We start from the raw sequence: 72,089 nt of genomic DNA, 5'->3' as shown, positions 1-72,089 counted from the left end.
AGGAGCGGCTGGCCGGGATGCAGCGCACGGTGGCTCAGCTAGAGGGCGCCTGTGCCTGAAGCTGGAGAAGGACAACTTCTCCAGTCCAGCTAGGAAGTAAGTTTCAGCACGCCGTATACCAGCATATAAGATGACACCCGGCGTATAAGACGACCCCCGACTTTTGAGAAGATTTCATGTGTTAAAAAGTAGTCTTGCTAATTCCAGATGTATGAAACGCAGGCCTAACTGTATCTAGTATATTGAACGCCAGATAAACTAACTTGGCCTTTTTTAAATAAAAAAAATCCCCTCACTGGAATACTTTCAGTCTTTTGACTGTATGGATTACAGATGGAATGACTGTTATATGTGAGTACCGCTTTCTTTGACAGATTCTAGTATGGGTACATATATGTTTTCCCAACCCCAGCACATTAGTTTGCTAATTCCAGATGTATGAAACGCAGGCCTAACTGTATCTAGTATATTGAACGCCAGATAAACTAACTTGGCCTTTTTTAAATAAAATAAAAATCCCCTCACTGGAATACTTTCAGTCTTTTGACTGTATGGATTACAGATGGAATGACTGTTATATGTGAGTACCGCTTTCTTTGACAGATTCTAGTATGGGTACATATATGTTTTCCCAACCCCAGCACATTAGTTTGCTAATTCCAGATGTATGAAACGCAGGCCTAACTGTATCTAGTATATTGAACGCCAGATAAACTAACTTGGCCTTTTTTTTAAAAAAATTCCCTCACTGGAATACTTTATGGCTTTTCACTGTATGGATTACAGGTGGACTGGTATTAGTAGGGGTGACACAAGCACACCCAAGTCCCTGATGTAGGATTTCTATGGCACAGACCACTATTACAAGTGATTAATGGACGTTGGGATAGATTGTGCTGCAGCACTAGTCCCAAGATGGCCGCCGCCTATCAGCCCAGTAACATGTGCCACAAAATGGTCTGCACAACCTTTAAAAAAAATAACCTTGGACTGTGCTGCTAAATCGCTATTGGTCTGAATCCCAGGTGTAGATGTCTGACTTGTTTGGAGCTTTGGAATGCACACTGTGGCAGCTTCTGCTGCAGCACTACAAGTCGCAAAATGGCGGCCGGCGGTCAGCCCAGGTACATGTGGATGGAAAAATCACTCTGGCCACTCTAAAAATAGCCAATCCCTATCAAAAAAGCAGCTCAGCTGCAGTTGTTCAGATGAATCACAGGTGGAGGAGAGAAATTTGCTTCCAGTTATTCAATTATCCCTGCCTATTCTCGCCCTAGCATCAGCTGCGTCTATCCCTGTTCTATTCACATCGGGAGTGAGCACGTCCCGACGTGCGCACAAGCTTATAAAGAGGCTGAGTCACATGCTGCACTTGGCCAATCACAGCCTTGCCAATAGTAGGCATGGCTGCGATGGCATCTTAGGGCAAGTAGTATGATGCATGTTGATTGGCTGCTTTGCAGCCTTTCAAAATGCGCCAAAATACATGCCGAACGACGAACCCGAACCCGAACTTTTACGAAAAAGTTCGGGTTCGGGTCCGTGTCACGAACACCCCAAAATTCGGTACGGACCCGAACTATGCTCGAACTGTTCGCTCAACACTAGTCCCGAACCATCTTTTCTGTTGCTCCATATTGTATTGCAGCAGCGCAGTTTACAACTTTGAAGGGAACCTGTCACCAGGATTTTGGGTATAGCGCTGAGGACATGGGTTGCTAGATGGCCGCTAGCACATCCGCAATACCCAGTCCCTATAGCTCTGTGTGCTTTTATTGTGTAAAAAAAACTATTTGATACATATTCAAATTAACATAAAAGAGTCATATCTTACTTGTGTGACCAGAGAAGAGTCATATTTTCAAGCTCTGACTCCTCTCAGGTTAATTTGCATATGTATCAAATCGGTTTTTATACACAATAAAAGCACACAGAGCTATGGGGACTGGATATTGCAGATGTGCTAGCGGCCATCTAGCAACCCATGTCCTCAGCTCTATACCCAAAATCCCGGTGACAGGTTCCCTTTAAGTTTGAAACTGGCTTCATATTTCTTTCTTCTTGCTGGTAGAGCCATGATGGGGTCTTGACTGTTAGCCATTTGTATACTGTACTGTATGTACTGGTACAAATACTGGTGCTGTACTGTATTCACCACCTCATGTATCTGCTCCCCAGATAGACTCTGTTTTTTCACCACAGATAAGATGCACACCAAACTTCATTAGAGAGCCGCCGTTCCAACATTAGAATTGGCTGAAGTGCAGATGCTCCTGCTTCCCCCTGCCTTCCCTCAGAATCGCCAATCTAACCCAGTATACAACAACCAGCCAATCACGGCAAGCGATATACCGGTATTTTCTGTGCACACTGCATACAAATCCTGCTTGGATTGGGTGGGTCAGCTCTCCCTGCCTGCCCAGCCCCCCCCCCCCCCCCCCCCCCCCGTCTTCAAGACGATCTGAGTGGTAGTACGCCATGTGATACTGCCGGCATGAGAAAACCACGGAGAGCAGGGAGAGGGGGCTGCTTCAGGAGCGGCTGGCCGGGATGCAGCGCACGGTGGCTCAGCTAGAGGGCGCCTGTGCCTGAAGCTGGAGAAGGACAACTTCTCCAGTCCAGCTAGGAAGTAAGTTTCAGCACGCCGTATACCAGCATATAAGATGACACCCGGCGTATAAGACGACCCCCGACTTTTGAGAAGATTTCATGTGTTAAAAAGTAGTCTTATACGCAGGAAAATACCTTTCACCTCTGCTTCTCCCCTTTGCCAATCCCTTCACTGCCTACCCATTGCCCAATGAATACTATGTTAAAATAATAACAATGACCTACAAGTGCAGTGCCTGCAAGAGAGGAGAGGAGGATCAGAGGGGTGGAGTGGCTATAATGGCAGTAGAATTACTCACAGTACATGGCTGCAATTTTCACTCTGGCCTTCCCCGGCTGTGCACAGTTAATAGAGGGCGCAAAATTTTCTTCCTTTGAGGCACTCCCCGACCATTTGGGGCTCCTGCCTGGTGGTAGTTGGGGCACCCTTGATGGTGAACATCTGGTTGGGTGCAAGAGAAGCATACAGCAGCAGGGGCCGGCAGATGATGGAGACAATAATCAGGCCCAGTTTAATTATAATAAATAATGAGAGTTGCAGCACAGAGAGCAGCAATTGGTACAGTTCTGAAGTATATCACCAAACTTACTTTTCCCCAAAGGCTGTGTATGGGCAGCGGTAGCGAGGATGGTAGTAGTCCCTGAACACTCTCTAAACACTTTGCAATCTTTACAAGATAACTACAGGCATGCTATTCTTTACTTGTTAACTTCTTCTACAATCTCCGGGCTGAGGAGGTGCAGATCTTACTGAAGATCCAGGTGGCCAGCCCATCTCAAGGTGTGGTGGGTGTGTGGTGGGTGCTGGAGGCAATCAACTCTTTCCACAACAGTAAAGTCTTTAATGCCATAAACGAGCAGTACCTTACTGTCTGAATCCAGTGCATGGCCTTGGTGGTTGTAGGCATTCTATGATTGTATGTTCTCTTACCTTCAGGGGTATTCTATCAGATAAATAGCTTTCTAGCAGCTATTCAGTCTTCAGTCTGAGCAGTAGTATCTCCTGGATGAGGCTTCTCTGTGGGCCTACTTTGCAGGAGCTCTCACACACATATTTTGCTTGTAGTTTCTCACAGCTAACTCTCTCTTACTAACCAGGGGATGGGCATAGTCCATCACTCTGGCAACTTAAGTCTGCCTGTTAACTAACCATTTGTGTCCATACATTGCCATTAGGTATAAGTGCTATTGCTATATGTAACACTAATAAAAGCTTCTTTCAGATATTGTACTTTTAGCTTTTCTGAGTCGTCTCATTGTCAGGTGGACATGCTCAGTCTTGCCCCAAGTGTTATCCCTGGTGTAGTTAGCTGTGCTTCTGCAGCTGCCGGGTCTTCTCTGCTTTTTAGAGGAGATACTGAGCAAGTGAGGTGGTGCTACTATATGCGCTCAGCATCTCTTCTGAGAAGTGGAGACAACTTTGCACCCAGCCAGTTCACCATATCATGAAAGAAGCAGAGAGAGAGGGGCAAAACTAAGCATGTGTTCACCTCTGCGCATTATGCCAATATGTGTCACATGACATATAAAATTGTTTTACATTTTTCTTAGCAACAGATTGTAAGTACAAGTGGATACTGAAAGAATATGTCACATGTTTTGTGAAAAGTTAATTTTCATTTTAAACGGATCTGGATATTAAAATTCAAACAAAGACATGGAGCCAATGTTTCTTGTAATTTCAAACTCCCAGGTGGTTCAAGGTAGGGAAGGGGTCAATTGAAATTTCATGCTGCTCCTGGTGTCAAGATTTCTGGAGCATCCTCTTTAGGGGCCCATGAGGAAATGCCCTGTTTTTTCATCGCCTAGTTCGGAGGTACAATGTAATAACAATTTTCCGCCTTTGTGATTGGCCAAGACAACTCGCTATGTGGACGTGGTAAGCTCTGTAGATCACTCCTGTACTGTAGAGGAGCAAGGGTATTGGGTGGTTGCAATTAGTAGTAAACCTGCATTTGCTACATATGGAGGGCGCAAATCATTTCAATGAGTTATTTCAGGCCGATTGTGCCAGATAAAACAATGTGAAATACAATGGACCTTACCAGTCTGTATATCACAATGTAAATGTCAGGATACAAAGAAAATGACCAAAGACAGTAGCATATATCATTTTAGACTTTAATGAGCACAGTCCATACATGAACATGAATCCATATTAAAAGCTGAATTTGCGATGACAAAACAATTAATTAAACAATCAAAAATGGAATAATCTATTTCACAAATAAATAAATGATATCAATAAATAAAACACAGCTATAAATACAGTAGTCCTCACCCGTATGGTCTGAATGGAAAAAAAAAATGGTAGGTAGACCTATGTTCAACTGTGTGCCCCTCCCCCCCCGGGCAGACGAGCTACTGCCGGCCTACCCGGCGCTCGATGGAGTTATATTTACAACATGACATGAAACATCTGGAGTCACATACATCTCTAGTAACACACATTGCAGGTAATATTGATAAATATCCAGTATTTTGGTCAAACTGATTGCAAATTTTGAGAAATCACACAGTCACAGAACAAGCAGCTTACTGACTAACTGACTACTGTATTATGCCTTTTACGTGGTCAAGCAGCAGCCGAAGGGTGGCTTTGTTAAAAAGAATCTGTCACAGAGGTGTATCTCGTTAACTTCTATAATCAGAAGGTTAATTAGCCCCCCCACAAGTCAGTTGCATGCACTGAAGGTAAACCAGAGCATTGTGAGGGTTCCCCATTAGGTGGTGCAGCACCCACTGAAACTGAAAAATAAAATCCCCCATGTTTGCAAGTTTTCATACCTATTTCAGCATGTCAGATTGAACCCGTATGTCGTCATGTCAGCAATTATCTATAAACAAAAAACATTCTTTAAGTTCGGTCAAGGGGTTGTCCAATATTAGTTCATCCAAACACAGCACTAAGCCTGTCCCCAGGTTGTATGTGGCATTGTTTCTTAGCTTATTTCAGTCCTGTGAAGATGAAATGTAACACTAGAGACAACCATGGGCAGGAGGGGTTCTGATTCTGGAAAAACCCCTATGGATGTCCAATACTAGACAACCCCTTTACGGCAGAGCAGCAAACATATCCCCTGCTCTTCATTATTACTGAGCTAGAAGCAATTCTTGTGCCACCTTATGGTAAAGTACCTCCTTCTAGGGCACAATACCTCTGTAATAATAAGATAGAACATGGCACATTTTTTTTCTTTCTCTCAGAAAAAATCACCTTATGCATCCTTAAAAAAGTAGGCCCATGGATTTCTATGGGTGTCCTATTACAGTTCTGCGTAACTCTCAAGAGCAATTCTCACTAGTTGCACATTATTGCACAGAAAATGGTACCATGCCAACCTTTCCTGTGGGCCTCCTGCACACAACTGTATCCATTTTGCCATCTGTAAATCACGGATCCGCAGAATACGAATGCGGTCTGTGTGCATCCCACACTTTTCGGGCCCCCATTGTAGAAATTCCTATTCTTGCCAACCAAATGAACAAGAATAGGACATGTTCTAGAATTACACAATTAGATCTGTGTGCTGTCTGCATTTTTTGCGGCCCCGTAGAAATGAATGGGTCTGCATTCGATCCACCAAAAATACGGATTGGATGCAGACCGAAAATACGGTTGTGTGCATGAGGCCTAATGCAAATGAAAGGCTTAAAAGGTTGTCTCATCTTAGACATTGGTGGTATATCACTAGAATATGCCACCAATTGTCAGCCAGAACGGGACCCCTGAAGTGAGCAGGGAGCAGCAGCGCATGGAAGTGGCCGTGCTTGCGTGGTGCACTTTCCATTTATTTCTATGGGACTTTCAAAAATAAATCACTGAACCCAGAATCCTCACTGGTTTCTACTTGCTGGTCCTATCTGTACACTGTCTCTACACACAGGAAACACCAGGAGATGAATGCTAAGCCACTGGCTGAGGTGGATCACCCCTGTGGCCAGGGATTGGCTTAGAGGGCATTTCCAAACATTTCTTGTCGGGACGGGACCAGGGAGTAGAGACCAGTGGGAACCCGGTAAGAATGGGAACAGGGGATCAGTAATGAGGAGTATAGATTATTTTAAATTTTTTTACCTACTCTAAGCCCTGTTTGAAAAATGTTGTCCTGCTCGACAACCCTATTAACTGAATCAAAGCTTTATTTAAAATTATGAAAGTATTTATAGCGATATAGTAATATAAAGACAAAAAACTGAGAATTATTTATCATATCAAAATCGGGTGTTAGTTTATATATAACCTTTGTATTTAGTGCTATTATATTCTGTTTCTTTTTTAGTCATGGCCATGTACATCCGCGTATTTATTTATCTATCATATCATGCAGGATGTTTTTATCCTTTTTTTGTGTGTTTTTTGTCTTTGCAATACACACTTAGGCTAAGTTCACACGAACGTGTGTGATCTGTGGCCGTATTGCGGCCCGCAAATCGCGGGCCGCAATACACGGCCACAGTTCCGTGTGAATTCCGCATCACGGATGCGGACCCATTCACTTCAATGGGTCCGCAAATCCGGAATCGCGGAACGGCCGCACGGGACGGGACCCCTCGGAAGCACTACGGAGTGCCTCCGTGGGGTTACGTCCCGTACTTCCGTTCCGCTAAAAGATAGAACAAGTCCTATCTTTTAGCGGAACGGCCGGATCGCGGACCCATTAAAGTGAATGGGTCAGCGATCCGATGCGGCTGACCTACGGCCGGCGATCGTGCATTGCGGCCCGCTATTTGCGGGCCGCAGCACAGGCACGGGTCACACACGTTCGTGTGAACTCGGCCTTAGAGATGTGGCCACCTCCAAGCCTAAATGCACCCCTATGATCCTGCATATCCCACCAGTTGCTTTCAATTAGGTGATACATATAGTTGAGTTGATGCTTAAATGCACACAGAGGTAACAAGTAGTAACACACTATATGTGCAGGGACTGCTCCCACTGGTATATAGATGGGTATTGGATACAGTAGGCTCCTGCCTTCACCTTGCCATGGTAAGTGAGCACAGATGTGTTGTGATCAAAATATATTTGCTAAGAACCTCAGAGTTCTTTATCATATCAAAATGGGGTATTAGTTTAGAAATAACCTTTGCATTTTGTGCTATGAGAGTGTTGTTAAATTCTGTTTTCTTTGATATAGTAATATATTATATATAATAAATTGTTATATTCATTTCCCAATGTTGCTACTCAGAACTATATACACCATTATCATGCAGATGGTGCCATTCAGTTTGAACATGAGAGCAAATTCAGAAAAATCAGAAGGTGCTGAATGATTGTAAAGGTCATATAAAGACATGACACCATTTCCATATACATCAACGCCTATATAGCTTCCTTTTGGGAATTTTCCCCAACTTTTTAGATACATTTTTGTTCTGCATCCTGCATCTATGGAGAAAGGTTGTTTAATTAATACATTGCAAAATGGCCCAAATAAGCTCCCTAGGATTTACCTTATAAACCAAATGAACAATCTGTAGGGCTATCCTTGCCATTAAAAATACCTGACCCATAAAGGGGTCGTCCCATCTTAGACATTGGGGGCATATTGCTAGGACTGATATCCTTAGAATGGAGCCCACAAAGTGACAGAGAGTGCACTGCGCATACGCTGCCGCCCTCCATTTATTTGTAAGGGAGTGTTGAAAATAGACAAGCAGCGAACACGGCTATTTTCAGAAGTCCCATAGAAATTAATAGGAAGCGCACCATGCAAGTGCAGCCACTGCTCCATTCCCTTTTATGGGGCTTACAGATATAGCTGAGGCACCGCTTGACTATTTTTGCCACTTCCATGGAAATTAATAGAGGGCTGCTGTGTATGAGCGGTGTGTCCTACGTCACTTTTCGGGCTCCGTTCCAAGGATAGGTGCAGGTCCCAGAGGTGGACCCAAGGCCATTAGACATTAGGTTCATATCCAAGCAATATGCCCCCAATGTCCAAGATTGGACAACCCCAAAGGAAACCTGATCCCATTATTATATTAAAAATAGAAAAGTCATAGCTCTCATGGCTCCACTATGAATGGAAGCCATGATGCTAGTGTAAATATAGGCCACGTTTATGGTATTTTATAGCTACATTGCTTTTGTTCTAGAAGTAGTTATGATGCTACCTTATTCTTATATTATTGGATACTACACAGTTGAATCACATTATGACTACTACCTATCTTCCACGTCGGCAGTGCGTAGTTTATGAAGGAAGTCACATGTTGTAAGCTGGCTTGATAGGTATATAAGGTGTTGCAAAAAAGGATGATCATTGGCTTTTGTGCCAAGGGTGTCAGTATTTCTGAAACTGTGCAGTTTGGGAATAGTTTACATGCTGCTTTGGTGAAAGTGTATCGTGAGTGGACAAATGGGACCACAGTGAATAAGCAAGATAGAAACTGTAACGCACCATGTGCCACTGATGGGAGAGGTGAATATCATCTACGAAGGTTCGCGAGGGTTGACCAACACTCTACAGTCGAGTAGCTCACTGTCAAAATGAACCAGGGGCTGCCAGATGTGTGTCTAAAACAACAGTTCTGAGAAACCTACTGCATATGGAGCTCTGAATAAGATAGAAGGTAGCTGCACCTCTTCTAATGAAGTTTCATTGGGAGAAAAGGCTGCGCTGAGTAACATTTTCTGCTTCATTGAATAGATGGACGTTGGTGTGTCAGGTGAAAAACATCAGAGAACAAGAACTTTGCATACATTGCAGGAAGAACACAGGCTGGTGGTGGCAGTGTTATGGTCTGGGAAATGTTTTCATAGCATTCTCTGGGCCTACTCAGCCATATGGGTGTGAATGCATCCTTGAAGATCACATACACCATACATGCTGATTGTCTTCTTTAGGGAAGATAGGATCTTTAAGCAATACAATGTGACATGTCACACAGCTACAAAAAATGTCTAATAGGACAGCACCACTTACTTGAAAACATTCAAGAGACTCTGCGGCGGTGCTCGTGGCGTCAGGTCTCGGCCTCAGAGACCCCCAATATACCAGCAAAGATGAAGAAGGTCACGGCACTCCAGAAGCAAATTCAATGTGTTTTAATCCACCAAATGTACAGCAGCAACGTTTCGACAACAGTCTTTTTCAAGCTACATACCTTGTATGTACCTTGGTATGTAGCTTGAAAAAGACTGTTGTCGAAACGTTGCTGCTGTACATTTGGTGGATTAAAACACATTGAATTTGCTTCTGGAGTGCCGTGACCTTCTTCATCTTTGCATGTCACACAGCTAGACATGTCCAACATTGATTGGAAAAGCATGACCAAGACATCCGAATACTACCTTGGCCCTTAATTCCCCAGACTTGAACCCAACTGAGCATCTGTGGGACCACCTCATCAGACTGTTCCCCACTTACCCTCCAGCAACTGTGGGATGAACTGCAGTCAGTATGGATCCACATACCTGTGACAAACTACCAGGACCTTACTGAGTTACTCCCAGTCCGTCCAGCTGCTGTCTGTGCTGTACACAGAGGTTACTCTGGATATTAGATGGTCATAATAACGTGCATCAAAGCCTAATACCTGGAAATGTCTGTGAGCAGGTCACTGGTAGACATGGTCTTGAGTGACACTTGTACTGCCTTCTAATTAGTAACATAGTTTATAAGGCCGAAAAATACATTTGTCCATCCAGTTCAGCCTGTTATCCTGCAAGTTGATCCAGAGGAAGGCAAAAAAAAACTGTGAGGTAGAAGCCAATTTTTCCCCACTTAAGGGGAAAAAAATTCCTTCTCGACTTCAATCAGGCAATCAGAATAACTCCCTGCACCAACGACCCCTCTCTAGTAGCCATATCCTGTAATATTATTACACTCCAGAAACACATCCCGGCCCCTCTTGATCTCTTTTAGTGAACTCACCATCACCACCTCCTCAGGCAGAGAGTTCCATAGTCTCACTGCTCTTACCGTAAAGAATTCTCTTCTATGTTTGTGTACAAACCATTTTTCCTCCAGACGCAGAGGATGTCCCTTCGTCACAGTCACAGTCCTGGGGATAAATAGATGATGGGAGAGATCTCTGTACTGACACCTGATATATTTATACATAGTTATTAGATCTTCCCTCAGTCGTCTTTTTTCTAAAGTGAATTACCCTAATTTTTATAATCTTTCAGGGTACTGTAGTTCCCCCATTCCAGTTATTACTTTAGTTGCCCTCCTCTGAACCTTCTTCAGCTTTGCTATGTCTGCCTTGTTCACAGGAGCCCAGAACTGTACACAGTACTCCATGTGTGGTCTGACTAGTGATTTGTAAAGTGGTCGGACTATGTTCTCATCACGGGCATCTATGCCCCTTTTGATGCCGCACATTATCTTATAGGCCTTGGCAGCAGCTGCCTGACACTGGTTTCTACAGCTTAGTTTGCTGTTCACTAAAATTCCTAGGTCCTTTTCCATGTCAGTGTTACCCAGTGTTTTACCATTTAGTATGTACGGGTGACTTGCATTATTCCTTCCCATGTGCATAAACTTACATTTGTCAGTGTTAAGCTTCATCTGCTACTTCTCTGCCCAAGCCTCCAGTCTATCCAGATCCCTCTGTAGCAGTATACTGTCCTCTTCAGTGTTAATTACTTTACACAGTTTAGTGTCATCTGCGATATACTGTGCAAGCCTTCTACAAGATCATTAATAAATATATTGAAGAGAATAGGGCCCAATACTGACCCCTGAGGTACTCCACTAGTGACAGTTTGCCAATCTGAGTGTGTACCATTAATAACCACCCTCTGTTTTCTATCACTGAGCCAGGTACTTACCCACATAGCATATTTTGCCTTATCACTCATTTTCTGATTACAATAAATCTCTAAAATGACAAATAGGGCATATACAACATGAATACGTACAGGTGAAAATGTACATACCCAAGTTTAAAAAGTAAAAAGAGAAATACAATAAACCTTTCCTAGTCCAGCAATTTAATGACACTTATGTTTGGTCCTTGGCGATGAGAAAACAGAGACATCAATTGGCAGTGCTAAAAAATTACTATATTGTGCTTCTAGATTTGTTCTTAATTTTTTTTTGGTTCTGGTACCACCATATATTCATTCAGCATTTTCTAGCTATGAAATGGTGCCATGTCACATTGCATCATACTGAATTGAAACATCTATATTATTTTCTTCAGCTATTGCTGTTAAGTAAGGGATGCTTATTAGGCTACTTTCACACTCGCGTTTTGTGCTGATCCGTCATGGACTGATCCGTTCAGATAATAGAATCATATGCATCCATTCAAAATGGATCCGGTTGTATTATCTTTAACATAGCCAAGACTGATCCATCTTGAACACCACTGAAAGTCAATGGAGGACGGATCAGTTTTCTATTCTGCCAGATTGTGTCAGTGAAAACGGATCCGTCCCCATTGACTTACATTGTGTGCCAGGACCGATCTGTTTTGGTGTCCGTTTGATGAAACTGAGCCAAACACTGCAAGCAGCATTTTGGTGTCCATCTCCAAAGCGGAATAGAGACTGAACTGATACATTTTGAGCAGATCCTTTTCCATTCAGAATGCATTAGAATGCAAACTGATCCGTTTGGACCGCTTGTGAGAGCCCTGAACGGATCTCACAAACGGAAAGCCAAAACACAAGTGTGAAAGTAGACTTAGTTTGTTTTACATACAGATCTGGCACCCCCTAGTGACTAAGATTGTATAAACTTCAATCATGTACATAATCTACTCAAGAAATAAGTGAGACTGTAAATAAAAAAAAAAGGACTAAAAACTATAGGGTTGAGAATAGATTGGAAATTGATCTGTTTGGGAAATAATTGGTTAGGAAATTTCAAAAGTAGTGTGTAGATTTAATTAACAAAATGGATAGTATTAAATGTGAAAAAGTGAAAATGTGAAGAGTTCTAAAATGTTTTAATGTATGCATTGCCTATGATACGCCTTTTGTAAAATAATTCAAAACGTTTCCACTACCTAGACAATCTGCAGGTCTTATTAAAGTGAATGGAACAGTGGTAGAAATGTCTGTATTAAATCTGCCGTGTGTGTATATACCATAAGAAAACCATCTACTGCTATAAAAAGAGCAGTGGTTTAGTGTGTAGTCCCTCAGGTCTAGTCGGTATTTCTCTAGGTTTGACTAGGGCACAGAGCCTCATTCTTTATGAACTCCATTCCTCATATGTCATCTGATATGCCTCAAGTTGTATGGATCAACCGAGCAGCAATTATAGATAGGTGGTTTGTAGAGATTTCTTATCTTATAATTCAATGGTCCGACTCCTAAACTTGGAGCAACATTTATATATTTCTTATCACGGGTGTTATATCTCAAAACGGTTATGCACGTTATCCCCCCATTTCCCATAGCACAGCACAGTTTTATGGGGAATGAACTATGTACTGGTAAACTCCAGAATTACTAAAGGAACCTTAGTGTGTCCAAAAAATAGATTTTAAACCTGTAACCTCCTGCAAGTTCTAAATCCACTATAGGTGACTTTTCATTGGACAAAACGCTTATACAATATATAAGGTTAGAATACACGGTAAGTAATACAGAACTGAATTGGCTACGTTTTTACTTTGAAAGTTGCTTGAGCTGTGAGGACTGTGATGGAGTATTTCTGAGTGAATCAATGGAATCGGGTCTTAGACAGGTCCTTCAATAATCGAACATCTTCATATACTGTGTCCTTCTTTAGGGAGTCTCAGTAGTTTATGCCTACATGAGGACAAGTTCTCGGGTCTCAGGTAGTCGAAAAGATATAAGGCCTCCGCCAACGAGGGCAGTGGATGCGATGAGAATTGGAACCACTTTTGTTATTCCAACGAAAGATGCAAAAATGGAGTTTCCAAAAATGGCAGCCAACTTGCACAGGCCATTTAGGATCCCAAATGCAGTTGCCCTGGTAATGAGAAGGTTTAATCAGCATCTTTACAATCAGATTTGTTGGTGACCAATATAGCTGCATATTCAATATTGTAAAAAACTGGTAATTGTGAGTGCAAGTGGCCTGATTCTATTTTCTGGATCTGCAGTCATTTTTATTTTAAAAAACTGTTGATTTAGACTAGGTTCACATTCTGACAAAGTGCTAGACCACTGCATATAGAGGTATTTTTGTCTGGCAGAATGATAAAAACCAGAACTGAAATACAACAGACCCCATTACAGTTAATGGTGCCCATTGGGCACCATTGGCATCTGGCATATGCTGTATCCTTTGCTCCCATTTTTTCCATTTTCTGTTCCTATATATGTTAACCTAACCTTGTCTAGTTGCTGCTTATTTAAAGCAGAATGGCACAAAGAGCAATAAGCCCAGTTATCTGGAAGCTCTAGAACTTCCAGAAAATGTTAAGCTCTCATTTTATCACTTATCTATAAACCTTGCTTTGGACATCTTTTGATCAGACTGTTAAGGCTTCTATTGTGGCATAGCCCTCCAGTTGCATGTAACTCTTTTTACGGCCAAATCCAGGCATATTTGCCGGATAGCTGCCAGATCTCTGCTGGATCTATTATAGTTAATAGGGCCGGCAGGCACTCCAATATCATATGGCAATGCCGGACCCGGAGAACTCCAGCAGGCTGTTCTCTGCCGGAACAGCCTGCAGGAGAGCTGTGCCGCAAATGTGAAACTAGCCCAACAAGTAGGGATGAGCGAACTCGTGGAAGTTCGGGTTCGCCGGGTTCCGCAGTATTTCAGGTCAAAGTTTGGGTTCGGGATCTGTCCTGGTTTTTGTTATGCAGGACAGGACTCCTGCATAATGGAAACCAGGATGGATCCGTTATGCTGCCCATAGACTTCTTTTATGATGGAATGCAAAACGGAATTCCTTTAAAGGTTTCCCTTTTGCATTCTGTCTTAAGTATTATATTATTTTCCGATATAACCATGTCAGAATGGAAAATAATAGAGTAATTCATAAATTACTAGAACCCCGAACCAGAACTTCAGTGAAAAAGTCAAGGTTCGGGTCCGGGTACCCAAACTCGCAAAGTTCGGTACGAACCCGAACTTTGCAGTTCAGGTTTGCTCATCCCTACTAACAAGTGATATCCAATCATATGGGTTCAGTTATGTCTACACAATTGTTCTGGATCATTTTGTATAATATATGATTTGTTAGCAGGGAGCAGAGTTTGTCCGACCAAACTGTGTTCTGTCATTTATCGTTGCCACAGGAAGTTGGTGCCAGATAGTTGAAGGATTTATCAGGGTCTAGAGAGTTGTATTAAGATAGAAGAGACTCACAGACTCAGCCAGAGTTCCCAGGTGAATAAAAATGTAGACATTGCAAACCTCTTTAATAAAAGCCAATCATCTAATCTCCCTAATGTACTGTATAACTATCTAACCCCTTGACTTAGCAGGACAAGCAGAATTTTTATTGACACTATTTAGTGTTCCATATAATGTATATAGAAACAGCTAAAAAAAAATATTTGTGGGGTCAAAATAGAAAAAAACGAAAACCGCTCAGCCAAAAGTGTATTTAATGGGGGGAGAGGAGAAAATATAAATTTCGCCCGATCCTTCTCTACACCGTCATTATCTGTCAGGGAAGAATAGGAAGCTTCCCATACACATTACATTGTTAGCCAAACCTGCTGAGAATGGAGGGTTTGGCCAGCAATGCACTAATGTGTATGGGGGCCTTTAAAGAAAAAAAAAAACATGAATAAATGATTTTAAAAACGTTAGATGTTTTCTTTACTTATGTAATTGGGCCAAAGACAACAATGAGTATTTCTAGGTTTACAGTATGTAGATAAATGCACATCCAGGTAATGACAGGTACAAACCGGATTCCAAAAAAGTTGGGACACTAAACAAATTGTGAATAAAAACTGAATGCAATGATGTGGAGATGGCAAATGTCAATATTTTATTTGTAATAGAACGTAGATGACAGATCAAACGTTTAATCCGAGTAAATGTATAATTTTAAAGGAAAAATACGTTGATTCAAAATTTCACGGTGTCAACAAATCCCAAAAAAGTTGGAACAAGTAGCAATAAGAGGCTGGAAAAAGTAAATTTGAGCATAACGAAGAGCTTGAAGACCAATTAACACTAATTAGGTCAATTGGCAACATGATTGGGTATAAAAAGAGCTTCTCAGAGTGGCAGTGTCTCTCAGAAGCCAAGATGGGTAAAGGATCACCAATTCCCACAATGTTGCGCAGAAAGATATTGGAGCAATATCAGAAAGGTGTTACCCAGCGAAAAATTGCAAAGACTTTGCATCTATCATCATCAACTGTGCATAACATCATCCGAAGATTCAGAGAATCTGGAACAATCTCTGTGCGTAAGGGTCAAGGCCGTAAAACCATACTGGATGCCCGTGATCTCCGGGCCCTTAAACGACACTGCACCACAAACAGGAATGCTACTGTAAAGGAAATCACAGAATGGGCTCAGGAATACTTCCAGAAACCATTGTCAGTGAACACAATCCACCGTGCCATCCGCCGTTGCCAGCTGAAACTCTACAGTGCAAAGAAGAAGCCATTTCTAAGCAAGATCCACAAGCTCAGGCGTTTGCACTGGGCCAGGGATAATTTAAAATGGAGTGTGGCAAAATGGAAGACTGTTCTGTGGTCAGACGAGTCACGATTCGAAGTTCTTTTTGGAAATCTGGGACGCCATGTCATCCGGACCAAAGAGGACAAGGACAACCCAAGTTGTTATCAACGCTCAGTTCAGAAGCCTGCATCTCTGATGGTATGGGGTTGCATGAGTGCGTGTGGCATGGGCAGCTTGCATGTCTGGAAAGGCACCATCAATGCAGAAAAATATATTCAGGTTCTAGAACAACATATGCTCCCATCCAGACGTCATCTCTTTCAGGGAAGACCCTGCATTTTTCAACAAGATAATGCCAGACCACATTCTGCATCAATCACAACATCATGGCTGCGTAGGAGAAGGATCCGGGTACTGAAATGGCCAGTCTGCAGTCCAGATCTTTCACCTATAGAGAACATTTGGCGCATCATAAAGAGGAAGGTGCAACAAAGAAGGCCCAAGACGATTGAACAGTTAGAGGCCTGTATTAGACAAGAATGGGAGAGCATTCCTATTTCTAAACTTGAGAAACTGGTCTCCTCGGTCCCCAGACGTCTGTTGAGTGTTGTAAGATGAAGGGGAGATGCCACACAGTGGTGAAAATGGCCTTGTCCCAACTTTTTGGGGATTTGTTGACACCATGAAATTCTGATTCAACATATTTTTCCCTTAAAATGGTACATTTTCTCAGTTTAAACTTTTGTACCGTGATTTATGTTCTATTCTGCATTCAGTTTTTATTCACGATTTGCATAGTGTCCCAACTTTTTTGGAATCCAGTTTGTATATAAGCTAGTCTAATTAAAAAGTTATATACCTGTATTCAAAGATATAGCACAGCATCTCCACTATAAACCATCCCTGGAGAGACTAGACTGGCCCAAACAACTCCCTCACCCTATAAAATGCAAACTATCTGCCCTGAAAAGGGCGACCCACTTTTCCAGCATTACCCTGGGTCCCTGTGCAGTTCCCTTGCCTGAAGTGAATTGTAAGAATTCTTATAATCCTGATGGATAACTGATTTCTTCATGGGAACATTACCCAGTCTGTCACAGCAATTACTAATCCTTATCACAGGGGACAATAACGTTTTAAGTCCTAATGTACTTATTATTACTTGTTATGTTTGTCTCAACTCATTTCTCTTAATTGTGAGTAGATTCAGGAGACTTTTTAAGGTTTTCCAGGACTCAGCAGGTCTCCGAACCAACCTCAATTACTTATACCTTGCCTTATGTTCTGTCCCCACATGAAGGCGATTGAAGGTGTAACTGATAATGACTTTGTGACTGGCCTACCTTCGTATCCAAGCAGTGGAGCAGACCGGACCGGCAGATGCTCAGGTTAGATGGATCCAGACGTAGACACGAGGATGCAATCAAACGTGGGTTTATTTGATCCAGAGCAGTGACATACAGTGATGCAATACAGGAATACAGTAGATGCTGTGATGTAGATGTCTTTCCTGAGGCTAACTGCTGAGGCAACTGCTGAGGCAACTGCTGGTCAAAAACTGATGCCTTCACAAGCCGAGGTGTGTGTCTCCAGTCACAAAGGATGCAGCACTGAAAAAGGCTACAGGAAGTGACCAGGCCCAAGGCTGCTAAAACCACGCCCAGAGAAAACTTTATAGACAACGAACGAAGCGTGCAGCATACAAATTCCGGCCAGCAGATGGCAGCAGAGAACAATAGATTTAAACAACATAGGTAAAAACAAGAAATAATACAGTGCAGAAATTCAATATGAAAGGAACAGCACACTCCCCGTCTGAAATTCACTTGGGGATTTCACTATGACGAATGTCCATAAAATATAAACAACCTGTAAAAGAAAAACATGTTAGAATGCAATGCTGGAGCCCAGGGTGGGAGAGGTACTGTGGATAGGTCCAAAGCTATTTGTCTCCCTGGAACATACGTGGATGAGGTAGATTCAGAGGTTTGTGCATACGCCAAGGAGACAGATAGTTCTGGCCCTGTCCACATCACCTCCCTGTCCTGGGTTGCAGATGCAATGTCCCCGTCCATAGACCAGACCAGAAACTTGGCAAAGGATGTCAAGTCAGGAGAAGCTGAATTTTCATAAGAGGCAGGATCGAGGTTCCTGAGCAGCTGATCAACGCAGCTTCAAGATGGTAAGCATATTAGAAACTATCTTCTACAGGCAAGATACTTGTAATTAAGACGACTCCTGGAAAACCCCCTTTAAATTTCAAAGGGCTCTGTTCACACTAGCGGATGCCGTGCGGGTAATCTGCTGCGTGAAAGAAAGCCAAGCCCCCTTCCAGACAGCAGAGACCCGGAGCATTAACATGATTGACAATGCTCCGTGCCTCTCTGTGACCTTTTTACTACAAAATCACGGTGACAACTTTATCTCACTGTGATTTTGTAGTAAAAAGATCACAGAGAGGCACAGAGCATTATCAGTCATGTTACTGCTCCGTGTCTCTGCTGTCCGGAGCGGGGCTTGGCTCTCTTTCACGCAGCAGATTACCCGCACGGCATCCACTCGTGTGAAAGAGCCCTAAGACTTCTAAAACATGTATTATATGTAGGATATTGATTTCAGTCATTTCTGCATGCCCTACTTTCTACCATTTTGCATATAACATATATGTTCTGTGCGTAAAACACATCATTCAGCCCACACGCATGAACACAGAAAACAGATAAAAGTACCTTTTATTTGTAGGGTAAAGCTCCACAGTGATAACATCCAGAGCGTTCCATGCCGCTATGCTGGTGCCGCAGAATAGGCACTGCCAGCCGATCATTGCAGACTCACTGTTACCAAAGAAGAGGAAGAAGCAACAAACTGCAGAGATCAGCATGGACCCAGCTGTAAGAGAATACAAGACGGAAAGTTATGTAAATGAGGAAAAGTCACCTGGAAAGAGATTTTACTATTTCTGGCTAATTGTGTTTAAAAAATTTATTCATTCGAAGCGCCATATTTCGGTGGATGTGTCCGGTAGAGAAAACTGGGTGTGGATTTACAATTTCTTTTCTAAAGAGGAGGGCAACAGTAAGAAGTATTCTTTGCAGTCTCTTGGGCACAAAACCAGGACACCCCAACTTTACTGTACATTCAATTTATAGTGCTGGTGTTCTCAGATGTAACAGAGGAACATTGAGTCCTCTCATGTACCAGAAGCAGCTGTAGCCTCAGCATGTCATATACCGACACTCCTGGAAATGGACACAGTGAATATTTCTTACAGTTATGCCACAGAAATGGGATAATGTACAGAATAATATTCTACCACACACATAAGAATGGATAATGGATGTTAAACACATTTTGGCCCTGGCTTATCATAGGCTCTGGTGTTCTTCTCCGCCAGAAAACTGGTGTAGAAGATGATACATGTGACAGGGCCATCAGCCACACACCCCCCCCCCCCCCCCCCCCCCCCCCTTGTTTGGGAAAGAGACGAGGCCGGCGGAGAAATTCCATTTGGGCAAAAGAAATTGTGGCGTATTTGTAATGAGAAATTTGGCCCAGTGACATCACCGTACAGGTATAGTACATATAGTGATATTTCAATACAAAGATAATAAATGCAGTGATGTCACAGTACAGAGATAGGACAATGCTATCTCTGCTCAGGGGCTATAGAGGCAGAGGTGACACTGCACATAATTACCAAAAGTAACTGGAACAGTACAGGAAGAACAGTCACAGTGATGTCAGAGTGCTGGTGCACACAGTGATCATGGTACCAGTGTATCTCTATAATGAGAGAACGGACACATTGATGCCAAAAATAAGAACATAATGACATCACAGTTGATTGGTGATAACTGTGAAGTCATAGAAAAGGGGTATTGTCCTGCACAGTGATGTCCACAGTATAGGAATCATGTACGAAGTGATATCACAGTATTGGAATCATGCAAACAGTGATGTCACAGTATGGGAATCATACACACAGTGATGTCGCAGCATAGGAATCATGCACACAGTGAAGTCCCAATCAGAGAATTATGCACGCAGTGATGTCGCATTATGGGAATCGTGAAAAGTGATGTCACAGGACTAGGATGATTTTACAAAACAGGGTTGTCACAGTAAATTGCTATGGACTACAGTGATATCATAGGACAAAAAATAAGCAAAGAATGGTAATAGCAAGAATAATGTCCTTCACAAATAATTTGTTTGTGTCTCGCTACAATTCTATGACTTATAGCACTCATCTATATAACACTGCTCATCCTGGTGTTGACAGAACTTCCAGAACTACTGTGATATTTAGCCATTCAGGGCAAAAAGCACTAAAGGGAGGGAATAAAGTGAAAATAATTGTGCCCATCTAAACCTTTTGTGCTGTAAATTGTGTGGTAATCTCTTTGGGTAGAATAATGCATACTATTTGGGGTCTGTGATCAGTTCTGTATGGCCCTGGTTCTGTGCATGGGTGTAACTTAATCTGCGCTGCGGATAAAAGAAAGACTTGCCTTATTTTGGATACATTACTCACCAATCATTCTTATCCTTCCAATTTTGTCCATAAGTAGAGCAGAGATGATATTTCCAGGTAAAACGGACAAACTTCCAAGAAAACTGACCAGGTAAATCAGGAAATCATTATCTTCATCAAAGTCAATATCACAGTCCTCCTTATGATTGGTGAATGTGTTATTAATTAAAGTGCAGTCGATGAATCTGTGCTCGCGAAGATCTGTAGAGCAAACATATAGACAGTGGTTAGCATCACAGCAGAGGTCCACAGTGAATTTTTTCAAACATTCATATAGCATACAGCAAATCTACATGTGGATGGGGTTTTTAAAACGTGTAGTGTATTGTGAGGAGAAGTGGGAGCAGGATGGCCGCTGCTACAACTGAGCAAAGATGTGTAAGTGAGCATTAATGGAGAGGAACTGGGGTGGAGAGGTCAGGGAATTTGATGTCTCTGCCAGAGTTTAAAGAAGTTGCTTCATCTTACCTGTGTTGTGGAAAAATGAAGATTTTATGGTGCAGTTTTTAAAGATGGTGCCCGTTGAGGTAACATCTTCAAAGTAGCATTCATCAAAGACGCAGTCCTCAAAAGTGACATATTTAAACTTCATCTTATAGAACCTCAAAGACAATAAAAATGAACACATTAGCTGGTGGAAGGGAACAATAACGTGCAAAACCTGATTTAACTCTACATAACTATAAAATGAAATACCTTGTACAAGAGAACTGCACACAAATATACAGTATATATAAATACTAGACCTTTCTCCAATATTTAACATTTTAAGGTTCTCATAATTCTCTATTCTGTTTATATTACTTGGCAAGTTTAGCTGAATAGGACACAGGCACAAGTGAGAGGGAGCAGTAACCGGGTCCGGCAGCTACACAGTGCGCTGTTCTAGTGCCTGGCTCTGGTGCTGAGCTAATGAAACCAGCTGATTGTCAGGGGTGGCAGACCCCCACCGATCTGACATTAATGATCTATGCTTTGAGGATAGGTCATCAATAGATAAAGAGTGTCATTTTTTTTGTATATATATACAGTACAGACCAAAACCTGACAGGGCACATCTGTGAAGTGAAAACCATTTCAGGGGACTACCTCTTGAAGCTCATCAAGAGAATGCCAAGAGTGTGCAAAGCAGTTATTTAAAGCAAAAGGTGGCTACTTTGAAGAACCTAGAATATGACATATTTTCAGTTGTTTCACACTTGTTTGTTATGTATATAATTCCACATGTGTTAATTCATAGTTTTGATGTCTTCAGTGTGAATCTACAATTTTCATAGTCATGAAAATAAAGAAAACTCTTTGAATGAGAAGGTGTGTCCAAACTTTTGGTCTGTTCTGTATATAAAAAAAAAAAAAATATATATATATATATATATATATATATACATGTGATGAGGTAAAAATAAAATGATACACGGTTTTCAACATTTTTAATACATAAAAACTGCACAGAAGTCACCTAATTAGTAAATAGAGTCCACCTGTGTGTAATTTATTCTCTGTATAACTACAGCTGTTCAGTGAAGGCCTCAGAGGTTTGTTAGTGAACATTAGTGATCAAACAGCATCATAAAAACCAAGGAACACACCAGACAGGTCATGGATAAAGTTGTGGAGAAGTATAAAGAAGGGTTAGGTTATAAAAAAAAATATCCCAAGCTCTGAACATCTCAAGGAGCACTGTTGAATCGATCAGCCGAAAATGGAAGGAGTATAGCAAACCTGCCAACACATGGCCATCCACCTAAACCATGATGATGGATCATGTGATGGACCATGCGATGAGCGTAGTGACATCATCAAAGGTCCTATTCCTGTTTTTTTTAACCCCTCCAGCCCTATTGTACTATGCATTCTGTATTCAGAATGCTATTATTTTCCCTTATAACCATGTTATAAGGGGAAATAATACAATCTACACAACCTTGACCCCAAACCTGAACTTCTGTGAAGAAGTTTGGGTCTGGGTACCACATTCAGTTTTTTATCACACACGTGCAAAAACTGAACAACGGAAGGCAATCGCATTCAAAACTGACTGCAATTGGGTACCTACTTGCGCGGGTTTGCAGCAACGCATCCGGACCTTATCCGGACACGCTCGTGTGAAAGAGGCTTTAAGGTTTTTTTGTTTTTGTTTTTTCTAGAATAGATATTTGAACACATTACATTCTGCTCTAAAGGCACTAGATGGCAGTGTAGCTCAAGCAATGGCAATGACAAAGTTCTGCTGCGCAGTATAACAGGAGGAGGTGACGGTTCTTACTGTATAATAAACCCTAGAAATGATTACAGTACGGTATGTTGGTTTCAAAGATGTTTGCATTAGACGAGCATACTGATTCAGTCATGTGCAGTTTTGACATAGTAAATTAGATTTCTTATCTTCAGATTCTGAGTGGCTGCTTGTTGCTTTTTGGTGCGGATTCAGCACCAAATTCTGCAGGCAAAAAAATAAAAAAAACTGTGTGAAGAGGACCTTCAGGGGTTTTTCCATACAATAAACCTATTTTAGTGAGAACTGTTAGGCTAGGTTGACACGGCTAAAATTAATGTGCGCAAAACCAGTGGCAGATCAAGAGGCCCATCATCTTTTTGGTAGAAGGGTACCAAATATGCACCAAATACCACCAAATATTTGGGCTATCGCTCACTGACTTCGAAGGGGAATGAAGCTTAAATGCAACTGCGTAAAAAACACAACCATGTTCACGTTTTTCCCATTGAGATCAATAAGAAGCTTGTCAAAATAGTGACAGCACAAGCCTCATGTGCTCATTCAGATTAAACGTAATTAGGTAGTAATATTGATTTCATTCTAAGGCTTCTTTCACATGTCCATGTCCATGATGACATCTGTGACAGTGGTTCATCCGTGATGATTTCTGTGAAGAATCTGTGTTTGGTCCGTGTTTTTTGCCCTCCGTGTGTCATCTGTATTCCATAGACACTGCTAGGCTGAGAATTACATCTGCTAGCAATGATCTAGTGACGTACCGGGTTCTCCATGGGCCTGCCAGGAAGCCCGGTGATGTCACCGGCACTGATGGGCGGGCTTTAGTGCTGCTCTAGCCAGTAAAACGGCTAGGGCAGCGCAAAAGCCCGCCCATCAGAGGCGGTGACGTCCCCAAACACACTACCGGGCGGAAGCTTCCGCCCGGCAGTGTGTTATGATAAACAGAAGAGCCCGTGCCCTGCACGATTTAGCACAGGGCAAGAGAGCGCATCGGAGCATGAGATGCTCCGATGCTAGCCTCAGGGGGGCTGCCTGGGAGAAAATGAGGGATGTCCAGGTTCAGCTCTGAACACGGACAATCCCTTTAAAGTGGCCCTGGAAAAAAATAAAATAAATGGCCCCATGCTGTAGGCAGGTCCATATTGAACAAAGGCAGCACAAAATACTGCCTCAGCAGAACTAAATACCACAGTGCAGCACATAATACTGCCTCGGCAGAACCAAATACCACAGTGCAGCACATAATACTGCCTCGGCAGAACCAAATACCACAGTGCAGCACGTAATACTGCCTCGGCAGAACCAAATGCCACAGTGCAGCAGGTAATACTGCCTCGGCAGAACTAAATACACAGTGCAGCACAAAATACTGCCTCAGCAGAACCAAATACCACAGTGCAGCAGGTAATACTGCCTCGGCAGAACTAAATACACAGTGCAGCACAAAATACTGCCTCAGCAGAACGAAATATCACAGTGCAGTACAGAATACTGCCTCAGCAGAACCAAATACCACAGTGCAGCAGGTAATACTGCCTCGGCAGAACTAAATACACAGTGCAGCACAAAATACTGCCTCAGCAGAACGAAATACCACAGTGCAGTACAGAATACTGCTTCGGCAGAACCAAATACCACGGTGCAGACGTAATACTGCCTTGGCAGAACTAAATACATAGTGCAGAACAAAATACTGCCTCAGCAGAACCAAATACCACAGTGCAGCACATAATACTGCCTCGGAAGAACTAAATAGACAGTGCAGCACAAAATACTGCCTTAGCAGAACCAAATACCACAGTGCAGCACGTAATACTGCGTCAGCAGAACTAAATACACAGTGCAGCACGTAATACTGCCTCAGCAGAACCAAATACCACAGTGCAGCACGTAATACTGCCTCACCAGAACCAAATACCACAGTGCAGCACGTAATACTGCCTCGGCAGAACTAAATACCACAGTGCAGCACATAATACTGCCTCGGCAGAACTAAATAGACAGTGCAGCACAAAATACTGCCTTAGCAGAACCAAATACCACAGTGCAGCACGTAATACTGCGTCAGCAGAACTAAATACACAGTGCAGCACGTAATACTGCCTCAGCAGAACCAAATACCACAGTGCAGCACGTAATACTGCCTCAGCAGAACCAAATACCACAGTGCAGCACGTAATACTGCCTCAGCAGAACCAAATACCACAGTGCAGCACGTAATACTGCCTCACCAGAACCAAATACCACAGTGCAGCACGTAATACTGCCTCAGCAGAACTAAATACACAGTGCAGCACAAAATACTGTCACCCCTGCCACAGCATTCGACCCAAATGCAGAAGGGCATTTTCTACTGCCAGCCAGGTGCACAAGTACTAGATGCTCCTAGCATTAATTAATGCCTAGACTAGAGCATCAGATCACTATGTACTCGACTAGCGGCTGAGAAGAAGGCTTGGGCGGCCCCCTAGGTATTCGCCCACTGGGAAATTTCCCTGATTCCTTTAAATATCTTGCGTAGTGTACACATATGGCAGACCTGACCTGTCAGTGCAGCAATTAAATTTTCAATTTGCATAATGGGCCAAAATATCAAAATATACAGTTTATAATTTACCATAGGACTAGAACGATTTCACACCTATTTCAATGCATCAGAGAACCGGTTTACTGGTCAGTTCATCTCTTCATCATATATTTTATGAAAGTTATCTTGATCGATAAAATGAAGCTGTGAGCTGTAGGAATGAAATGTCCTGTAACTTACTTATCATTGTAATAGGTCCCATCAATGTGTATTTGGTTTTCAAGTGTAAAATTGAATACAAAATCCTTGACATGTTCATCCTCAAACTTTTTCACTCTACTGGCATACTCTTCTTCTTGTAAGTAGCGGATTGTATCAGGGAACCAGACCGTGAGACCATAGTAGCTGCAGGAGATGAAAAGCAGACATGTGGAGCACACATTCAGCAACTTGAAGGTGTAAGAAAGGGTTCTCATGACAATGAGGAGGAAAATAAAGTTACCTTAAGGACATTGTAAACCAAACCACTGCCAGAAATATTGTGTTCTTCCTGTACTGGCCAGAAAAGCAGAACAGCATGCTGTCCCAAACCTACAAGAGAGACAGGTTACTGAATAGATGCAAAGTACGGATCCACTGCCGATATCAGAATAACCATTTGGCTAGTAAACAGTAATAATATTAACAGTTGTCCCCCGGGGGGGCTTCTAGTATCAGGAAGGAAGAAACTAACTAACTTAAAGTTTCCAATTCATTGACTGCAAAAGGGAAGATTATATGATAGAAACATAGAATGTGTCGGCAGATAAGAACCATTTGGCCCATCTAGTCTGCCCAATATACTAAATACTATGGATAGCCCCTGGCCCTATCTTATATGAAGGGTGGCCTTATTCTCATCACTAGTGCTTGGTCTTGCCGGTATTGATTTTAAATCTTAGAGGGCAACAACATGAGCGAAGAAATGAAGAGCATGACTCTCCCTCAAGACATCCTTAGTTAGTTTACTAGTAACACAAATGGCTACAGGGGACATATTGTAGATTCATTTGGTACTGTGCGACTTCATGCAATAAGAGTTTGGGTATGTTCCCACACACTGCATCAGGGTGGCTAAGTGGTTAGCACTGGCACCTTACAGCGCTGGGGTCCTAGTTTCAAATCCAACCAAGGACAACATCTGCATGGACTTTGTATGTTGTCCCTGTGTTTGTGTGGGTTTCCTCCCAAAGACACATGATAGGAAAACATAGAGTATGAGCTGTGAAATATGTCAGCGCTATGGAGATTTTTCATCCAGATTTGCAGCTGAAAAATCCACAACAGAACAAACACAATGCGGAAAAAAACTGAAATGGAAATTGACCTGCAATGTGGATTTTCCACAGCATGTCAAGTCAGGCCAAAAATGCGTTACATGACCCGACTCATGTCTGAAATGCTGTAAGCTAACATATCACAGTGTTATATGAGTGCATAGCTCAGTGGTTAGGTTACTGGTTTGTACACTGGAGTTTTTGGGTTCGAAACCCATTAGCAACCTTAATACAACAATTTAATGTCATTAAACATTAGATAAGAGACAAATTCAAGTGATGTGCAACGCTGATGTCTGACTTTCCTGACTAGTCAGCGTCAGTGTCAAAAAATTAGGAACACCCCCTTCATCTGTCTTGAGAGAGAAAATTCTTCTCTGGAGTGTGTCTGTGACACTCAGGACATTTAAAAAAAAATTAAGAACACCCCTTCATCCGACTAATTGTGGGAGAGGAAATTCTTCTCTGGAGTGTCATGATTTTATTTTATTTTTTTAATTAGCCCCTTAAGGACACGGCCATATTTCACCTTAAGGACCAGGCCATTTTTTGCAAATCTGACCAGTCACTTTATGTGTGAATAACTTTAAAACGCTTTTACTTATCCAGGCCATTTTTTTGTCACATATTGTACTTCATGACAGTGGTAAAATGAAGTAAAAAAATATTCATTTTTATTTATAAAAAAAATACCAAATTTACCAAAAATTTGGAAAAATTTCCAAATTTCCAAATTTCAATGTCTCTACTTCTATAATAGATAGTAATACCTCCCCATAGGTCTACTTCATGTTTGGATCAAGGAATGCCAATTTTTTTTGGGGGACGTTACAAGGCTTAGAAGTTTAGAAGCAAATCTTGAAATTTTTCAGAAAATTTCTAAAACCCACTTTTTCAGGACCAGTTCAGGTCTGAAGTCACTTTGTGAGGCTTACATAATAGAAACTTCCCAAAAATGACCCTATTTTACAAACTACACCCCTCAAGGTATTCAAAACTGATTTTACAAACTTTGTTAACCCTTTATTGGCAGATTTTTTCATTTGAGTCCATTTTTTCCAGTTACAAAGCAATGGTTAACAGCCAAACAAAACTCAATATGTATGGCCCTGATTCTGTAGTTTACAGAAACACCCCATATGTGGTCGTAAACTGCTGTACGGACACACGGCAGGGCGCAGAAGGGAAGGAATGCCATACGGTTTTTGGAAGGCAGATTTTGCTGGACTGGTTTTTTGACACCATGTCCCATTTGAAGCCCCCCTGATGCACCCCTAGAGTGGAAACTCCCAAAAATTTACCCCATTTTGGAAACTATGGGATAAGGTGGCAGTTTTGTACAATTTTAGGGTACATATGATTTTTAGTTGCTCCATATTACACTTTTTGTGAGGCAAGGTAACAAGAAATAGCTGTTTTGGCACGGTTTATATTTTTTGTTATTTACAACATTCATCTGACAGGTTAGATCATGTGGTATATTTATAGAGCAGGTTGTCATGGGCGCGACAATACCAAATATGACTACTTTTTTTGGTTATTTGTTTCAGTTTTACATAACAAAGCATTTAAAAAAAAATGATTTTTTAGTGTCTCCACATTCTGAAAGCCATAGTTTTATTTATTTTTTGGGCAACTGTCTTGTGTAAGGGCTAATTTTTTTTCGGGATGAGATGACGGTTTGATTGGCACTATTTTGTGGTGCGTATGACTTTTTTATCGCTTGCTATTACACTTTTTGTGATGTAAGGTGACAAAAAATTGCTTTTTTACACCATTTTTTATTTTATTTTTATGGTGTTCATCTGAGGGGTTAGGTCATGTGATATTTTTATAGAGCAGGTTCTTACGGATGTGGCGATACCTAATATGTCTACTTTTTTATTTTATTTATGTAAGTTTTACACAATGTTTTCATTTTTGAAACAAAAAAAAATCATGTTTTAGTGTCTCTATAGTCTGAGAGCCATAGTTTTTTCAGTTTTTGGGCGATTATCTTAGGTAGGGTATGATTTTTGCAGGATGAGATTTTTTTTTACGGTGTTCACCTGAAGGATTAGGTCATGTGATATTTTTATAGAGCAGGTTCTTACGGACGCGGTGATACCAAATATGTATATATTTTTTTATTTGCTTAAGGCCTCATGCACATGACCGTATTTTGTTTCCGTGTCCGATCCGTTTTTTTTTGTGGATAGGATGCAGACCCATTCATTTCAATGGGTCTGCAAATGGGTCCGCAAAAAACGGACATACCGATGCGGACAGCACACGGTGTGCTGTCCGCATCAGTATGTCCGTTCTATTGCTCCGCAAAAATAATAGTGCATGTCCTATTTTTTTCTAGTTTGCGGACAAGGATAGGCATTATTACAATGGATCCGCAAAAGAAATGGATCCGCAAAAAAAACGGATGCCATACGGAACGTCATCCGGTTTTTTTTGCGGGACCGCAAAACACATACAGTCGTGTGCATGTAGCCTAAGTTTTACACAATACCAGCATTTTTAAACAAATAAAAATGATGTTTTAGTGTCTCCATATTCTGAGCCATAGTTTTTTAATTTTTTTGGCGATTGGCTTAGGTAGGGGCTCATTTTTTGCGGGATGAGGTGACGGTTAGATTGGTACTATTTTGGGGCCATATGCCTTTTTGATCATTTGGTGTTGCACTTTTTGTGGTGTAAGCTGACAAAAATGGCTTTTTTTTTACACTGTTTTTATTTTATTTTTTTATGGTATTTACCGGACAGGGTGGATCATGTGATATATTTATGTGTGTTTTTGTTTTTTTTCTGTTTTTTATTATAAAATAAGGGGAAAGGGGGCGTTTTTTTTTCTTTTTTACTTTATTAATTTCATTACTTTATTAATTTTATTAAAAACATTTTTTTAAACTTTTTTTTCTTTACTTTATTTCTGATGTTCACTTTTGGGGTTCTGATCCCCTCTGCAATGCATTACAATACATTTGTATTGTAATGCATTGAATAGAATAAATGGACGGTACTCACAAGAAATGGGGTCTATGGATACTATTTATTAGATAGGTTGTAAAAATAGGGTTATTAAAAATACCAGATGGTAGTTTGCATGTGGTTATATATTTATTCTTTAAAATATATGATTTTGTTAAAAGTTAGGATGTGCGCACTCCTTAAAGAAATGAATTGAAATAGGTGAATAAATAAATATTAGTTTATGTCCATATGATCTAAAAGTTCATATAATCAAAAAATGTAAAAAAAATATGAAAAATATATGAAAAATATAAAAGTCATGAAAATAGGTAGTTCATGTGTCCAAAGACTGTCACAAAATGTAGGTCAATGTGAGTTGTTGGGCGATCCAGATAGTGGCCGCTCTGAATGCAGGGTAGTTGGTGATCCCTTTATAGTAATAGATGGTTATAAATAGTTGTAAATATGAGTATATTGAGTAAGTTATTGTTGGCTTCTGAATGTCTGTGCTCTCTATAGGAGCTTCGACTTGTACTTAGGCCGGATCACAACCTGAAAGGCAAAGATCCCACAATGGGTGATCGGAAATACACAGGGCGTACAGGTACGCTCTGTGTCCTTAAGAGGTTAATAACACCCCTTCATCCGTCTAATGGTTAGAGAGGAAATTCTTTTAACTTGGAACCCTCAGGTAATGCTATAGTTTAGAGGTTAAGCTATTGGTTTACATTTAGAGATCATAGGTTTGAATCTCAAAAGAGACTTTAAAGTTTTTTTCTTCAGACATTTTTTTCTTCCACATTAATCCCATAAGACAACTGTATGTCCTTGTCATATTGAGAATAATGTTTTTTTTAGAAAGCTAATAAATATTACTGGTTTCTTTATAAATAAATAGTGTCTATGAATAAACCAGTAATAAGTCTTAACAAAAAAACAAAACAAACAATATTCTCATTATGGTAAGGCCTTATTATTATTAATTATGTATTATTTATTATAGTACATCCTATTAATATGGTTTTAAATAAAAAATTAAAATAATAGAAAGAAAACTGATCTCTCTGAGGACTTGAACCAGGGATGTCTACATGCAAAACTATTAGTTTAACCTTTAAGCTATAACATTACCACTTATAGATACATGGTATCTCTGTGCTTATAAGATAACACACATTACTGGTGTCTGCATAATCATATATTGTGCCTGTGAATAAAGCAGTAATATATAGATTCACTTTCTGAGCAGATCTCAGGGTGGTGAAGCCATAGAATTCTGTGTGTATGATACACATATATACAGTAGATTTGTATAAGCCAGGGCACAGCTCTGCATATAGAGACTACTCAACTTTTTCATGAGTCCCTGAAAATTTTTGATTTTTTTTCTAATAGCTGCATACACACTGGAGAGAGGTGAATCAATGTAACAGCCTTACCACTGAGCTAAAGGCTTGCCTAATATTAGACTTGGATTTTCCTTATCTATGTGATTTAGCATACAAAAATACAGTAAACCTAAAAGTCATTGTGACCACTGACGCTGACTAGTCAGGAAAGTCAGACATCAGCGTTGCACATCACTTGAATTTGTCTCTTATCTAATGTTTAAAAACATTAACCTGTTTAAAGGTTGCTAATGTTAGCTTACAGCATTTCAGACACATAGCCAGAAGCTCAGCTATAGACTTTCTTCGGTTGTGTGATTTTGCTTAAAAATACACAGTATATCTATAACTCATTCTGACTTTGACCCTGATCTATGAAGAGCATAAGTCAAAATCAGATGTCAGAGTCAAATATCAGGGTCAGGAGCCAAAGTCCAGTGTCAGAGTCAGGTGTCAGAGTCAGGTGTCAGAGTCAGGTGTCAGAGTCAGGTGTCAGAGTCAGGTGTCAGAGTCAGGTGTCAGAGTCAGGTGTCAGAGTCAGGTGTCAGAGTCAGGTGTCGGGGTCAGGTATCAGGGTGAGTATTTTGCCTCACACTTATATTATTCTGATATGTGACTATGATATTTGACCATGTCCTAAAATGAACACTGTCACTAGTGGGGTATCTCAGGGGTCTGTATTGGGCCCTATTTTCTTTAATATACACTGCTCAAAAAAGTAAAGGGAACACTTAAACAACACAATGTAACTCCAAGTCAATCACACTTCTGTGAAATCAAACTGTCCACTTAGGAAGCAACACTGAGTGACAATCAATTTCACATGCTGTTGTGCAAAATGGGATAGACAACAGGTGGAAATTATAGGCAATTAGCAAGACACCCCCAATAAAGGAGTGGTTCTGCAGGTGGTGATCACAGACCACTTCTCAGTTCCTATGCTTCCTGGCTGATGTTTTGGTCACTTTTTAATGCTGGCGGTGCTTTAACTCTAGTGGTAGCATGAGACGGAGTCTACAACCCACACAAGTGGCTCAGGTAGTGAAGCTTATCCAGGATGGCACATCAATGCGAGCTGTGGCAAGAAGGTTTGCTGTGTCTGTCAGAATAGTGTCCAGAGCATGGAGGCGCTACCAGGAGACAGGCCAGTACATTAGGAGTTGTGGAGGAGGCCGTAGGAGGGCAACAACCCAGCAGCAGGACCGCTACCTCCGCCTTTGTGCAAGGAGGAACAGGAGGAGCACTGCCAGAGCCCTGCAAAATGACCTCCAGCAGGCCACAAATGTTGTGCATGTGTCTGCTCAAACGGTCAGAAACAGACTCCATGAGGGTGATATGACGGCCCGACGTCCACAGGTGGGGGTTGTGCTTACAGCCAAACACCGTGCAGGATGTTTGGCATTTGCCAGAGAACACCAAGATTGCCAAATTCGCTACTGGCGCCCTGTGCTCTTCACAGATGAAAGCAGGTTCACACTGAGCACATGTGACAGAGTCTGGAGACGCCGTGGAGAACGTTCTGCTGCCTGCAACATCCTCCAGCATGACCGGTTTGGCATTGGGTCAGTAATGGTGTGCGGTGGCATTTCTTTGGAGGGCCGCACAGCCCTCCATGTGCTCGCCAGAGGTAGCCTGACTGCCATTAGGTACCGAGATGAGATCCTCAGACCCTTTGTGAGACCATATGCTGGTGCGGGTGGCCCTGGGTTCCTCCTAATGCAAGACAATGCTAGACCTCATGTGGCTGGAGTGTGTCAGCAGTTCCTGCAAGACGAAGGCATTGATGCTATGGACTGGCCCGCCCGTTCCCCAGACCTGAATCCAATTGAGCACATCTGGGACATCATGTCTCGCTCTATCCACCAACGTCACGTTGCACCACAGACTGTCCAGGAGTTGGCAGATGCTTTAGTCCAGGTCTGAGAGGAGATCCCTCAGGAGACCGTCCGCCACCTCATGAGGAGCATGCACAGGCGTTGTAGGGAGGTCATACAGGCACGTGGAGGCCACACACACTACTGAGCCTCATTTTGACTTGTTTTAAGGACATTACATCAAAGTTGGATCAGCCTGTAGTGTGTTTTTCCACTTTAATTTTGAGTGTGACTCCAAATCCAGACCTCCATGGGTTAAAAAATGTGATTTCCATTTTTTTTATTTTTGTGTGATTTTGTTGTCATTACATTCAACTATGTAAAGAACAAAGTATTTCAGAAAAATATTTAATTAAATCAGATCTAGGATGTGTTATTTTTGTGTTCCCTTTATTTTTTTGAGCAGTGTATTTATTAATGATCTTGTAGAAGGCTTGCACAGTAAAATATCAATTTGTGCAGATGACACTAAACTGCGTAAAGTAATTAACACTGAAGAGGACAGTATACTACTACAGGGAGATCTGGGTAGATTGAAAGCTTAGGCAGAAAAGTGGCAGATGAGGTTTAACACTGACAAATGTAAGGTTAGGCACATGGGAAGGAATAATGCAAGTCACCAGTACATACTAAATGGTAAAACACTGGGTAACACTGACATTGAAAAGGACTTAGGAATTTTAGTGAAGAGCAAACTAAGCTGTAGAAACCAGTGTCAGGCAGCTGCTGCTAAGGCCAATAAGATAGTGGGTTTGCATCAAAAGGGGCATAGATGCCCGTGATAAGAACATAGTCCTGCCACTTTACAAATCACTAGTCAGACCACACATGGAGTACTGTGTACAGTTCTGAGCTCCTGTGAACAAGGCAGATATAGCAGAGCTGGAGAGGATTCAGAGAATGGCAACTAAAGTAATAACTGGAATGGGGCAACTACAGTACCCTGAAAGATTATCAAAATTAGGGTTATTCACTTTAGAAAAAAGACGACTGAGGGGAGATCTAATAACTATGTATAAATATATCAGGGGTCAGAACAGAGATCTATCCCATCATCTATTTATCCCCAGGACTGTGACTGTGACGAGGGGACATCCTCTGCGTTTGGAGGAAAGAAGGTTTGTACACAAACATAGAAGAGGATTCTTTACGGTAAGAGCAGTGAGACTATGGAACTCTCTGCCTGAGGAGGTGGTGAATTCACTAAAAGAGTTCAAGAGGAGCCTGGATGTATTTCTGGAGTGTAATAATATTACATGCTATAGCTACTAGAGAGATCCAGGGAGTTATTCTGATTGCCTGATTGGAGTCGGGAAGGAATTTTTCCCCCTAAAGTGGGGAAAATTGGCTTCTACCTCACAGTTTTTTTTTTACTTCCTCTGGATCAACTTGCAGGATAACAGGCCGAACTGGATGGACAGATGTCTTTTTACAGCCTTATAAACTATGTTACTATGTTACTATGTAAGAATAAAAATCTATATCTTCAAGCAACCATCAGTAAAAAACGATTGTGAAATACTAACAGGCACTCAATCACCGGGGATGGCATTAAGAATTTGCGCTTTAATATACCCGATACATCAAACCACATACATAAAAACAATATAGATAGGAAAAAATAAGAAAAAAATTATGAAAAATAAAAGTTTTTATAAAATCCATAATGTGAGCAGCAGAAGTTCATAAATAAAGTAATTAGACAGCTATCAAATATATGCGTAAATACATTTTACCTATTGTAGAATAATAATACATGATCAAAAAAATTATATTTCTATTATATAAAATATAATTAATTATATATCACTGATTGAGAAAATATATAAAAATATAATATATATATATATATATATATCCTGAAAAGATCAATAATGTTATTTAGTCTAGATGTTAGATGGTTAGTGATGTTATCAGTCCATAAAAAATAATTAGTGATGGTACTTAATCCAAATAATTGATTGATTACTGTTCATAATTCATCCAATAATCAATGTTCATGATTATGTTAGTCTAAAATAATAATGATGTTTCTTGATCCAGATATTAATTATGTTCTATATTTCATTCAGGAATCCGTGTTCACTTATCCTCAGGATAGGTCATCATTATCACATCAGAGGGGGTCCAACTCCCGGCATCCCCATCGATCAGATGTTTCAGGGAGCCGCTGCGCTTACCGGAGCTCTGTTGAGTGACGCAGGCTCCGGGCAGCTTTCCAAGGACAGCGCCATATCTCATATAATAGATGTGCTTGGTATTGCAGCTCAGCCCCATTGACTTGAATGGAGCTGAGCTGCAAATAGGCCATGTGACCGATGTATAGTGATATCACTAGCCTAGGAAGACGCTGCAGCGGTCAAAGCCACTACTAACAGCTGATTGATGGGGGTCCTCCTTGTCGCACCTCCGCAGATCTGATGCTGATGACCTATCCAGATTATAAATCATAAATATATTTTCCTGGATATCCCAATTTAAGGTCCTAAATGTATGTATTATGTAATAGACCCAGTTTCATTAAGTGACTTTTATATTGCAACAAACCTGCTTGACAACTGTCATGAGCCTAACGAACCAGCGCTGAAACCACGTCCCAGTGGAGCTTTGAATTTCAATAAATTCATCATCTTGTTTTGGTGTTTTAATATGAGAAACCTGGAAGACAAAAAGAGGAGCATGGATTTACATGTATTGTCATCTCCATGGAAAGTTGCAACCAGTAACATCAGTGGTATTGAATGATGTTCCAGAGAGATTCATTGGGGCAGAATGGGATACAAGTTAGTATTATTAGTATCACCCTCACCAATCCCCGCCACCTGCAATTCCAATGCTGACTGGGTCTCCTACTCCTGGTCCAGGCTCCATCAAAAGGAAACGGCGGGAGATTCTTGCCCAGCCAATCACTAGTCACAGCGGTGACACACTTCAGCCACTGACTGGCTGAGCGGGCATCTTCTGCCATATCCTGCGTGGTGAGCCAAGACCAGAGTGTGGGAACTAACATGGGGATGGTGAGCATGGGTTGTGCTCTATTTTTTAAGCTACTTTGCTTTTTATTTAAAGTATGATATTTTGCTGGAACACTCTTTTAATATAGATTTTATGGGGCCTTCAAGTATACTTAATAAAGGGGTTTTCTAATTTCAGCAAATTTCATTTGTCAGGTAGAGAAAGTTAATACAAGGCACTTAATAATTTATTGTGTCCATATTACTTCCTTTGCTGGCTGGATTCATTTCTCTATTATATTATAGACTGCTCGTATCCAGGGGTTACGGACACCAAGCAATCCATCAGTGGTGGCCGTGCTTGCACAATATAGGAAAAAGTGCCTTTAGGAAGGCCACCACCTTTTCCTAGAGTGTGCAAGCACGGCCACCACTGATGGATTGCTTGGTGGCCGTAACCCCGGGATACAGGCAGTGTATAATGTGATGGGAAAAATTTATTAAGCCAGTAAAGGAAACAATATGGACAATCACAGTACAGTAGTAATTGCCTTGAATTAACTTTCTCTAAATGATAAATGTCATTTGCTGAAGTGACACAACCCATTTAAGGTATGTACAGTTAGGCTACCCTATTTAAAAAGTATAAATTACATGATGAAAACTACATGGATCCTCCACTAATTAGTCTTTTCTACCCTTTCACTCACTGCAGATAACAAGGCCATGAAATCAAGTATACGTGATGCAATAGCACTGTCATAGCAAGCCATTTTCCAATGGGAAGCATCAGTCCTATTATTAATGGGCATAGGGGCAGTTTCGCTGACCATATTACCAACCTATAGAAAACTACATTTTCTATTTTACCCTTTGCCCAGTCTTTTGGACTATAAATATGAGCCGATAAAGTCATGTTCACACACTAAAGTAGTTTTGTAATAAGCATTAAATCTGAATTTCTGAAAATAGTTTACAAAAAAGATGGTAAAAAATGTCATATTTCTGTGAAATACAGAAAACACGGTACTAGAAATTGTTGTCTACAGGTCAATTCTTACTGTAAAAACTTTCTCTGGCTCCCCCTTGGCTCTCATGTTAGTGTCATGAACCTTCTTTAGTATCATCCAGGCTTCATCATGTTTACCAGTCTGCAAGAAAACCCAAATCACATTTATCAGCAATGAGATATTTTACTACAACACATGCCCTCTAATGACATAAATTCCCAGAACTATTAACAAAGCAACTGGAATGTTTTTAGTTCTTTCATTTGTTCATTGGACTGTATCTCAAGGACACACGTTTTAAGAAGCAGTATGTAAACACCTCGCTTATTCCACAGTTCTCTTCTCATTCTACTCCAAACTCTTTGAAGAACATGTCTTACATGAAATCTCTAAAGTCCGGTGTCAACTTTGTAATTTGATGCATTTCTTGTAATCCAAGTTAGGTATATAACTATGTATATACAAAAGAGGAACTTTTGTATGCCTCCTTAAAGGGAATCTGTCACCACAATCTTGGACCATTATCTGCAGTAATACACAAGAAGTATTGCATATATGCGGTCTAGATTATTGTTAATTATTTTTATACTTTCCCCCACTGTCAGCACTTACATGTAGGGCTGTGTTGAAATACATTGTCAGGACTGCTGTGCATGTGCACATGAGTCTTCTCTATTATGTATGTCTGGACTGTGTATTTCAGTGTAGCTTTATTCGTTGACAATGGGGTAATGGGGGCAATAGGACAGTAAAGAAAATTGCGATCTGCACCCAATACCTGCAGTACTACTAATGCATTACTGCAGATAATACTCCAAGAGTGTGGTGACAGATTCACTTTAATATTGGATCCACTTCTGCAAAAGAAAGTGCATCAAAACTGGAAAATGTAAACTGGGCATACATATGTCTGCTTAAAATTTTCCATCACTTTTCATTTGGTCCCACCACTAATAGACTACATCATACCTCCCCTCTTAGACCTTATTCAGATTTTGGCACTGTAGAGTATCCATTATTACCATAATATTTTTATTTTTTATATTTTCTTTCTTTGACAATACTGTAGTTCTTCATACCTATCCTGCTGAGTGTTTAGTGGGCCCCACTCATATACCACTTCTACCTTTCACCCAGTCTTTGTTAGTGTTCCTCAAGGTTCTTTCCTTGACCGCCTATGCTTCTCCACCTGTATGTGTAGTGTATACCATGTGGTAACATTCTACATTGCACTGTTTTTTAGACCACACATTAATTACCTCACCAAATTCTGTTGTTTCCAACCTAAAGTGGGTTTAAATGACCCCTCCCAAAAAAAAATATATATATATATATTTACCTCCCGCTCAATCCCTTGTCTTTCTATTCTGGTCTATGCTTCTGATGCTGCAATGATGGTGTTCCTGACTATTCCATAGGACCATGGAAGCCAATAGCTGACATCAGCAAGTGCAGCAGAGCAGAAGCATTGGAACAGCGTGTGATTGACACTTTACAACATTCTAAATTATCCCCACAATTTTGGGGTCCCAGAAGACCCCTTTCAATATGGCTGAGGTGCAAAACCAAACACATACAACATAGAGAGTGGTGATGTGTTGCGGGAAAGAAAATTAAAACTGATTATGGCTATACTGAACAATGTGGTCATAGTGTTGTACAACTCATTTAAAGGGTATCTGTCAGCTCCGAAATACCCCCAAAGTAGAGTCAGTCATGTATGGTGTAAAAGAGGCCAAGTTCAGTTATGTATTTTTATCTTCATAATCACGTGCGTTCCACAAACCAGCAGTAAAATGCATTGAGAGGGCTCCAGTGCTGACACATATAATGGAGAAGACTCAAAAAGGAGACCTCTAAATGCATTGTACTGCTGGTTTGTGGGGGCACAGTGTAAGAATGGGAGAATGAAGATAACTGGACTCAGCATCACTTTCTCTAGTTTGAGGAGTGTTTTGGAGCCCATTAATGATTTTTCTGCTCCATTCTACCTTTAGAAAACTAAACTTTTCCATGGTAGAGTGCCATCTCATTTGTGTAAGTCACCAAATGCATAAAAACCAGGTGACATAAAGCAGGCAGTTCAGAAATAAGAGCTGTATATTTACCTCCAATAAGAAGCGAGGACTTTCTGGCATAAACTTTAGGGCAATGATAGAAGCTATGCAAGGGAGCACGCATACAACCACGAACACTCTCCAGCTGTGGAAATGGTAATGTTTCCCCATACTGAATCCCCATCCTGAAAGGCAATACATTGTTGACAACAGAGTCTTCACTTATAAGGTTTACATCACTTGTATATGAGGCTTCTATGATTCAGTGGTGGAGTGTCAAGGCTAATGCTTTGTAATATTATATAACTAATAATTTGGTCCACAGGAATCAACCTCTAGGACTACCCAGACAGCACTGTGCATGGATGATGAGTTATGCATGTGTGTTGTTCTTTACACATGTCTCATCCATGTTTGTGCTGGATGCAGAATAAGACTTCTGTCCCAGTGGCCACAATCGCAGAGATGTACCATTGAGGACACAATCTTGAAAGGGCAACCTCTTTCCATATGCTCTTTTACCTGAATGACCACCATACAGGGAGTGCAGAATTATTAGGCAAGTTGTATTTTTGAGGATTAATTTTATTATTGAACAACAACCATGTTCTCAATGAACCCAAAAAACTCATTAATATCAAAGCTGAATATTTTTGGAAGTAGTTTTTAGTTTGTTTTTAGTTTTAGCTATTTTAGGGGGATATCTGTGTGTGCAGGTGACTATTACTGTGCATAATTATTAGGCAACTTAACAAAAAACAAATATATACCCATTTCAATTATTTATTTTTACCAGTGAAACCAATATAACATCTCAACATTCACAAATATACATTTCTGACATTCAAAAACAAAACAAAAACAAATCAGTGACCAATATAGCCACCTTTCTTTGCAAGGACACTCAAAAGCCTGCCATCCATGGATTCTGTCAGTGTTTTGATCTGTTCACCATCAACATTGCGTGCAGCAGCAACCACAGCCTCCCAGACACTGTTCAGAGAGGTGTACTGTTTTTCCCTCCTTGTAAATCTCACATTTGATGATGGACCACAGGTTCTCAATGGGGTTCAGATCAGGTGAACAAGGAGGCCATGTCATTAGATTTTCTTCTTTTATACCCTTTCTTGCCAGCCACGCTGTGGAGTACTTGGACGCGTGTGATGGACCATTGTCCTGCATGAAAATCATGTTTTTCTTGAAGGATGCAGACTTCTTCCTGTACCACTGCTTGAAGAAGGTGTCTTCCAGAAACTGGCAGTAGGACTGGGAGTTGAGCTTGACTCCATCCTCAACCCGAAAAGGCCCCACAAGCTCATCTTTGATGATACTAGTGCAATATGGTTCAGCTCCTAGAAAAACATTGTGGTTGGGAACATCTCACCATAGTGAGGGATGATGCTCCAAGCCATTGCTGAGGCATAGAGTGCTCCAATCATCCAAAACATGCAAAGCCAGCTCAAGTGCTCCCCTCTCTTCTCACGGGCTAGGAATTCAGAGAAGTAGGCAAACACAATGGGAAGGGATCCCCCAATTCTAAAATTACAAATAAAGCAATAATTAATCATACTAAAAACCTCATATATTCAAGAATAGATACAAAAAATTGATAGATATTGTAGATACTGTATAAGGGTGCATTCACACGACTGTATGTATTTTAAGGTCTGCAAAATACGGATCCACAAAATACAGTACTAGATTTAGGGGGCATTTACACGCCTGCATGTATTTTGCAGTCCGCAAAACATGAATCTGAAAAATATGGATAATGTCCATGTGACGTCCACGTTGCATTCACTTTTTTTGTGCACCCATTGACTTCATTGGGTCTGTGGTCTGCATTTGCGGCCAAGAATAGGACATATTCTATCTTTTGCGGATGTGGAAATCACTTGAAAGACATCCATGTGAATTCCAAATGTCCAGTTCGCAAAAGATAGAACATGTCCTATACGTGATCGCAAAATGCAGTTCCAAGACTTTTCGAACTCAATGGGTCCTCAAAAAAATTTACTGCAACACGGACGTCACATGGACATCATCCATATTTTTCATATTCGTGTTTTGCGGACTGTAAAATACTTACAGTCATGTGAATGATCCCTAAATATAGAAATATTGTTTGAACAGATACTGACAGTGCAATCTAACAGCCAAAGGGGGAGATGAAATATTTTGCTGCAGCATCTACAATATAGTGAGTACATGTCTTTTGTCATAATACACAAATACATTATAAAAGTTGTACTTACCCAAATCCAGAAATAAGGCGGCAGAAAAGGAAGAACCCATATCCCTGAACAAATGAGGACAGGAATGAAAAGGCAGCATTGATGGCGAGCGATATGATGAGACATTTCCTCCTCCCTAGTTTGTCTGCCAAACCTCCCCAAACAAATGCACCAAGCATCATCCCAAGGTACACTATTAATCCTGTGAGTGGGATGAGAAGGAATGCAACATGAGAGGATATTAAATGTAAAGCAAACTTCACAAACAACAACAGTAGTAGGAGATGCTGAGGAACCTATAAGCGACAATATTACTGTGGCTGTGGTTGCTCAGCTTCACCTGCGAAAAGCAGAGAGAACGCAGAAGCTTTAGAAGCCACTGGCTCACCACACCAGGGATCCCTGCACATACAAGGTGGAACAGAAACAAAAGAAAGACTAAGCATGTGTGTCCACCCGAGCACATTTACCAAGGTGGTCACAAAAAGGCTATTCAATAAAACAGAAGGTGGTGCCATCTGAATATTATTTCTGGAATATCTGCATTATAAGCACATTTAAAATGTGCAAATTCATAAAAGTTGATCATTAGGGGTTGGGCTTAGCTAAATGAGCCCATTAACAATACTATATTATGGTTTGAAATGTCATCATTCGTGATGGAGGAATTTCAGAAAATTTGACTCGGGTCCAATTTGTCCGAAACAGTCATCTGATTTGATTAAGTTCTGAATGGATTCTACCTGAACCAAAAGTGCTTTCATTTGCCCGAAAAGGTTTTCCCTCACTCTCTCTCTCTCTCTCTCTCTAATTGAATCGCATGAAATTCTGATTCTATACAATTCTAATGTTTTCTCTACACAATTGATTCGCTCATCTCATCATAGGTATGGATCCCTGAAGTATATGTTTCCCAAAAGATGAAAGGCTGGGAACCCATACATTGTGATCAAAACAAAACTATGTGGGATTATGCTTGGCAGAAAAGGTAAGCATAACCCCACGTAGTAAATCATTATAATTGGATATGTGAAAAAATAACATGAAGGCCTTAAACATACAACGCTAATTTTAACCATGCGAGTATGTTCAGTTCAAGAAATTATATTAATAGATTTGTAACAAAAGGTAGAGTAGAGGATAAACTGAATTCATAATGTATTTTTACTTTTTAACAGTCTTTTTCTTGAAATTTCCCTCTATAAAATTTAAAACGAACCATGGACAGCATGAGACACCAGCAAGCTCCCTCTTTAAAAAGAACTGTACTACAAGAAAAAAATATAGTTTTAAAAGAACTAGAGAATGGGCAGAAGTGTCTGCTCGGCATCATCCCTCTAGATTCCCCCCACAAAGGCTTGGCTTGATTGACAAATGATTCCCTATTTGCCTTGTTATAGGGACCTTGCCAAAATAGTACTGTATTACTGCAGGATAGAATTACACACAGAATTTATTTGTGTCTGGAAAAACTTGGAGTATCAACCTGGTGCCTCAGAGGTATGTGAGTCCTTGGAAATTAACTGTGAGTCAAGGTGGGCCCACCTTAAATGGGTTGTCCAGGATTTTACTATTGATTGCCTATCCTCAGGATCATGGGGATCTGACACCCCACACGCCTGCCTATAAGCTTTTTGACAGTAGCTTTGGTGCCGTAAGTTGGTGCAAGAATTACACCGCTACGTCCATTGTGTAGTGGATGGAGATATTTACTGCAGCACTGCTCCCATTCAGTTCACTTGCAAGAACAAGTTGTTTGCACCACACAGTGGACAGAGGCCCTGCCAGACCCTCCCTCACCTTCAGCCCCCATTGAAGTAACATGGTGTGCCTCCATGTTAAGTATGCACTTGATTAGTACCTGTGCACAACTCCCCTGTACAGAAGACCTGCATTGTTAGCAAACTAATGGATGTGGAACTGGAAAGAAATTGAAGGGAGAATCAAACACCAAGGGGCAAATTTTTCATGAGGGTAATATTCGAAGTCAGTTTTCATTGGCGTAGTTTGCATCAAATTTGTCACATATTTTATGTTGTTTGTTACATTTTGGGGGCATCTTTAAGCCTAACACTTCTGTCTAGAATGCTTCTCCCGTTTTTTTTTTTTATGCCACCCCTCCCACTGAAGTGAGTTTTTGACTTTTTGGGGATTTTATTTGCAAAAGTCACAGTGATAAATCTGCAGTGAAACTAATTAACCACTTCCCGTCTACCCATAGACTATATTGTTAGTTGGGACATACGGTATCTGGATGGACATTTTAAAACTGTCTATCAGAGAGCTTTCCCTATAGCTCTATAAATACACAGCGCTCAATAAATTCTGTATATAAGATCAGGAAGTGCAATGCCACTTCCTGTTCCGGATGCAGCGGTTATGTGACTGCAGGGGTTGGATGTCTGTACGAGGTGCTGGGTCTCATCAGACCCAAATCAGCTCATTATTCAATAATAAAAAGGGTGATGTTAAATATCTCCCAAAGCTCTTATGCGATCTTATGGGGGACAAAGAAAAAAAAAAAAAAAGATTAAAGAAAAAATAAAAGTTTCAAAAGTTAAAAAAAAACCTTCCCCTCATCAAGCCATCTAAAAATGCAAAAAGTTGTAAGATTTTTGTGCAAGTGAGCCCAAAATGTGATAAACCCTATTTTTAGATGGTAGTTTTAGTTGGTATTTGTTCATTTTTGCTCGCATTAGATGAAAACATTTAGTACACCATCTCTGCCAAAAAAACACATTGGTCTATTGTGAATTTTGCCAGTATCTCATTGCTTTCACCTTGGCTTATAATGTGAATTCTGTCCAGTTTACATGAATGACAAATTAACTGTTAGGTCATGAAAAGGGAATTTTGTACTGAGAAGGAAAGGCAGCACCAAATATTTTCGTTTTCTCTCCAGTCATACAGAACATTGAAGTTCGACAGGAATTCTTTACCTACAAGATCAGACCCAAATCACTTTTGTCATTATTATGCTTCTTTGATATGCTGTAACAGACCCTTTAAGATGGCCACCCCTACTCTTAGGCCAGATTTTCTGTGAAATATTTCAGTTCCAGCATATATTCTCATTATATTTTCTAATTAGCGTTTTTGTCTCAAGGTGTATCACTGTAGTTAAAATATTTGTGGCAGGCAAAAATAATATAAGACATTCAATGGGACAGTTAAACTGGACACTATGTCATGAAGGACACACCAAGTGCAAACTGCAGGTGATGCTCTATGAGTCCTTTAAATTGTGAGCCGAGGCTAAATTTAGCTATCTCCATTAGATGGTAACCCTGTTAAGCAAACACCCAGGCTGAGGTGGTCTGAAAAGACATTAGAGAAGGTCTCCTGAGAGCTCTGACTAAGCCCGCACAGCGCCTGACTGTGGAGTAATCTCAGCTCTGACACATTGTTAGCGGAATTCTGCCAGCGTGCGGCTTAAATTACAGCAATGCCTTATGACAGGGCGTACCTGACTGCACAAAAACTTTAACGATTGCCATGTCAAAGATGATAGAATTTTCCCCAGCAGAAGGATTTTGTGACATCGAGTGGGCTTATTAATTTAATCTTTCACTAAGAAATTTAAACAACTTTGCGAGTCACTGAGTTAATAACTATATTAGTGGTACGGAACAGTGGAGGTCATTTAACAAGTGCTTAGGAAGTACAAAAATGTAAGTCTGGTGCTTCATTACTTTACAATAAAAGAAAGGTCCAAAGGGTATGTGTAATTCTCCTTCACCACATAGAATGGATCCAGCATAGAGATGAGCAAATCAATTCTACTGGTTCAGAATTCCATCCAAATTTCCCAAAAATTTAGATTTTAATGACCCTGAATGTCTTGTAATTGGTTTTGGATGAAACACAGAGACCCACAAGTAATACTCCACTGTAAAGGAGGCATGCAAGTCAGTTCTTCTTCCAAAACGACAAGCGTAGTGAGTGCCATAAGAGAAAATTGCCATGGCGAGCTAAGTGGCCTTGGGTACTCTTATGTGTGCTCTTTTTCTTTATGCAGACCAACAAGTGTGGATAAGGAGTATTGAAGTCCAGACAACTGCTCTGCCTTCCTGGCAAACTTATTGTCAAGGACGTCCAGGCGACAGTGAGTGGCAGGAGATCTGTGAGACGGGCAACATGTGGTTTGATCTGACATGTTTCATTGTGGATCAATAGGCGTCTGTGTTGTTTCTGGTAATGGCCACACCTCTTGCCTCCAGGTGTTGCTATTGTGGTCATTTTACCTTCCTTATTTATTGTTGCTTCTCCCACAATGCTGTGCGGTTTATAGCTTCTGTTGGACCTGTGGATAGTTGGTGGTTGGATCTGGTGGCTGAGTTCCTGGTGCTTCTATAGCCCCTTTGAAGTTTAGTCTTTCCTGTGCCTTTTGTATTTTGTTTTGGTTATCTGTGTGTTGCATTTCCCTATTGTTTGAATTAGGCCTGAGGGAGAGTCCTTCCTTTTGGAGGAACAGGTAGTCTCGTCCCTGCCATTAGTACCAGGGTCTAGATAGAACTCTAGGTATTCCTGCATATGAACTCACCTACCTTTGCGGTCTGTTCATACTGGTAGTCAGTCAGGATTTTGGTTAGGGTTCTCACTAGGAAGTGTCCATCTTTCTTCCCTAGTTCTCAGGCCTGATTCCCTGTCCCCCCCCCCCCCCTTCCTTCCTATGCTCGGTGTGGTGTTTCCCTCTCACACCGAAGCATGACACTTATATGCAAATTTTTGTATGCTACATCTGTAGTACCCTAAATCTGCTGGCATCAAATAGTCTTAGTGTTCTTTTTTGGATGGAAGGTTAATTTACATGCATTTGGCTTTCTGCTAAAGATATTTAAATTAGCTTTTCTTCTAAAAAGAAAAGAACACTAAGACTATTTGATGCCAGTAGATTTAAGGTACTAAAATTTGAATATATGTTTCCTAGAAAGTAAGAGCAGCATTGGCTGGACTACAGTACTTCTCGTGCATACTTGTTGGTCTTCCTAATGAGAAAGAGTTTAAAAAAAAGAGTACTTCATCTCCATTCAGAGAAGTACTGTAGTCCTTCTAGAAGGAGAAGTGGCTTGCACCTCCTTCCCTCTCCAGAGCAATTGGAGAATATTTGATCCGAGTAGAATTAATTCAGACCAGAATAAAAAATTATTTTTTTATTTGACGAATCAGACGTGAAACAAATTTCTGAAAGGACTGAGGCAGGATTATTAGCCATGATTGTCCGCACACTACACCAAGAAAGCACATATCCCTTCTTGGTGTGGTTGCTGCTTCAAACTGCCAACCCATGAACTCCACTGAAAATGATGGGAGGCAGACACCACTCGGCTACTGGGGGAATTTTGGCTCTCAAAATTCCACCAGCAAATTTCGCTGTGTGAATGGACACTTTCAGAGGTAGTACTTTAATCAGATTTTGCATCAGTATTTGTAAGTCATAAACAGGAGTGGAACCTACAGAGAAAATGTATAAATTAAAGATTTGCACCTCCTCCATGTGTTTGACACAATCCTCTTTTTGACTTACAAATGCTGATGCAAGATACTGACCAAATACTGACCATGTAAAAATGGTTTGTGGTCGTGGCTACCACATACGTATGTACCTAACTCTACCTGGGATACCCTACCCCTAAGCGGTCAGAGTTGTGCCGCAACCGCATCGTGGAGGGACGCCTGAAAGAGGGCATCCCCTTTGAGAGTAACAGGAAAAAAGGGGTGGGTGGGAGGGTGAACTCTGCACGTCGTACACATGTGGGAGGGCGCCGGCCGTTAAAGTAGGTAGCCAAGCCCCTCCCACAAATACAGGCCAATGAATCGGCCTTACACTTGTGGTCGTGGCTACCACGTACGTATGTACCTAACCCTACCTGGGATACCCTACCCCTAAGCGGTCAGAGTTGTGCCGCAACCGCGTCGTGGAGGGACGCCTGAAAGAGGGCAAAAAGACATACTGATAGGCAAAAGTAATTTATTACAACGTCATTACAAAGCCAGAGTCTGAAAGGCTGCCGACATTTCAGCCTCAGGGTGAGGTATATAACGGTTGAAACATGACGAGTGCCAACGCCCTAGTTTCTGAATGACATGCGCTGGCACTCGATTTTTGGATGCCGCGGACGCAGCACCTATGCGGAACGAATGTCCTGAAATTGTGGCAGGGTCACCGCCCAAGCTGGCCACCAGCGACCTCACATGGGATACGAACTGGTGAGTGGTGAGTGGAACCACCCCGAAGGGCAACAGTGGACTGTTAGGCCCGGACCCTGACAAGGCAGATCGTAGCTGACGGAGCACCGTGACAGGGCACCATTGGTGCGATGTGGGAAGGAAGGACACCGGGACAGGGGGGCCCACCTGGGAGGTTTTAGACGTCTTGAGCAGTAGTATGAACCCTTCGGTGTTCTGGATCAGCTGGCTGACCGTGAGGAACCTGCTACTGCCAGGAGTACAAGTGAACTCCCCAGGTCTCAGGAAGCCGTAAAAGGCTAGATAGATGGCGGATTTGAGTACCAAGCTGGGCAAAACCCCGAAAGGATTACTGTCCAGGACGTCGGATAGTCTACGGAAAAGGGGGCCGGTGACCGCTTGCCTGCGCACTTGGCTTTGAGGTCCGCATTTGCTCAAACCCTTGAGTGCGGCTTTGACGGCATGCATGGTGAACACCGACGCTCGTTCGGGATGACTAACCGAGAGGAAATGTTGCACTCTCGCCAGGTACGACCTTACAGTACTGTGGGAGAGCTTGCGCACTGAGTGGCAGTAACCAATGAACGCCAGGATGTACTCTGGAAAACTGGATTCCCCCTGAGGACATTCCCCTTGGAACCTGCAGAACGTCTTCCACCCGGTGTTGTATGCTCTGGATGTGTTAGGCGACAGGGAATTGTGTATCAAAGCGTGAGCCGTCTCGAGGTGGTCGGTTACGCTAGTATTAAGGACTCGTGAGGAGGGACGGTGGCGCCTGTCGCATCTGCCTCTGGCATGATCTGTAAGAAACGGGAGAAGTTAGCCCTCGACAAGGCGTCAGCAGCCAAGTTTTGCGCACCTGGCACGTGCGCACTATAAACATGGAAATGGTGACGTAGGGAGAGTTGTACTAACCGTCTGAGGAAACACATGACGTGGCTTGATTTCGACAACCCACTGTTAACGATGTCTACCACGGCTGTGTTGTCAGTCACAAACAGGACAGACTGATTCGCCCAAAGACTGCCCCATATGTGGGCGGCTACCACAATGGGGTACAGCTCGAATAGTGCCGAGGTTTGGAGGAACCCCGTAATTCGTCCCACCTCGGCAGGCCATCCGTCTGCAACCCAGTGGGTGCCAAAGATGGCGGCAAACCCTGAGCTTGCCGCCGCGTCTGAGAAGACTATGGGGGACTAACTCGACAGCTCGGGTACGAATAGGGATACTCCGTTCCACTGGTCCTGGAAATGGTCCCACATATGGAGATCCGCTAAGGCCTGACTGTCCAGGCATACTGGGCTGTCCTGCTCCGGGGCGGTACTCAAGAGCGCCAGCAGGCGGGATATGAATGCTCTGCCCTGTGGGATGATGCGCATGGCGAAATTTAACATGCCCAGTAGAGACTGAAGGTCAGCCTTAGTGACCACGGTTGTGACTGTAAACCTACAGTATGAATGACTTCTCTAATCCTTGTTAACTTATCCGCAGGCAACTTAGCTAACATGTGCTGGGAGTCTAACTCGATGCCCAAAAAGGTGATGACTGTGGACGGACCTTCTACTTTCTTGGGGGAAACCGGGACGCCTAACTGGGAAAAACACCTCAGCAACTTCCCCAACCCTAGGGGGATAGCCCCTGGCCTCTCAATCAGTAGGAAGTCATCTAAGTAGTGGATGACAAATTCACAGTGGACCTTGTGTACCAAAACCCAGTGGAGGGCCTGAGCCAACTGATCGAAGAGCTACGGGCTGCTCTTGGAACCGAAGGTGAGTTTGGTGGAGAAATAATACAGGCCTCTCCACTTGATGCCGTGCCACTGCCAGAGAGCTGGCATGATGGGAAGCAACTTAAAGGCATCCGATATGTCGGCTTTGGACAACATGGACCCTGGACCCGTTTTCATGATGATGGTGATAGCCTGGTCGATCGAAGAATATCTCATGCCAACTTCCTCCGAAGGAATGAGGGAGTTGAGGCTGGGAACCTGGGAGCCATGTGGGGCAGACAAGTCAATAATGAGTCTCTCCTTTTTGCTGAACTTGCCTGTGACTACCCCCACGGGACTGACTCTCCACCGTTGAAAAGGGGGCACTCCGAAAGGACCGATTAAGAACCCTTTGTTTAATTCGGACTCTATTAGTACGTCTACAGAACCGAGATTCCTTTCGGCTGACTGAAGGTTCTTGCACTCGTATGTAAACTGTGGAGTCGTGATTAACCCCGTATGGAAGCCCTCGTGAAACCCTGACACCAGGAACTGTACAAACCCTGGATTGTGGTGACCTCGCAAGTACTCCTGTAAACAGCTAGTATTGACCACACTCATGTAATTCTTCACCGATTTTAATGAGCAAGCTACTCGGGGGTGGGCCCTGAAACAGTTGGTACAGATATGTAACAGACGGCATTGCCCGAAATTACAAGACGCGTAATTAAAGTTGTTACATATCTGGGCCCTTCCTAGCTGAACGATGGGTCGGCCCAGCTTATCTACCGAATTGGGGGGTCTGAAGACGTCGAGTGGTTCAGCTGCAGAGCTGGAGGGGTAAGACGCCGTGCTGACAGCTGACTTATGGCACAACTCTACAGAGTGGAAAATAGACTGACAGGCGGAACAGGAGGGAGCTTTCAGGCCTGCAAAGTGTCTACAGAATAACTCAGTGTCTAGGTTGGACCAGTCTGTGACGTGTTGGAATTGGGAGAGAGCCGCTGCCGCTTTGGCTGAGAATGAACAGTGGTAATCATAGAACGCGTTCCCTCCATACCTATGACCCAATTCTGTGACCCGAAAGAGGTACAGGTCTAGTTCCTCCCTCCTGTCCGGCCTGGCAGTGCAAATAACATCCCTGAAAAGGCTGAACGCCATGAAGAACTCCGGGATGGTTAATTTGCGGTTGAGCCGGGGGTCGCGGCTTCTTAACACCACCGACATTTCCCCGCAAGCTATGACCTTGTTATCAGACAGGTCCCTGGAGGCTATCAATAGTGATGCGAGATTGACATCCCTACCCTCAAGGATGTCTTTTCTGATGTTGATCGGGACAAAATGGGATGGAGTCACGTTGGGGACGGACTGGACAGTACGAATGTCCGCTATGGCAGAGGTGGAGGCGACCGGAACCTCGGGGGAGGAAACAGGGAAGACTGACGTGTATCTGAGTCAGCGACGTTTGCATTGTGGTCGCAGGGGGATCATTACTACTGGGCACCAGGGAGTCTTTCCATAGCCGATATAGCTCCGCTTTTCTGGCAGATGCCAGATGACTCCATCCCATTTTGCCTTGTCAGCTCCGCCATAAGCCTGGGGATGGTCCAAGCACGCAGGGATGGTATACTGCCCCCTTTGGATATTCCTGCTACGATTTCGTCCACTGACGCTTCAACAATGTCTGACGCGTGCGACATCACAGCTGTGGAAACAGTAACGTAAGGTGACCGACTAACCTGTACGACCACCGGTATCCGTGCAGCTGTTTTAAGAACGTAACGGAAAAAGGTGCACTGTCCCTGTGAAGAACGCACACTAACACCAGAAAAGCCGTGAAGGAGTGGCCAGGAACCGCCACCCGGAAGTCCATGCAAGGAGACCTGACGTACTTACCAACTGAGAAACTCTATACTCTAACCCCCGCGGAAATTGGATGAAAATAGAACAACCTGGACGTAAAATAGTGCATGAGACACAACCCTGCTAACGGCCGGTACCTCCCCGTCCCTCAACGTGTACCCCCACTACCTTGTTCGACAAGGAAAACCAACTGAGATCCAAACCAACTTCTCTCTGTTTTTTTTTTTTGTTTTTTTTCACTCTTTCGGACCTGGAAAACAACAACAAAACAACACCAAAGAAACCAGTCAAATGCGTAAGGCTCAATTTAATGAAACGTGAGCTGTGAGTTGAAGGTTTAACTGATGGATGGGAGTGGCGTTGATCGATGTTGACCACCCCCTGGCTCTAACTGGCGTCTGCGATGAACCCCTACCTATCTAAGCGGCACGGCGGCCCGTGCCAGACTTTGGGTGTGGGCGAGGAGCGGGCCATTGCGTCCCCCACCGTGCTCCACGGCAACCGCGTGGGGAGGGCAGAGTTCCCTGGCACCGAGAACCAGGTGGGGGGAGACCTTTGGGCAACGGCTGACGCCCCACGCAGACATGATTTGGGCGCCACGTGGAGAGCTAACGCGTGTCCCTGATAGGGTGCGCAGTGCGGGGGGCCCCCTCCGTCCAAGGGCTGGCCTGCCCGCCGGTTGAGCACTCCTACCGCGTGGGGAGCAGCGCAGCCCTCTGGCATAAAACCGGCACAGGGGGGACCCCCGGCAGCGAGGGCCCCACCTTGCCGATAAACTGGAAATGCCGCGTGGGGGGCCTCGCCGGTCCCTGATGGAGTGCTCAGTGCGGGGGTGCCCCCCTTCTTCTGAGGGGCCGACCCACCGCCGGCTGGGCACATCCACCGCGTGGGGAAACGGCGCTGCCCCCTGGCATAAACTGGGATGGGGAAGAGTGTGTGGCTCAGTCCCACCCCTTTGTTGTGAAAAGGAGGAGCCACGTGGTGCCGCCCCGCTCCCCGGCAGGGCGCTGGTTGCAGGGGTGCCTCTCCTCTGTTAGGGGGGCCGGCCCACCGCAGATAGAGCGCGCCCACCACGTGAGGGAACGGCGCTGCCCCCTGGCATAAACTGGGATGGGGAAGAGTGTGTGGCTCAGTCCCACCCCTTTGTTGTGAAAAGGAGGAGCCACGTGGTGCCGCCCCGCTCCCCGGCAGGGCGCTGGTTGCAGGGGTGCCTCTCCTCTGTTAGGGGGGCCGGCCCGCCACAGATAGAGTGCGCCCACTCTAAATGTAGTCATCCTGGGCACGCAAGTACCATAAGTACCATGATCACTATTATGGTGCACATGAATGAATTAGTGCGACCATTGCTGTGTATGATCGGCAGACACTTTATCAGTGTATAAATGGATATGGTATAATGTTTATATGTCTGTGTCCTTAAGGGGATCATATGTATCCCCTAAGTTTGTATAGGGCTGTGACCCTGTATATTGTCGTTCTGACTGTTCTGTCCAAGAGTGCTGATTGATGGTGTATGGCTGTAAAGATTGACAGCCTAACACTGGTGACAATTCTATTTTACTGTCATCCATGATGAGGAAGATTGTGTCCCATTCATGCTAATATTTATGCCTGTTAGGTTATTGAACTGTATATCTCCTGATGAGCCCAGGTCATTGGTATGGGCGAAACGTGTAGGGACTATATATCTATACCAATAGTGCGCTTGGCATCGTAACGAACGGCTGTGCCACAAGGATTCACCACTGTGAGCATCAAGCAGCCGTCTAGAATCTGTATCGTAGAATACCTCTTTTTTACTCTAAACGACATATTGGATTTAGCACGTATTTTTATGATGCAATAATCTGTGAATATATCTTTATTATTTTCTGTACTTAGTTTAGGTCATCGCCTAGGAGACCGCGATCAGACCCAGCCCAACTATGATCGAATAGGGGCAAACTAGGGCGCTACAGGAGGTTCCTGAACACTGGATCGCCCCTATCGGGGCGGCCATTCCGTTTTTTAGGCAGGAATAAATATCTTAGGGCTAGACCAAGGGACAGGCCCAGTCAAGAAGCCATTATCCTACCTATAATCAAACATCCTTTAGGGATCTCACCAAGATACAGAAATAATCTTTTCAGAGCACCAACCGCTGGTTCATTTTTGTTTTCTCTTTTTTCTTTCTTTGTGTGTTTGTTACAATGGGAGTTTGTTATTTTACACGTATTATATAATAAAGGCTACGTTTTAAGGCAGGTGGTACCCTGTGACTATACAATTTATACATACCATCCGTGTTTATTCTCCCTCTGACGGGACATTGTCTTAGCTGTGATTACATAAATCTTTGTGTAGTCTGGAAGTCATTTTTTTTAAGATGTTTGAACTTAGTCAGGAATGCATAGAGAACCTGACTTCCAAATCACACTAAGACACTGCACATTTTGGCAAGTCAGTGTGCTGGTCAGTTGGTTCAGACAGAGTTCTGGAAAAGAGCTTATAACTGACCAATAAAGCCACTGGTAGATTACCTACATTATTATTATTATTATTATTATTATTATTATTATTATTATTATTATTATCAGGCTACAGGACAAAGTTCTATGGGACTGCATCTAACAAACTATGGGATACTCTAAGAAAATACATTTTCAATAAGACATGTCAGTTCAGACCACTGCTCCAGTATCTTGACCCAAGAAGCCAATGAATCACAGGGCCAGGGTTCAGTCCAGGTAGACTCTGACCTTTGGTTCCAGCATTGCAATGTGGACATTGCTACTTGTTGGGACAGCTAGCTGGAACTATGCTGCTATGATGCTATTAATACAAATTGGTTGCTGGTAGTGCTCGTAGTGTATTTCCTGGCGGGCTTCTTTTCTTCTAGTAGTGACTGATGCAGCGAAGAATTTATGTACTGGGAAGAGCATAGGAACCTCATCCTGAAAAAGCCATATGTTTTCCACCAGTCTTATGGTCACAAAATGCTTCTAATAGCTTGCAGCAGTGAACAACCTGTTATTTTATGAGTGCCTTTGGTGTCAGAACCCTGATAAAATATACTTCATTGTACTTTTATAACGAGGGACCAAAATATTAGTAGTCATAGCTGTCCAATGTTTAGGACATAATTTATGCTTTGCAAACCGGAAAGGATTCACCAGCCAAGTACACAATAGTAGGAGATATATAAGCAAGAATATACATTACAGCAATTAAAAGAATGTTTATAAAGGGGTTATTGTCGTTAAAAGTTAGACAGGTCAGCTAAGTCTTGGATTTCATAGCAAAAAGCTCCATAGCCAGATGAAAACTGATGAAAATTTTTAAAATGTGCACTATTCTTTTAAGAAAATTGTTTTTGATTTTGCTATTGACGGCCTATTCCTCTGTATAGGTCATCAATATCTAATCAGTGGGGGTTCGTCTCTCGGCAGCTCCGCCAATCAGCTTGTTGAAGAGGCCGGCAGGCCGCAATGCTCTGGTGAGGGCTGCAACCTCTTCACAGTTTACCAAGCATAGCACTGTATATTGTATAGTGGTTGTGCTTAGTGCTTGGTACCGAAGCTCTGCTTACTCTTCAGCTGATCGGCAGGTGGGTCAGAAGTAAGACCTTCACGGATTAGATATCAATGACCTATCCTGAGAACAGGCCAACAATATCAAAATTTAGCTGTTCAATAAAATGATTAAAAGGCCTTGAGGTCCCTAGCTTCACTCAGATACAGTTTTTTCCAATCATGAATAAAATGTATAGTATAAGGAATATTTAAATTCAAGGCAAGGCCAGACATGACAGATGGCAATGTTATTATCTGGTATCTTGCAAATTACAAAGCAATCTTACATAAGGGCTTACTTTTTCAGATCTATACTAGATTAAATGGAAAGCATATTGTATAAGTGTTCATTCCATGGCCTATATAATGTATTATCATCTTCTATGGGTAAAAAGAAAAGTTGGCAACTGTACTGCATTAGTGAAAGTTCATTAGCAATCTTTTTTTTTTTGTACAAGGATGTACAATGTGTTTTTAACGCTTTACACCAAAACAAGCATTTATCTTGGCAAAACTGGGCAAATTCCATGGTCCACTAAGCGTATGGGACCAGTTTGATCTGGGAAAACAGGCTTTGCAAATCTGAGAGTAGGTTGGACAGAAGGCCCACTTTTAATGTCACCCAAGGGTCCTAGACTTATTGCTGCGTCATGACTTATCTAAAGTCAGACTTTGTTCATTGTGTATCATTCATTAACACAATATATTAGACTACTGATCTACATGCCAGTGTTTCCTCCCCCATCACATTACAAGCACCAATGTTCACTTATCAGCAAGGTGAAAATTACTTAATTCTCATGACGGCGGGCAACCTGCCATTTGTCGGATTTTCCCTACTTCCTGACTAATGAGTTGTAGTGGACAATCATTAATTTTATATTTTAGTGGAGTTCCATTCAGCATGTACTCTTGGCCCCTTTTGTTTTCTATGGTAATCCACTTTGCCATTCACATGAAAGTAGTTTTTTGTATGGAATTGAAATCCATGTCCACAAGTGACACATTACGTATTGAAAGTTTTGAGCAAAAACTGTTGAAGGTTGCCTCACATTAATTAACTCCATTAGATGTGTCTAATCTGCTTGTGAATTTGCAGTACATTCAACTACAAATCCACAACAAAAATCCAAGGGTTAGCCACTAATTTTTGCTGTGGATTCTGCTGTGGGTTTTTCCAACCAAAATATGTAATTTAAATATTGTATATTTGGATTCGGAGCTCTTTATAGTTATCAAAACTCCATATTTCTGTCAAAGATATTTTAAGAACTAAAATCAGCACAGTTGGACCTAAAACTGAAATACTTAAAAAGGTGGGCATTTATTATAAAACCCAGTTTCACTCAATGTGGGTTCCTCAAATCTCTTCTGTGAATGGAGTAGTGGTGCACATGTGCGACCATTGGTCCATTCACTTTTATGGAACTGATGAAGGTCATGCATGCACATTAACACTCCATTCACATAAGGGTCTTTCTAATTGGTGGAGATCCCAGCTATCAACCTCCCCACAGGAGATCATATATGTATCAGCTATCCTGTAATAAAGGTTGTTAATGGGAATATCCAATCTAGCGCAACTACAATGACTCCAAAGTTTTAGGTTTACATATATTTAAGATTGAAGAGTTATTATTTGTACAGTATATTAAGGGGTATTCCTATGTTAATGGAAAAACATCACTTGGATATGCCATCACTTTATGATCATTGAGGTCCAATCTCTAGCACACCCACCGATCCAGAGAATCAATGTGATGCAGCATTTCTTTAGCACTGCATCCCCCTGGTTTTCCTCTGCACAATGTCACCCCAGCAATCTGCTATTCAGGGAAATGTTGCGTGGCCCTATTCAGTTCCCTTCACAGCCAGGTGGCGGATAACAGGTATGAGGTAGAATAGGATGCGCGCTTTAAACCAGTATTGTGTTCTTTTCATTCTAAGTATGGTGTGAGCCATAAAGATCAGCATAGGATATGCCATCACTTTATAACATGGGAATGCCCATTTCACTTTAAGAAAGTGAACAGACTGAAATGTACTGAATTACCTGCATTATTCCACCCACAGAAAAGATTTGGAGCTCCAGTACTTACCCAGCATGCCTTTGTTCGACCGTGATAAACACATGTCTTTTTCTGCACTGGGAAGCACAAATCCTACAACAAAGACTTCTACTCCATCAGCCATCAAGGCAAGCCCTAAAACAAAGAAAAGAGTCCACTGGAAGCGTCCATGGCCACATTCCTGAATGATATTCTCATACTGGTAAGCCAACTGCTCCTCATCCTCCTTCCTCTCTGCCATGATATCGGCATGGTCTCTAAATTCATCTCTTATGGCTGTGTCCTTATGTTGAGCCCTGATATCATCAGGGTGTGGTATACCCTGATATTCTCCTTCATATATCTCATCATCTTCATCATGTCCTTCTGTGGCATCACTCTGAGCATCGTCATCCTGATTGCCAGGATCTCCACTAGTATAATAACCATCATTGGATGAATAACCCCCGTATGTATTATTTTGGTAATAATCCATGGCTTGGTTACTTGTTTGTCTCTTCACTTCTCGTGCTATATCCCGGGCTCCTTCATAAAAATGAGAGCTATTTTTGTAGCCATCTTCCATTTTGTGGTAGGTTATAACAGTAAATGTGCCAGTATTTACAATAAAACAGATAAATCCAGGGACAGATCTGTTTTAGCTAATCAAATTGATAATTCACACAAAGATTAACAATTGTATGCAGTAGTTTCACCATCAAAGACCAAATGAATTCTCTGTTTCATTTTGTTTCATATGATGCATCTGTAAATACACAGAAAGGATATGGTTAGATTACAGAAAATACAGTATCAGATCCAAAGCTCACATTAAAACATGAATAATATATTCAAACATACAATATCTCACATCCTCCAACAAACACAGGTACAACATGCTATTTTCTTATATATTAATCTCTTTCCTTTCCCATCCTGATCTTTCTGCAAAACACTACAATAATACCCTGAGAACCACCCTTAATGAAGTAGCACACCCTAGCACCTACCCAACACAAAAGAATGCAACCCTGGCTCACACCTCTAACTCACTTTTGTTACTGATGCCCCAGGAGTGCTAAACACCTATGGAGAAAATCTCATACACCAGAAGATTTCCTCCATTATACCTTTATGCAAAAGACCTATAACTCTTTCCTCCACTTCAACAAACAGAATTATTTCACCTCTCTCGTCTCTTCACTATCCAATAATCCCTTTTACTCCCTCCTTGGTTTTAAAGTGCACACACCCATAACTGAATTCTCAAGGCTCCTCTCTTCTTCTCAACCTACTACTTGCGCTATTGACCCATTTTCCTCACACCTCCTCCAGTCTCTCTCTCACCAGCTGTCACTACTCACCTAACTAAAATGTTCAAACTCACTCTACCTTCTGGTTTCTTTTCCTCCTCTCTCATTCTGTCAAACCCCTGTTACTGAAATAGCTATCTCTTGGCTGTCCTACACAGATAACTACAGACCTGTCTCTAATCTCCCATTTATTTCTAAACTTCTTTAAAGCCCAGTCTACTCTCACCTCATTCGCTACCTCTCTGCTAAATCTCTCCTTGACCCCTAATAATCTGGTTTCCACACCCTAGAAACTGCCTTACCAAAGAGACAAATGACCTGCTGACAACCAAATAAAATGGTAACTATTCTCTAATCAGTCTCCTGGATTTCTGCCACATTTGACATTGTAGAGCATGAACTCCTACTTGGCATTCTCCAATCTATTGGTCATAAAGACACTAATCTATCCTGGTTTTCGTCCCATATCTCTGGCCGCTTTCAGTGTGTCAATTGCTGGCTCTGCTTCTTCTCCTCTTGCTGTTAGGTTTCCTTAAGATTCAGTCCTAGTTCCTCTTCTCTTTTCTCTCTACACAGCCCCCATCGGACAGACTATCAGTATATTTGGTTTTCAGTACCATCTCTATGCTGATGACACCCAGCCATACACTTCATCACATCACCCCTGCATTACTCCAAAACACCAGTAACAGTCTGTTTGCTGCCATCTAACATCATTGTTAGGATTGAGCGAATTGAAGTACCCAAAGTGGACTTCGATACGAATTTCAGGTTGGCTGCTAAGCCGAACTTCCTCGTGCTTTGTGGTAATGAATCATTTTCCCTGAAATGGCTTAAAAACAATAAAATAAATACATACTTACCTGATCCGTTTGAGTGTGAAGAGACTGCTGTGGCCATCTTGATTGAAGATCCTGTGCAAAATCTCATGCGCAGTGATGTATGACGTCACGACACCAGCCAGCGTGATCACGTCATCATGCAACACGCAAGATTTAGCGCAGGATCTTTAATCAAGATGGTTGTGGCGGCGCTCAAATGGACGAGGAGAGTATTATTTATTTTTAACCCCTGAAAGGACTCAATTTTCACATCAGATGCCGCGATCAGCGATAAAAGCGGCATCTGCGGTGTTCAATGATGGGATGCAATCGCCGTTCCCCATCATTGTGCCCACTACTTACAAAGAAATGCGCTTCATGACAAACTAATTCATCCCGAAGCAGATTTCTTTGCGAAATTCGCCAAAGCAGCTGAATCGAAGTTATCAAACGTTCGCTCATCATTAATCATTGTCTCTCTCTACCTGAAACTGAATCTTTCAAAAACGGAACTACTTGCGTTTTCTCCATCTACTAACCTGATATTTCCATCCTAGTGTGTTTCACTACCATAACGCAGCATGCCCACTATCTCGGTGTCATGTTCCACACTTTACGTAAAGAATAACTCCCACAATTTTTTTTATTCTCTGACCTGTTAGAAAGATACATGATGTAAACTGTAGTGAAGGTAATCTTCTTACCAGTGTCTGTATTTGTGTGTTATAACCTCCCTTCTGATCCTCAGCTGTGTCATGTGACCAACACTCTGCCTCTCAAACTGACACAGTCAGGAAGTCAGTTAATTCTCTAGTCATTCCTAAAAGACTGACATTGAGGCTTCCATAGGAATTCATAGAGAAACTGGCTTCCTATCCACACATAAGATGCTGTGGAGAGTCAGATTTGAGGTCACGTGACACAGCTGAGGATCAGAATGGAGATTAAAACTCAGATATACAGTCTCTGGTAAGAAAAATACCTTCATTACAGTTTATTTCATGTACAGTACCTTTCTAACAGGTCAGGAGCACTTCTTTAACCCCCTATAGTCAATCTCTTGCCTGCTCATGCCACCTACACCTGTTGCCCTGATCCATTCTTGTCTTGATTACTGTAGCTCACTGTTAATTGGTCTTCCCCTCACTAAACTCTCCCCTCTCCAATATATCCTGAATGCAGCCGTCAGGCTCTTCTATCTTTCTTGATGCCTCTGAATAGTAAAGTGATGTGGAATATGTCGGAGCTATATAAATAAAGATTATTATTATAATGGATTTAAGAGTGAAAACAATGGACTCATAAATTTCCTTTACAAGAGAGTGGATATATAACTAAGATGTAATTCCCTGCAGCTGACTCACAGTTGCCATTAGCAGAATATAGAAAACATTTTGAAGCCATCTTTATTCTTTTAGAATAGATTTACAGTTGCAGGAGTGGATACACAGGAGTGGATACACAGGAGTGGATACACAAGAAAATACACATAAGGGCTTGATCATGTACATGACCGTTGGATGTTTTGTGGTCCACAAATTGCAGATCCACAAAACACAGATACCGGCCGTGTGCATTCCACATTTTGCAGAACGGAAGGGCCAGCACCTAATAGAACAGTCCTATCCTTGTCCATAATTAGGACAATAATAGGACATGTTCTATTTTTTGGCGTAACGGCCATACGGACACGGATTTTTTTTGCGGCCCTGCTGCAGTGAAGGGTTCCACATATGGGCCGCAAAAGAAATGGAACAGACACAAAAAAAATCCTAAATCCGTCCTTTATATACTTCCTCCCGTTTGAATCAACTTTTAGCTTTGGCTACAAAACAATTCACCAAAAACGGAATTAACGTGTTAAATGTGTCATTTTGAGACACAGGTTTGTGGCTGTTGTATTACTACAGACTTAATTCTGCAAGTGGAAAAAAAGGGTAAATTAACCGCAGTGTATGTCCCTTATACACAAAATCCCAACACAATGAGTAATACGGCCATGGCCCCAGACCTTACAGGAACAGGACAGTGTTAAAATTTCTGATAGAGCAGAATAGTTAATGAGTTGGGGGCTGAACATTATGGAGGAACTCACAGAGATTTTACAAAGAAGCAGTAGACAGAATAAATGGGGCAAAACAGGCAATGGCCTCTACAAATAGCTGATTGTCAAGGGTGCTGGGAGTCTGACCTCCACTAATCAGATATTAATGACCTACCCTGAGGATAGGTCATCTATATATGAACCCCAGAAAATCATTTTAAAGAGCATTTACAGATGCAATACTGGGGTAGCGGCAAGTGAGTTCTAGCTGAAAGAAACTGGATAAAGGTCCAGGCCATATACAGAAGAAGGTCTCATGCACACAGCCGTTGCCTGGCTGTGCCTATATTGCGTGTCTGCAATATACAGGCACAGGCCGTGTGCGCACCATATCACATATGCGGACCTATTCACTTGAATGGGTCCGCAATCCCGATGATACTGTGTGAAACGGAGGCACGGATCGGAAGCCCACAGAAGCACTACGGAGTGCTTCAGTAGGTTTTCTATCCATGCCTCTGCACTGCTAAAAAGTAGTGCACGCACTATTCACTGTGAATGGGTCCGTGTCCACAGATGGAGGGCACACGGTCGGTGCCTGTACATTCCAGACCGCAGCATGGGCCTGGCTGGAGAGGAGGCAAATCTTACGATAGGCCCACTTCCATACATATATGCATTATATATGCACTATTAATATAAAATGGGAACATTTCAGAATACACTATCTTCAGTTTTAGGCATACAGTTAAGGTAAAGTTTATTTTTATTTATTTTTTCATTTATACTACAAGCAAAATGGGTACCACTGTATACTTTTTGATGAATCCAGATATACAGTTGAATACAAATGTCAACTGATTGCTTTTTTTAAATGGATACCCATAGATTGGAGTTTTTCTGTCATTGACTTTTATTGGTCAAAAAAGAAAACGCATGTATCCATCATGGATCAATTATAATACATTTGTCCATAAAAACTATAGATATGTCACATACTTCTGGACATTTGACTGTTGTGCATATGTATATAAGTGTGAATACTAGTGTAATCTATATGTATCTATAATATAATATAATCTATAATACTAGTGTAACTATCCGTAGTGTGGACCTAGCCTAACAGCCACAAAGCATATTTTTGATGCTTTTTCCGCTATTTATGAACATGGCTTTAGAGCACTGGTTCTCAAACAGTTACAAAAGTTATTTGGGAGTTGCAAGAACAGCCAAGTTAGGCTACTTTCACACTAGCGTTCGGGGCTCCGCTTGTGAGTTCCGTTTGAAGGGGCTCACAAGCGGCCCCGAACGGATCCGTTAAGCCCTAATGCATTCTGAATGGATGCGGATCCGCTCAGAATGCATTAGTCTGGCTCCGTTTGTCCTCCGCTCAGCAGGCGGACACCTGAACGCAGCTTGCAGCGTTCAGGTGTCCGCCTGGCTGTGCGGAGGCAAACGGATCCGTCCAGACTTACAATGTAAGTCAATGGGGACGGATCCGTTTGAAGTTGACACAGTATGGCTCAATTTTCAAACGGATCCGTCTCCCATTGACTTTCAATGTAAAGTCAAAACGGATCCGTTTGCATTATCATGAAAAAAAAAAAAATTACATTTTTTTTTTTTTTTTTTTTTTCATGGTAATGCAAACGGATCCGTTCTGAACGGATCTAAGCATTTGCATTATAGGTGCGGATCCGTCTGGGCACATACCAGACGGATCCGACCTAAACGCAGGTGTGAAAGTAGCCTAAGTGTGCAAGCTGGGAGTTGTAGTTTCACAGCAGTTGGAGTGGCGAAGGTTGCTGATCTTTGCTCTAGGAACTACTGTGTACCAGTGGAAACAGGAATGTCATATCATTACTAGAACTTGGTACTAGATTGCATCCCGGACTGGAGCATATGTTATATGATTATTTATACACTCTTTCTGTTCTTTACTTTTTGTTGTGGCTTTATTTCCACACATTGACTTCAATTGGATAATGCAAAACAGACAATGCTGGATTCTGGGATTAATATTAGTAACCATTTCTTGACTGATATACCCTGGACCTGTAACAGGGTGACCCACCTTCTGGCACCAGTACAAGTGAAAGAGCGCAAGCAAGGGATGCCCATTTTTAGGACTTCAAATGAATTTATGGTGGGGATCTATATAGCCTCACAGTTACTTTGTATTTTCACATATCAAGGTTTTTCATCACAATACAACGGTGTAATTATGCATGGAGGTGATGAGGCTGGGCGTCCCTTGCTTACGCTCTTTTCACTTGTACTTCATTGGCTGGTCATGGTTTTAAATTTTATCCTCTGTGTGTCCTCCTTTGGGTTATGATAAAGTGCTGTATGCGCAAAACACGTTGCCGGAGGACACCATGAAGTTTTTTTATTTGGTTTAGGTAAAAGTTACGTTTTTCTAGGAAAGTTTTTGTTTGAACCTACAAGTCCCAGCTGCAACATCTGTGAGTACATGTGCTGCAGGATACCATACAGAACCTGTGTACGTCCATGCCCAATGTATCTCATGTTGTATCCAGGCTGGAGGCCGCCCAACAGGATAGTAGAGCCTCCTTTATTGTAATTGATTTCCGCAATAAACGTATACTTTCGCTCTAATATTGTACTCACATACAACATCATTACATTCACATATATTAAGTTCATTTGATTTCAACAACCCCTTCTTGGTGAGTTATTTTTTGTCAATGGGTACATTTGTGAAACAATCCAAGAGACAGAGATAATGACAACATATTTATAAGGCTACATGCACACGAACGTTGTTTGTTTCCGTTTCGTTTTTTTTTGCAGATAGGATGCCGACCCATTCATTTCAATGAGTCTGCAAAAAATGCGGACAGCGCACCGTGTGCTGTCCGCCTCAGGATGTCCGTTCCGTAGCCCCGCCCAAAAAAATAGAACATGTCCTATTCTTGTCCATTTTAGGCATTGTTACAATGGATCCGCAAAAAAAAAAATGGAAGGCATACGGATGTCATCCGTTTCTTTTGTGGATCCTCAATTTGCGGACTGCGAAACACATAGGGTCATGTCTGGTATTTTAACTCTACATTATGCCTTCACCATATAATGATCAGATACCAATTCTACTTAGTGAAACAAGAATACAGTGCAGTTATGTCCAGTGAATCACATGTAATGTCTTGTCTATTCAGGCCCTGACCTCCATGATTGGTGGATTATAATATTGGTTGCGAGTTGATGTTTCAAAAAGGAAGCAATGAAGCATAGTGCTGCATTGTGGTATTTGTTTTGCACTGCTGAGGAGATACGTTGTTCTATGTGGAATTATGTGCACAGTATGGAGTGTGAATTTATTGAGGGTCTAGTTTGGGGCCGGATTTATTTAGAGTGTCTGTACTGAGCTCTTTATTTGTTTAGTGGGCTCTGGTCTGAGAACTGTAATAGTGTACGGGTCCGGAGATCTTATTTGTTTGGGGGGGGGGGGGGTGTTTGTATTAATGAGTCTGTATTTATTCGGGGTCTGAATTTATTTTTGTTGCTGTGGAGACTAGAGGGCTGCAGAAGTGAGGAGTCAAAGATATCTCAGCAGCAAACTCTGCTGTCATCAGAAGTTATCATAGTGGTTTGGGCTGGATAGAGAAGATGAGGAATCATGCCTACAATCAAAGAAGATGTCACTGGGTTTGTAAGATCCCCATTATGCTCACACAAAATCAAAATCAAACTGTCCCCGTTTGTGCCACCACATAGCAATTATTCCCCCTTTGTGCTCACCACAAAGATATAGTAATAGTACCCACCACCATTCTGCCACAGAGTAATAGTTACCTCCTTTATGCCCCCAAACAGTAATAATTTTGTACAGTACCTCCCTTAACCCCTCTAAATTTGTGCAGTAATAATACACCATTATTTCCCTACAGGAAATAATAGTGTCTCCTCTGTGCCCTCAAATGTAATAATGCCCCTTTTGTACCCCACAGTAATAGTGCCCTACACAATGACAATTTTCCCTTGGTGCCACCCCCTTATGTACCAGTGGAGCGGCTCAAATGATATGCAGTGGACTCTGTACAAGCAGCTTGATGACTCGTGCACCACGCGCAAACCGCAGTGGCGGCCCATCTTCTTCAGTGGCCTATTAGACTGGATGCCACAGGATAGTATTCAACTTTATCTGGATCCTCATGACACGGTTACAGCTGCATGTGATGGTCCCTTAGCGATCAAGGAAGAGGAACAATAGTTTGGGGCATATACCTCAGATGATAGGTGCTGGCAACATACCGGAGCTGTGATGTACAGTATTGTGTGTGTTACATAAAATAACCACCAGGTAGAACAAAGTATATTTACAAAATATAAATAAAAATAAAAAATAAAATAAAAAACAACTTTCTCTAATATGTTCCCTCAATAACTTTTCTGTGATTTCCAATTGTGAGTGACATGGATTATACAACAAAATCTGCATTATGAGTTTGAAAACTCTTTACAGCCATTATTTGTGAGCTTTCCAAAAACCCAGAACGTTTCAAACATGAAGCGCCTGCATTTTATAGAAGCACAACTGAACGCTTAAATATTTAATATGCAATTCCCAAAATGGAAAGAAATTATAACCAGAATAGTACAGCAATTGCATCTTAGATTGCACAAAGGAATCATCCTCCATTCATTCTTATGTAATCACTGGAAAATACGCCTCAGTTCTGCTCATCATGAAGAGAAATGGATGAATACATCTAGAGAGACCCAAATTATTCAGCAACGTACAGGCATCATTCTTTACATAACAAATAATCTATACACAAAGCATTTTTATATTGTACTGTATGGTTTGGACTTTTTAGGACCTTGATTGTGGGTCCTAATACAGCCAATGGGCATGATGTGTTTTTTGCCAATGTTGCCAATTGATACAAGAACCTCTCTGTCTTCAAAAAGAGAGTGAGATGGGTATTGCAGGTTCTACAGCAATTAGAGAACTGTACTGTATAATACACTCTACAGCTGTTGCATAACCTCTTTGGAAATATAGGGGTAAAATACCTTGTCTGTCAATCATTAAATGACATGAAATGTTTGTTTCATTTAGAAAAAGTGGTTCTGTAGCACCCAAGGTGCTAAAATTACTACAATAAGTCACAGGGGCCTAATGGGATACACCCAAAGCTATTAAAAGAGCTCAGCGGTGAACTAGCAAAACCATTAACAAATTTATTTAACCAATCACTGGCAACCGAAGTCATCCCAGAAGATTGGAAATTAGCAAATGTTGTGCCCATTCACAAGAAAGGTAGTAGGGAGGAATCGGGCAACTATAGGCCAGTAAGCCTGACATCAATAGTGGGGAAATTAATGGAAACCATACTTAAGGAGAGGATTGTGGAACATCTAAAATCCCATGGATAGAAAGATGAAAAACAGCATGGGTTTACTTCAGGGAGATCATGTCAAACTAATCTTATAGATTTTTTTGATTGGGTGACTAAAATAATAGATGGAGGAGGTGCAGTAGACATCGCATATCTAGACTTTAGTAAGGCTTTTAATACTGTCCCACATAGAAGGCTAATCAATAAATTGCAGTCTTTGGGCTTGGACTCCCATATTGTTGAATGGATTAGGCAGTGGCTGAGGGACAGGCAACAGAGGGTTGCAGTTAATGGAGTATATTCAGACCAAGGTCTTGTTACCAGTGGGGTACCTCAGGGATCTGTTCTGGGACTATATTGTTTAATACCTTTAGCAGCGAAATTGCAGAAGGCCTCGATGGTAAGGTGTGTCTTTTTGCTGATGACACAAAGATTTGTAACAGGGTTGATGTTCCTGGAGGAATACACCAAATGGAAAAGGATTTAGGAAAACTAGAGGAATATTCAAAAATCTGGCAACTAAAATTTAATGTTGATAAGTGCAAGATAATGCACCTGGGGCGTAAAAACCCAAGAGCAGAATATAAAATCAGTGATACAGTCCTAACCTCAGTATCTGAGAACAGGGATTTAGGGGTCATTATTTCAGAAGACTTAAAGGTAGGCAGACAATGTCATAGAGCAGCAGGAAATGCTAGCAGAATGCTTGGGTGTATATGGAGAGGCATTACCAGTAGAAAGAGGGAGGTGCTCATGCCGCTCTACAGAGCACTAGTGAGACCTCATTTGGAGTATTGTGCTCAGTACTGGAGACCATATCTCCAGAAGGATATTGATACTTTGGAGAGAGTTCAGAGAAGAGCTACTAAACTAGTACATGGATTGCAGGATAAAACTTACCAGGAAAGATTAAAGGACCTTAACATGTATAGCTTGGAAGAAAGACGAGACAGAGGGGATATGATAGAAACTTTTAAATACATAAAGGGAATCAACAAGGTAAAAGAGGAGAGAATATTTAAAAGAAGAAAAACTGCTACAAGAGGACATAGTTTTAAATTAGAGGGGCAAAGGTTTAAAAGTAATATCAGGAAGTATTACTTTACTGAGAGAGTAGTGGATGCATGGAATAGCCTTCTTGCAGAAGTGGTAGCTGCAAATACAGTGAAGGAGTTTAACCACCTCCGGACCGCCTAACGCAGGATCGCGTTCCGGAGGTGGCAGCCCTGCGCACAGTCACGCATATACCAGTCATCTCGCGAGACGCGAGACTTCCTGTGAACGCGCGCACACAGGCGCGCGCGCTCACAGGAACGGAAGGTAAGAGAGTTGATCTCCAGCCTGCCAGCGGCGATCGTTCGCTGGCAGGCTGGAGATGTGTTTTTTTTAACCCCTAACAGGTATATTAGACGCTGTTTTGATAACAGCGTCTAATATACCTGCTACCTGGTCCTCTGGTGGTCCCCTTTGTTTGGATCGACCACCAGAGGACACAGGTAGCTCAGTAAAGTAGCACCAAGCACCACTACACTACACTACACCCCCCCCGTCACTTATTAACCCCTTATTAGCCCCTGATCACCCCTAATCACCCCTGATCACCCCATATAGACTCCCTGATCACCCCCCTGTCATTGATTACCCCCCTGTCATTGATAAACCCCCTGTAAAGCTCCATTCAGACGTCCGCATGATTTTTACGGATCCACTGATAGATGGATCGGATCCGCAAAACGCATCCGGACGTCTGAATGAAGCCTTACAGGGGCGTGATCAATGACTGTGGTGATCACCCCATATAGACTCCCTGATCACCCCCCTGTCATTGATTACCCCCCTGTCATTGATTACCCCCCTGTAAAGCTCCATTCAGACGTCCGCATGATTTTTACGGATCCACTGATAGATGGATCGGATCCGCAAAACGCATCCGGACGTCTGAATGAAGCCTTACAGGGGCATGATCAATGACTGTGGTGATCACCCCATATAGACTCCCTGATCACCCCCCTGTAAAGCTCCATTAAGATGTCCGCATGATTTTTACGGATGCACTGATAGATGGATCTGATCCGCAAAACGCATCCGGACGTCTGAATGAAGCCTTACAGGGGCATGATCAATGACTGTGGTGATCACCCCATATAGACTCCCTGATCACCCCCCTGTCATTGATCACCCCCCTGTAAAGCTCCATTCAGATGTCCGCATGATTTTTACGGATGCACTGATAGATGGATCGGATCCGCAAAACGCATACGGACGTCTGAATGAAGCCTTACAGGGGCGTGATCAATGACTGTGGTTATCACCCCATATAGACTCCCTGATCACCCCCCTGTCATTGATTACACCCCTGTCATTGATCACCCCCCTGTAAAGCTCCATTCAGACGTCCGCATGATTTTTACGGATGCACTGATAGATGGATCGGATCCGCAAAACGCATCCGGACGTCTGAATGAAGCCTTACAGGGGCATGATCAATGACTGTGGTGATCACCCCATATAGACTCCCTGATCACCCCCCTGTCATTGATTACCCCCCTGTCATTGATTACCCCCCTGTAAAGCTCCATTCAGATGTCCGCATGATTTTTACGGATGCACTGATAGATGGATCGGATCCGCAAAACGCATCCGGACGTCTGAATGAAGCCTTACACGGGCGTGATCAATGACTGTGGTTATCACCCCATATAGACTCCCTGATCACCCCCCTGTCATTGATCACCCCCCTGTCATTGATCAACCCCCCTGTCATTGATCAACCCCCCTGTCATTGATCACCCCTCTGTAAGGCTCCATTCAGATATTTTTTTGGCCCAAGTTAGCGGAATTTTTTTTTTTTTTCTTACAAAGTCTCATATTCCACTAACTTGTGTCAAAAAATAAAATCTCACATGAACTCACCATACCCCTCACGGAATCCAAATGCGTAAAATTTTTTAGACATTTATATTCCAGACTTCTTCTCACGCTTTAGGGCCCCTAGAATGCCAGGGCAGTATAAATACCCCACATGTGACCCCATTTCGGAAAGAAGACACCCCCAGGTATTCCGTGAGGGGCATATTGAGTCCATGAAAGATTGAAATTTTTGTCCCAAGTTAGCGGAACGGGAGACTTTGTGAGAAAAAAATTAAAAATATCAATTTCCGCTAACTTGTGCAAAAAAAAAAAAATTTCTATGAACTCGCCATGCCCCTCATTGAATACCTTGGGGTGTCTTCTTTCCAAAATGGGGTCACATGTGGGGTATTTATACTGCCCTGGCATTCTAGGGGCCCCAAAGCGTGAGAAGAAGTCTGGTATCCAAATGTCTAAAAATGCCCTCCTAAAAGGAATTTGGGCACCTTTGCGCATCTAGGCTGCAAAAAAGTGTCACACATCTGGTATCGCCGTACTCAGGAGAAGTTGGGGAATGTGTTTTGGGGTGTCATTTTACATATACCCATGCTGGGTGAGAGAAATATCTTGGTCAAATGCCAACTTTGTATAAAAAAATGGGAAAAGTTGTCTTTTGCCAAGATATTTCTCTCACCCAGCATGGGTATATGTAAAATGACACCCCAAAACACATTCCCCAACTTCTCCTGAATACGGCGATACCACATGTGTGACACTTTTTTGCAGCCTAGGTGGGCAAAGGAGCCCATATTCCAAAGAGCACCTTTAGGATTTCACAGGTCATTTACCTACTTACCACACATTAGGGCCCCTGGAAAATGCCAGGGCAGTATAACTACCCCACAAGTGACCCCATTTTGGAAAGAAGACACCCCAAGGTATTCCGTGAGGGGCATGGCGAGTTCCTAGAATTTTTTATTTTTTGTCACAAGTTAGTGGAAAATGCTTATTTTTTTTTTTTTTTTTTTCATACAAAGTCTCATATTCCACTAACTTGTGACAAAAAATAAAAAGTTCCATGAACTCACTATGCCCATCAGCGAATACCTTGGGGTCTCTTCTTTCCAAAATGGGGTCACTTGTGGGGTAGTTATACTGCCCTGGCATTCTAGGGGCCCAAATGTGTGGTAAGGAGTTTGAAATCAAATTCTGTAAAAAATGACCTGTGAAATCAGAAAGGTGCTCTTTTGAATATGGGCCCCTTTGCCCACCTAGGCTGCAAAAAAGTGTCACACATCTGGTATCTCCGTAATCGGGAGAAGTTGGGGAATGTGTTTTGGGGTGTCATTTTACATATACCCATGCTGGGTGAGAGAAATATCTTGGCAAAAGACAACTTTTCCCATTTTTTTATACAAAGTTGGCATTTGACCAAGATATTTATCTCACCCAGCATGGGTATATGTAAAAAGACACCCCAAAACACATTTCTCAACTTCTCCTGAATACAGAGATACCAGATGTGTGACACTTTTTTGCAGCCTAGGTGGGCAAAGGGGCCCACATTCCAAAGAGCACCTTTCGGATTTCACAGGTCATTTACCTACTTACCACACATTTGGGCCCCTAGAATGCCAGGGCAGTATAACTACCCCACAAGTGACCCCATTTTGGAAAGAAGAGACCCCAAGGTATTCGCTGATGGGCATAGTGAGTTCATGGAAGTTTTTATTTTTTGTCACAAGTTTGTGGAATATGAGACTTTGTATGAAAAAAAAAAAAAAAAAAAAAATCATCATTTTCCACTAACTTGTGACAAAAAATAAAAAATTCTAGGAACTCGCCATGCCCCTCACGGAATACCTTGGGGTGTCTTCTTTCCAAAATGGGGTCACTTGTGGGGTAGTTATACTGCCCTGGTATTCTAGGGGCCCAAATGTGTGGTAAGGAGTTTGAAATCAAATTCAGGAAAAAATGAGGAGTGAAATCCGAAAGGTGCTCTTTGGAATATGGGCCCCTTTGCCCACCTAGGCTGCAAAAAAGTGTCACACATCTGGTATCCCCGTACTCAGGAGAAGTTGAGGAATGTGTTTTGGGGTGTCTTTTTACATATACCCATGCTGGGTGAGATAAATATCTTGGTCAAATGACAACTTTGTATAAAAAAATGGGAAAAGTTGTCTTTTGCCAAGATATTTCTCTCACCCAGCATGGGTATATATAAAATGACACCCCAAAACACATTCCCCACCTTCTCCTGAGTACGGAGATACCAGATGTGTGACACTTTTTTGCAGCCTAGGTGGGCAAAGGGGCCCATATTCCAAAGAGCACCTTTCGGATTTCACAGGTCATTTTTTACAGAATTTGATTTCAAACTCCTTACCACACATTTGGGCCCCTAGAATGCCAGGGCAGTATAACTACCCCACAAGTGACCCCATTTTGGAAAGAAGAGACCCCAAGGTATTCGCTGATGGGCATAGTGAGTTCATAGAACTTTTTATTTTTTGTCACAAGTTAGTGGAATATGAGACTTTGTAAGAAAAAAAAAAAAAAAAAAAAAAATCATCATTTTCCGCTAACTTGTGACAAAAAATAAAAAGTTCTATGAACTCACTATGCCCATCAGCGAATACCTTAGGGTGTGTACTTTCAGAAATGGGGTCATTTGTGGGGTGTTTGTACTGTCTGGGCATTGTAGAACCTCAGGAAACATGACAGGTGCTCAGAAAGTCAGAGCTGCTTCAAAAAGCGGAAATTCACATTTTTGTACCATAGTTTGTAAACGCTATAACTTTTACCCAAACCATTTTTTTTTTACCCAAACATTTTTTTTTTATCAAAGACATGTAGAACTATAAATTTAGAGCAAAATTTCTATATGGATGTCGTTTTTTTTGCAAAATTTTACAACTGAAAGTGAAAAATGTCATTTTTTTGCAAAAAAATCGTTAAATTTCGATTAATAACAAAAAAAGTAAAAATGTCAGCAGCAATGAAATACCACCAAATGAAAGCTCTATTAGTGAGAAGAAAAGGAGGTAAAATTCATTTGGGTGGTAAGTTGCATGACCGAGCAATAAACGGTGAAAGT

At 42.0% G+C, this 72,089-nt stretch overlaps 1 protein-coding gene and 1 long non-coding RNA gene across 4 annotated transcripts in view; both read right to left on the bottom strand.

The window, feature by feature from the left end:
- Positions 1-13,262: 13,262 nt before the first annotated feature.
- Positions 13,263-57,184, bottom strand: SV2B (synaptic vesicle glycoprotein 2B). Of its 3 annotated transcripts, XM_040414190.1 has the most exons (13): positions 56,650-57,184; positions 41,261-41,441; positions 40,390-40,541; positions 39,057-39,190; positions 37,000-37,089; positions 35,544-35,642; positions 27,896-27,916; positions 25,948-26,036; positions 25,686-25,850; positions 21,151-21,284; positions 20,683-20,883; positions 18,878-19,037; positions 13,263-13,517 (listed from the first exon to the last, which is right to left on the bottom strand). In XM_040414190.1, exons 1-13 carry the CDS (start codon positions 57,182-57,184, stop codon positions 13,334-13,336), a joined length of 2,145 nt encoding a protein of 714 aa, XP_040270124.1. In that variant the 3' UTR covers positions 13,263-13,333. The 3 variants fall into 3 exon arrangements, with proteins under 3 accessions (XP_040270124.1, XP_040270123.1, XP_040270125.1); XM_040414189.1 differs by lacking the exon at positions 27,896-27,916 and having other exon boundaries at positions 35,532-35,642; XM_040414191.1 differs by lacking the exons at positions 20,683-20,883; positions 27,896-27,916 and having other exon boundaries at positions 35,532-35,642.
- A 4,018-nt stretch (positions 57,185-61,202) lies between these two features.
- Positions 61,203-72,089, bottom strand: part of LOC120985959 — a 1,109,413-nt gene continuing 1,098,526 nt past the window's right edge. Inside the window, exon 3 of the long non-coding RNA XR_005775612.1 lies at positions 61,203-61,321. This is a non-coding gene — a long non-coding RNA (uncharacterized LOC120985959). The remainder of the gene's footprint in view (positions 61,322-72,089) is intronic.

This window comes from Bufo bufo, chromosome 1 (genome assembly GCF_905171765.1).
Source record: "Bufo bufo chromosome 1, aBufBuf1.1, whole genome shotgun sequence".
NCBI classification, from domain to species: Eukaryota; Metazoa; Chordata; class Amphibia; order Anura; family Bufonidae; genus Bufo; species Bufo bufo.
The sequence above is the reverse complement of the archived record's forward strand: the minus strand, read 5'-3'. Positions and strand labels throughout refer to the sequence as shown.

Excerpts from the sequence above, each read along its gene's own strand:
- SV2B (XM_040414190.1), bottom strand. The coding sequence starts at position 57,184 with ATGGAAGATGGCTACAAAAATAGCTCTCATTTTTATGAAGGAGCCCGG. Across the intron at positions 27,917-35,543 it reads GGTTCGTTAGGCTCATGACA|CAGTTTACGACCACATATGG; the intron begins GTTGTCAAGCAG and ends GTGTCCGTACAG. Across the intron at positions 13,518-18,877 it reads CTTTACCCTACAAATAAAAG|GGCAACTGCATTTGGGATCC; the intron begins GTACTTTTATCT and ends TCTCATTACCAG.